Source organism: Amblyomma americanum, chromosome 7, assembly GCF_052857255.1.
Source record: "Amblyomma americanum isolate KBUSLIRL-KWMA chromosome 7, ASM5285725v1, whole genome shotgun sequence".
NCBI lineage: Eukaryota > Metazoa > Arthropoda > Arachnida > Ixodida > Ixodidae > Amblyomma > Amblyomma americanum.
In genome coordinates, this window is record NC_135503.1 from 75,581,831 (window position 1) to 75,642,778 (window position 60,948).

Sequence of the window (60,948 nt, forward strand, 5' to 3'; positions counted from 1 at the left end):
GTGGTGCCACTTTTTCAAGGTATATTGATTTACGAATATTCAAGAAGCTCAGCCTTGGGAGCCTTTTGAAGAACACAATCATGCAGCCTGCACACAAAGAACCACCACTGAGGCAAGAATAAGCTACACATAAAAAGTTCTTACCTTCAACATAGTTACCTGGCTGCCGAAATTTTAACTGGAGTGACTTGACAAATGGTCCATGCAATAGGCTTGCAACAACATTCATTCGGCTGATTAATACCTAAGACAGAACACAAAATCGTCATAGAAACTAAGCAAGCAGACATATAAAATGAAAACCACCGAGTAAAATATCTTAGAGAGAGTAGCCACATTAATACGAATTGCTTTAGGGGGCCCTGTAGTTACAGAGAAGAAAGAGCATCATATTTTGCGAGCAAAGTGCTTCATAACACGCTGTTGGTCATCAATCGACTATGGTTATTTGCTACTGGATGAGCTTTACGCGGAAAATATCGTTATAATTCAGAGAACTTATTAAACATTCTCCTGGCACTCCAGAGAGCGCGATTTCTCTATTTTACGAACACGGACTTCTCAACAACAATGGCGCATTTTCACTTCAGTAAATACTACTCTTGTGTCGCTGGCATTAGCCATTAATGAGAATTTTTTTTTCACTTTCGGCCAACATTCCGCTCCTCCGATCACCTTTTGGCCCACATTTAACGCGAGAGCGTTATAATATCACCGTGTCGGAAAAAATTTCCTACATCCACCTCAGCGTTGGTAACCTTTCGAAGCCTCGCAGCCGGAGCAACTGGACACTACAGTAACCTGGGTGGCCCACCTAGATCACGCGTCATCACAGTGTGCTCACAAGATTGCGAGCAAACCAACCACCGTGGCAGGTGGCAGTCAAATTAATGGTTGGTCGCGATAGGTTGATGCGGAAGCGCAACCTCATTCTCACACGCCCCACCGGTGACAGGTACTGCCACCGCAGAGTAATGGCGCATCGCTTAACCGCAGCGCCACTGCGCCAGGAGATGGTATAAGGACTCCTTGGCATCTATGAGTGTAAAGTCAAGAATTACCAATTCCGAACATATGGGCATGATCACTAACACTATCGTGCCATCCTCCAGTCTTTTTTTTTAATTGTTTCAAGCGTCCTATCTCTACTTCGCAGGAATAGTTAGTGCCACCGCAACAAGCAGCAGCGTAGCGCGATGTCTTTCACTACCCTGCAGCTGCCTGTGGTTATTCACTGCCGCAAATCGGCGCTCGCCATCGCCTACGCCCTCAAACAGGCCCGCTGCCAACCTTGTCCGCCGATTACTCTAGTTACGAAGATGCAAAAGCCACCGTAACGAATTTGACGTGAAAATAATTATTTGCCTTTTTTTTTGTCTGTGCTTTCCTGGTGGTCGTTGCTGTTTCCTTGTTGGGTTGGCGAGCTACAAGCATTCTACTACGGTGCGATTCAGTTGCAGGGTTATTTTATCGATGCTGATTCCAACTGGTGTGCATTTTACTGCTTTTGTGACGTTCCTGATTAACGCGCGTACTGCTGATCTCGCCTGTGCAAGGACAAGTGCGGCAACGGCCCACTGAAGCGCGTTATCCGGCGGCAGCTGCTGCCAGACCTGAAATTGCCGCTGCCCCTTCCTCTCAGCTTGATATACTCGACGCCCGACATCATCGGAAAACTCGAAACGGTAAGTCACCTTCTTGCTGCACATAATTCTTGACGAAGCCCACTGTCCTGAAGACGAAAACTATTTGCACACGAATGCCACAACACGCGCTTACAACCAATCTCTTCTAGCAGGGCTACCCATTGGCTTCTCCTTGTGCAGATTGTCCTGCGGACTACCAATCCACATCTCACCAGTCGCTGCTGATAAAGACGGATGCATCATTTGCTATTCATCCTGAAATTTGTGCTTTCCCTGGCTGCACTTTGTTTCAGTTCATGCTGTTTGTCGCGCTTCTTTTAACGCGATATTGTTACGGGTCCCATTCAACGAAAAACCCGTCCTCGTCGTCGCCATTAATCTTAGGTGGCAGGTGGGCCACAAGGCCACGTGACCATGTAACGTCTTCACAACCTGTCCACCGTGGCAGGTGGTAACTAAATTAATAATTTGTCGCGAGAGGTCGCTCGGGGAGACCAACCTGAGTATCATAAACACCATTGGTCTCATAAGCCCCAAGCAGCACCACCACGCCATGAGTGGTATAAGGACTACCAGAGATCTATGAATGCAAAATAGAGAATAATAATTCCGCACATGTGGTCGTTAACTCGTACAAGATATCGCGTCATACTCTTCAGGCGGAGCTTAAGTTTCCGCTCCAGATTTTTTTTTCCGTCAGTCGAAACACTGCTGCAGCTAGGTCAAGAAATACCAGTAATTTGATTTGCGGTAATACCAGTTGTACCAATTGTCTTGCATTGCGGTTGGCTTACACTGGTCTTTGAATCGTCTGGCGCTGTAGGCCGACACTCGGCGATATGTGCTCTCAGTATAGGAAAAGGAGATCAAGGCCATGGTCCCACGATTTCCTACGTCCCGTCTCTAATGCTTTAGAAGACGTAACCGTTTAAGTATGTTCAGAATGTAAATGGTGAAAGACGTTACAAAAACTACCCTTGCAGCATTCTCGTGTTACCTTCATTACGAAACTGTTTTTTCGCGTCAAAAATAAAGCCTGGACCCCATTGCAGCGGAAGGCATTGTGAAAATAATTGATGGGCTTAAAACGTTGAAAGCACCAGGCCCTGACGGAATTCCTGCAAAATTTCTTAAGAGCACTAAGGAAAGTTCTAGCCTATTCCTTCAAGTTATTTTCGAGCAGTCATTGACTACGGGTTTGCTTCCGAAAGACTGGAAAATAAGCAAAGTTGTGCCGGTGTTTAAAGCAGGTAACAGATCAGATCCCTCAAATTATCGCCCAATATCTCTTACATGCATTGCCTGTAAGCTTCTAGAGCACGTCATATATTCACATGTTGCATCACACCTCGATCAGAACAATTTCTTTTTTACTAAGCAGCATGGTTTCCGTTCCGGTTTTTCGTGTGAAACTCAGCTATTTGAATTTACCACTGACCTCCACTTAAATATGGACTCTTCATTCCAAACTGACATTATCTTTTCAGATTTTTCTAAAGCCTTCGATCGCGTGCCCCATCTTCGCCTCATGTCTAAACTCTCCGGACTGTCCATTGATCCTCTCGTTTTATCATGGATACATTGCTTTTTAACAGGTCGCTCCCAATACACAGTAATCGACAATCATCCTTCAGGCACTACTAACGTTATCTCTGGCGTTCCCCAAGGTTCCGTTCTTGGCCCACTTCTTTTTCTAATCTTCATTAATGACCTTCCTTCCGGTGTTTCATCCACTATTCGGCTTTTTGCGGATGATTGCATCCTTTATCGTCGCATTGTCACTAACAGGGATCAACTATCGCTTCAGAACGACTTACACATAATAGAACGGTGGTGTTCCGACTGGCTTATGCAGCTGAATGTCTCAAAGTGCCAATTCATGCAAGTATCGCGAAAACGTTCCAACATCAGATCTGCATATTCACTCCTGTCAAACACGGTAACCCAAGTCCAATCATATCGGTCCCTTGGAATCACCATCTCCAGCAAATTAACCTGGTCGGAACACATCTTATATCTAGCATCTAGAGCATCAAAATCACTTGGCCTCATCCGAAGATCCCTGTACCTAGCCCCTCCTTCTGTTCGAAAATTAGCATACGAAACATTCACCCGTACCATACTTGATTATGCAGCGGCTATATGGAATCCTCACCAAGCATACTTAATTAACACCTTAGAAGCCGTTCAAAACAGAGCAGCCCGTTTTATATCCTCAAATTACAATAGACACAGCAGTATCACCAGTATTAAATCTTCACTTAACATCCCGCCACTAGAGCTCCGACGGAAAATCGCACGACTCTGCCTCTTTCATAAGTTATATTACAATTTTCCTGATCTTCGTGACACATTATTACTAGCTCCCATCAGAACATCGCGCCGCCTGTTTAACCTCCTCAGCATTCAACGTATACATGGATCGACCTTGGCATTTAATAAATCTTTTCTTCCAACTGCAATAGAAAATTGAAACCTGCTACCCGACTACATTGTTAACGAGCGCGACGCTACTAAATTTCGACAGGCATTAATTAATCACTGTACTGAATAAAAGACACTTCTCAAACTTCACCCAGTTAACTTATTATTTTTCTTGTTGTTGTTGTAGTTGTTACCGCCTAATTCAGCCTTGTGCCCTTCATTATTGACCAACGTTGTATTGTGATGTATCGTTTTTCATTTTATTGTATTGCATTATGTTTTGTTGTATTAACGTATTATTCTTAGTTGCATTTGCTTTGTCCCCCCCCCCCCCTTATGTAATGCCTCAACAGAGGCCTTTATGGGTATAATAAATGATGATGATGATGATGTACGCGAAAACTCACGCGAACGCGAAGGCGACGGCGGCAAGCGACGAGCGACGCCGTCGCGCGAAGCAAAATGCATGTGTCGCTTGCCGTGTCGCTCGGATCTGCACCCACAGAAAATTTCGCTCGTCGCCCGGAAGTCCCCCACGCAACTGGCCAATCAGAGCCCCCCAAAGCCGTTTCCGGTTTGTCCACGGTTTCTCACGGGCACATCTCACGAAACCATCCCGTCGTCTTGGTCATCGCCACCGTCGAGAAAATATTTGGTTTTGTAGCTGAGATGCAGACCCGCACGATTTAAATAATTAAAACAATCTACTTGTTGGGTGCGGAGGGCTAACAGCAATTGGAGCGGGCTACGCGAGCGGGCGTACTGCAGGGAGAGATGCGTGTCGAGCCGCGGGTACCGGCGCTCAATCCACCGTGCCGCTGCGCTCCAACTGTGCAGAAACACTCGCGGCGCGCATTCTCAGTGGTATATTATAGTTTGCTCACTTACAGTCAGGTTGCGGTGACAGTTTATGGGAGTGTTTTTACTAAGCCGGAGTGCACAGGCACCGAACGAAAGCACACCTCCCCCGTGAACCCGTGATGTGACTTCGTCTCCGCAAGCACGCCTTTGGCTATCTCCACTGCCGCTACACCGCTACCGTAGAGGAAATATTCCTTTGGCCCTGACTATGAGGCACACTCACAAAATTTTAAGAGAGAACAGTTTACGGGCGTGTTTCTAAGCTTGAGTGCGCAAAGCACGGAATCCGCTGCGCACGTCGCGGGTTCGCGTCGCCTGCCGCCTTCGCTTGCATGGAGGTTGCCCACAAGCGACAGAGCGAACGCCAGCCGTCGCCGCCGCCGTCGCCTTCGCGTTCGCGTGAGTTTTCGCGTACATGGAGTCCAGGCTTAAGTCTTACGGATAAAGCGGCGAAGTGAATTCCGCAGAAGGTGAGCGGATGTTGAACTTCCCGCCCTCGACGCTACTACGCATCGATCTGCGGCATGTGATGCCATCTCGGGGCAGTGGATAACAGCGCGCGCCAGAGAGAAATTTGAAAATCCTTTGGTTCTTCGTGAGGACATGGAGGCGCGAAATTTTAAAACTGCTTTGCGCAGAAATCGGCTGCCGCATTCCTACCGAGGTTTGTGGAAGTGATTGGGATGGCAGGGAAAACAAACAGTAAAAAAATATTAAGGAAGCGAGAAGCCATTTATTTAATTAAATTTGCTGCTAGAGAGGCTGTGATTCTAGATGACACTTCGCTTTTTAAAGTATGCTCGCCTTTAACTGCTGCTTCGAGGCGTTTCTTTCTTATTTTCACAGCGATATTCGGTACGCTGATATCGGTCCGCAGCGCGTGGACCAAAGGTCCAGGGTAGGCGTGTCAAACCAGTCACTTAGTGTCACGGCGAGAGTCATGCCAGCCGCAAATTTTTCCCAGTGCAGCAGACGACACAATGCAGCTTGTTTTTAAAAATGTTTACCGCATCTCTATTGCCTTGAACAACACTGAATAAGCAACTTCCAGGACTGAATCATTTCTTTTCAGCCGCCGCGGTGGCTGTGGTTATGGTGCTCGGCTGTTGACCCGAAATATTTTCGGGTTCCATCCCGGACGCGGTGGTCGAATTTCAATGGAAGTGAAATGCTGGAGGCTTGTGTACTGTGCGGTGTCAGTGCACGTTAAAGAGCCCCAGGTTGTCGCAGTTATCCGGAGCACTCCACTACGGCGTCCCTAATAGCCTGAGTCGCTTTGGGACATCAAACCCCGAAAAACTAAAGAAAACCGAGCCATGCGACGTTCACAGTGCCCGGTTGGTGAATTCTTGGAACTTTTTCTCTTGAATGTAATTACTTTGGCAAGCTCCAAAGCGACATATTCACAATTTTAACACAGGCGAACTTTTTCGTATCAAATTTAAGTTGCAAACGACCAGACAAAATTTTTCTGACGCTGAAGTTAGTGCACTTATTTATTTGACGTGAGTGCTTAAACGTGCAGTCTTCCGCGATATTAAACTAACCACTTTCAGATTAACCTACTGCGAATAAAAAGTCTACATAAGTTTATCTTTGGAAGAAAGCTGGACAAGATAAATGTGGTTATGAAGCAGATTAGTTCGTCTATCTGCACCGTTCTTGGAAAGTAGTGATCAGCAGACCCTAAAAAGTTCGATGGCCTTCTTCGACTGAAACAAAGCAATCTCAAACCGTGTTAGGCTACACACAGCCATGACCATGTCTGGCCGCTGCAAAACCTGCTGCGCGATGCGAGATTTGATTGACTACAATGAGGAGTCACGATAAAGAGACATGCTTAATGCGCGATTGAGTAGAGCAAGTATACCACTGCATGCATACAGCTCAGACAACGACAGCATTTGCATTATCGCACAACACAATCTCAGTGTTAATGGTAACAAACACGAAAAAAGATATCCGAAATGGTATCCTTCTCATTCCATGTTTTCAGGAAAGCTGAGTAAATTTATGAGATGTGGAATGAGAGTAAGGTGGCATTATTTTTTGTCTATTTATTTTGTACTCAAGGCCTGGGGCATCGCAGAGGGAAGTGGTGATAAAGCAACCATAAAAAACGCAATGCAGACAATTCAGTCACCAAAAATACAATGTTAGCTAATGCGGTACGAGAATTATGAATATTTTTAATGCTGGCAATCGGTCCGGGGAGGGGTGGGGGGGGGGGGGGGTGGATTTAGTACTTAGGGTTATGAGGAAGTCGCAGCATGTTTTTGTCCTTCACGTCGTGACTGAAATGTCTTGTGCGTGCTCCAGTCGGTATGATATGTACTGAGGCGCAGGAATGAGTACGGTGCTAATCTGGCGACAAATACTGTATGAAAGATTTAATGAAATAAGCTTATGCGAGGAAATTTTCGATGAGAAGCCAATGAAGGTAGTTCTAGACATGCATTTCATAGGCTTTATGCTAGAAATACGATATTAGGTATGCAGTATGAACCGAACGGAGTTATTCAGAACAGCTTCGAAGTTTTAAGTCAGGTTTGCACAGGTGAGGTCTCAGATGAATGCAGCATATTCAAGTCTGCTACGTACAAGAGTCTTGTACAAGTAAGTTGGGGGCTGAAGAAAAATTACGACTATGATAGATGCCAAACGTTACAGAGGAGCTCGCCGAAAATTTTTACAAATAGGTTGTTTGTGGTAAAGCGAATCTTTCTGCGGCGTAGTAATATCAGTGTTGGAACAAAAACAGGCGAATCATGTTAACCAGCGAAGGTATTAACCAATTCCAATAGTTAACTTTGTAACTATTTCTGATAGACACCTGACTTGAATTAGCGGCTTGCTGCCGACCGTTAATAATAGCAAATCAGTTTTTTAACTCTCAAAAATGCGACTACCCCGCCGCTATGGCTCAACAAATTTCGGCTTGTTCGTCGCACCCTTCAAAATCTGCGCTCCTCGGAGGTATCGCAAGCGCGCAGTTTTCGAATCGTGAGGCAAAAGGCCCAAATTTGTTGAGCCCCGGCGGCGAAGGTAATCGAAATTTTGAAACTATAACCGGCTCTAAGGCGCTATTTGCAATATAAGCTATTTGTAATATTGCAACACAATAAAACAGCCAGTTACTGAAGCAACCGTCTATAGTCGGATGCAACTCAAGAAAGCAGCGTCGAAAGCTCCTTAAATTTGCCCTCCAGGTAATGGCGTCGACCGGTTCACGACATCGCGCTTAATCTCTTAGCGTTAAATAACAGGTGACTGGCAAGTTTGTACGTGAAACTGGACTAACTGTGACGTCATGACGATTCGTCGACGCCAATGGTTGGAAGGTCTGCTTTGAGTGGTATTTGCCGAAGCATTCTTGCGTTGTATTCTAATAGAGACATCTAATATTTTGCTTTCCAATGTCGTGAACGCCGGGCTGTGGTATGCTCCCGCTGTTTTCCAAATGCCGCACTTCAGTAATCTTGCTAGATATATTGATCTCTGCTTGAATCAAGAATGACTGTTTCATGAAACAAAAAAGTGAATTCACATGTATGGCACTGAGATTACATATAGGAATTCGACTAACACTTGACCGACGCATTGGGCTGTCTCAGCGTTAATACAACGTCCAGTTTGGAGCATGAGTAGTCGCAGTATGATAAGCGCCTTTGGGGACGCTGCACTTGATGACGCATCGATTTTGTCACAATGTGATAACTGTGCAGATAGTTATCAAACGCTTCACCGCTCACGAATTTATCTGTTCAAGGCAGTTGCATGGTACAGGCGCTGTCTTATTCCTACAGTCAGATTAGCACTCAGGGGTCTTAGAGAATCAATATCTCTGTACTAGTTTAATTCCCAGATACAACCTAAATCGTGCAGAATATCTCCTTTGCTAATGTTAACATGGCAGTTCCCAGTGCCTGGCAATCAATGAGTTGTCTTTGTGCAGCTGCATTTTTTTATAACCATTATCGGTATTTGCCAAGTCAACGCCGCCAATGCAAAACCTAAGCAAAACGGTCATACATTTGGTGTGTTCAGTGCTATAATGTCCCGTATTCGCTGACTACCACATCGCTTGTGACGTTCATCATTTCAAAGTTCAGAAATTTTTGTTTAATCGCGTTCGTCATGCTAAGCTTCTAGCACGTGGCCTTGTCATTTTGTCTGCCACGCCAGAGGCGACCCGATCTCTAGGAAATGATTGTTTGCGCTAAAGCATTTTTACGACGTTCGCAATTGTCCTACGTCGAAAGTTGGTCGTCGCCTTTGAATTGAGTGCTGCCAAGAGCGGCGGCCCATTCTTAACCCACAACCTAACCCATCGATAGTCCAGTGCAGTTATAGCTGTGTCCGCTACCAAGTTTTGTTCTGTTTTCGGGCACAGGTTACCTGGAAAATCAGTTGCACGTCCATCTGCTGTCTGCCGCCCACGATTAAGTTCGTGCACGCTGTCATCCATTCACGGGACGGCAATTTTCTTAAAACTGACTCATCTGTACCGATGAGCACGCTAAAATAAATTTGCACATTGATGGAAACTTTGCAAGTGAGGGCAGACATGTATTTCCGGCCCGTAAGATTACTGGGTTTAGATGTGGGTCGCAGTGACTTTAAGACACCATTTTAATTCAAGCAGACAACACTTGTTTACTGCGACAGTGTCGCAGCAGCAATCTTCAAGATGAACAAACGGAAAGAAAACGCTTCAAACGCGCCATTACAAAGCTGGACACCAAGCGACAAGACAATACTGAAGCGATCTGATTATCTCAGAAATAGTGCTGCCTTAACTACACTCTTCTTACGCGATATGCTTATATCATGCACTGTGTCTTAGAAGTCGCATCGCAAGGATTACGATGTAACGAACAAGCGAGGACACGCAGTCGTCCAACGCCTCAGTACATTTCCACTTACGTCAATTACCGGGTCCTTTCTTTCAGTGCAGCTTCAAATGTCTTTATTCATGTCCTTCAAACACTAAGGGGATAGGTCGCTGAACTGTCGATCGGCCACCGTTACGACGATCCAGCGTGCCCTGGCGGATATGAACAGTAACTGTTGCTGTTGCAGAGTATAAGGTAAGAGAGCGAGGCCCGATTCGCATTTCTTTCTTCAGTAGAAGCAGAGAGCATTGAAATCTCCGAACAAACGTCCGGCTTAAGGAATACTTGCATTAAATGCCTATACCTACCGCTTCAAATAATATTCGCAGCTTTCAGGTACAGTGTCGAGGTTTCACGGCCACCTAAGGTATGGTCCGAGAGATAACACCGGCGAATGGCGCCCTGCTTGCTCCTGCTTCTTGGCCCAAAACAGGTTCCGTCAATTCATTCCCTTAGCGCAACTGGTGCAGTTTTGCAGTTTGGATAGCTTCCTGCGCAAGTCCGCGGCAACAGGTTAACAGAATACCCGAACGTGCGTCTAAACCACAAAATATTGGCAGGAACAAAAAAAGCAGTACCATATTCTTTCAGCCGCAGTGCTTGAACTGTGTGGTCAAAGGCAAGGTAAACCTTTATGTATTCCTGCTACGTTCTAAACTCCAGAGGGAATGAATGATCAAATTAATCAAAATCTCTGTGTCGGTTCGCTGGTTACTCGTGAAAATTCAAAGCAGCGTAAAAAATCCTGGATTACGAAGGAAAATAGAAACGGCAAGACTATAGCGTGGTAGCTGTTTTTTCGCTTATCTGTTTCTTCGCCATCATAATTTTTGGTTTGGTTAGGTTTATATGGGTTTAACGTCCCAAAGCGACTCAGACTATGAGGGACGCCATAGTGAAGGGCTCCGGAAATTTCGACCTGTAGGGGTTCTTTAACGTGCACTGACATCGCACAGTACACGGGCCTCTAGAATTTCGCCTCCATCGAAATTCGACCGCCGCGGCCGGGATCGAACCCGCGTCTTTCCGGCCGACAGCCGAGCGCCGTAACCACACAGCCGCCGCGGCGGCTCCATCATAATTTTAATACAACTTTAAATTTTCATGATAATCAAAGTTTGCACTGAAAAGCTTCACAGTAAGGCTTTGACTGTTTCCAGTGCGAATTTCAGCCTCTAGGAATTTTTTTCTTGAGAACAAAGAGTGATCGGCCATTTTGACCCACGTAAATTGGGAACCAGCCTTGAGGGCAACACTTTTTTTCACAGTGACACGCGGTTGTACAGGTGCTTTTTTTAAAATAATAAACATATGTATTCTGCGTGATTCAATGTATGCAACGCTTACAATCAGTAGTGGCCGAATTGGGATGTGTTCGCACTCTGTGCAGAAGATACCTCCGCAGCCGGTGAGTGCTGCTAGCATAAAGAGCACCAACGTATAGTAGTTGCAGTTTCTTTCTAAAGCAGCAGCTAACTTGCTGGTCAGGCGATCACCGGTGAAAAGTATTTCCGCCACGGCTTGCTCACAATTTACGTCAATGAAAATCGACGTCCACGGGTGGTGCTCGAAATGAAATACGGCTGAAGCACGGCAGGGCTGAAACGCGCCCTGTAAACCTTTACTGCTGCTTCATGTATGCGCTTTATTGCTCTGCCAAGACCACGATTCTTTGTGTTGTGGTTCTCCGGGCAGACAGATGCGACGGCGCATGTGGTCAAGCAAGGCGGGAAAATGCGGCCATTGGCCTGACCCGCCGCGGTGGCTCAGTGGTTAGGGCGCTCGACTACTGATCCGGAGTTCCAGGGTTCGAACCCGACCGCGGCGGCTGCGTTTTTATGGAGGAAAAACGCTGAGGCGCCCGTGTGCTGTGCGATGTCAGTGCACGTTAAAGATCCCCAGGTGGTCGAAATTATTCCGGAGCCCTCCACTACGGCACCTCTTTCTTCCTTTTTTCTCTCAGTCCCTATTTTATACATTCCCTTACGGCGCGGTTCAGGTGTCCGCCGAGATGTGAGAGAGCGATACTGCGCCATTTCCTTCCCCCAATTATTATTATTATTATTATTATTGGCCTGGGCATGCACATGCGGTATACGTGCGTCAATGGACATTTTGTGGCACCTCGTTATCTAGAATTCCAAAGTACTATAGATAAACAAGAGAGCTGAAACTTATATCGGCACTGCTGCTTCCTCTCCGTGCAGGCGTCGTCCGTTGCGTCTCACCTTTCTTCTCGCGATTAGAGCCGCCTTGTCATATCTAGCCGGCTACATCACGCTGTTGACGAATAGTTTTCTTACTAAACAGTCTCACATGGTGCTTTAAAGCTGACGCGTTAATACTGTACTACTTTACTACTACTAGACAAGCGCCACTATAACCGATAACTCTCTTGCCATATCAGTTATGAAACAATAGGAATCAAACCCGCGGTTAATTTTCGTCGTTGCGACCACTTGGACCGGCGTTCCTTTATGACGGAGCTTCGCGTGGCTATCGCGTGCGGCGACCATGGAACGCATCTACACTACAGGCGGATGCGCGCGCGTTCCAATCGGCAATCAGCACGCGGCTGGCCAAGAAAGCTGCCTCATAGAACAAGAGTCCGTCAACTACGCGTGCTCAGCAAACGTGTCCTCAGGCGGTGTTTACTGTGTCGGTTTCTAGAAAGCCGGTTAGGCAACGCAAAATCTGCGGCTTTGCGCATTATAGTGTAAAAAGAATACTTGTATATAGTACTTCTCACCCCTATCCTTTCTTCCTGTCCCTCCTTACCTCTTTCGTTTCATTTCTCTAGTCTGCCTGCTATCCCTTTATTTCCGCTGCCGCAGCTCCGGTACTTCCGTGGCGATGGAAGATGCCCGGGCTAGCAAAAATCTTTTCTTTCCTTTTTACTATTTTATTTTTAAAAATAAACTAGCACTGCTACTACTTTGCGCATAAGGCCATGCCCCTGACATCAGGTTATTTATAACAAGGTGTAGTGTACTGATGGTGCTGGCGACAAGGAATGCGGAGTGGAGCCAGTGTATGCTTGTACCCAGTGTTGTAGGCGTTACAGAAAAAAAAGTAACTAAATAGTTACTCGTTACCCTAACAAAAAAGGAACGCGTTACCGCCCTACGTTAGCTACACAAAAAAGGTAAAAGTACCGCACGTTACTTTGCCGTTACTCCATGGCCATGAAAATTAAAATTGGTTTTTGGGGAAATGAATTAGCCCAGTATCTGTCTCACATATCGGCGGACACCTGAGCAGCGCCGTAAGCGAAGAGATAAAGGAGGGACTGAGAGAAGACATGAGGAAAGAGGTGCCGTAGTGAAGGGCTCCGAAATAATTTCAACCCGCCGCGGTGGCTCAGTGGTTAGGACGATCGACTACTGAGCCGGAGTTCCCGGGTTCGAACCCGACCGCGGCGGCTGCGTTTTTATGGAGGAAAAACGCTAAGGCGCCCGTGTGCTGTGCGATGTCAGTGCACGTTAAAGATCCCCAGGTGGTCGAAATTAATCCGGAGCCCTCCACTACGGCACCTATTTCTTCCTTTCTTCTTTCACTCCCTCCCTTATCCCTTCCCATACGGCGCGGTTCAGGTGTCCAACGATATATGAGAGAGATACTGCGCCATTTCCTTTCCCCCAAAAACGAATTATTATTATTAAATAATTTCAACCACCTGGGGATCTTTAACGTGCACTGACATCGCTACTCCATGGCCATAAATATTAATTAGCGCGTCTTCGTTACAAGCACTCATGATAACAATTTTATAGAGCTCACATTTCACATAAAACTTCCATCCCAAACAGCGATTTTACTCGAAATCCAGATTTAACGAGAACACTTTGCACAACTGTGCAACTTTGCACAAAGTTTGCACAACTTTGCACAAAGTTATTTGTAGAGTTACATGTGATGGCTTCTGAATCTGTGGCACGTGGTGAAATCATTTTTCTGAATGTGACATTAAACACACAATGGGACACTTCAACATCAATTCTAATTTCTCGAAGAAAACATCGCTGAACTGTCAACACATTTACAGTAATTCTGAAAAACGTGATGCTCCAAAATGCTCGGCATGCTTACTTTCTTCAGAGAGTTGTGTGTTTGAATGGTTTGGGAAGGGGAGGTATGTGAATGCGTGTGAATGTGTGTTCGTGTACATGTTTCGTGCTTTATGGGTAGTCTGTATTTTTTTTTTAAATTGGGCGCGTCGGTAAGGGCCGGTGTTTTCTGGCATGCAACAAGGGCCGTCAAGAGCAACCTGTACATTTTGTTTATTTGAAACGTCCGTTTATGGGCTATCCGCTTTATCTTTGGAAAAGGTATGGAGGGTCGAACAATTTGAATAAAGAGTAACTAGAAGCGTGACACCTCACGTTACCAAAAAATGTTAACGCAAGTACGTTACCTACGTTACCCATTACAGTTTCGAAATGGTAATTACTATGTTACTAAGTTATCGAAAAAAGGAACGCGTTATCGGTAACGTCGTTACTTGTAACGCGTTACCGCCAACACTGATTGTACTACCTCATCTCCGTGCCAGCGGAATGCATTCCCAGAAGCACAAAGGTGCTATAATCGGAGATAACTTAAGAACACAGCAGCTTTTCCCTTTAAAGGATTCCTTTCCAGTCAATGGCGTCGGCTCATTCTCATGACCCTGCTAGCGTGACAATGCAGGAAGCGGCGAGATATTGGAGAGGGAAGTCTATCCCTGACCACAAATGGAAGGGATTGTCCCCTTTCATTTACCACTCCCTGTTTTCCACACAAGCAGGGTCTTGAAAATCGGCCGACGCCACTGGCTGGAAGGGGGTCCTTTGACGGGGAAAAGCCACTGTATTCTTAAGTTGTATCCGACTGTGTTCACATCAAGGAGGGTACGTCACTGCCAAACTTGTAATTTTTTTCTCAGAAATTTTGGTTCACTGCATCCATATCGTAGTTTTGTAACCTTCATCGCAGGCCACAATGCCGGCGGGCTATCAGCCTCTTTAGGCGTGTGTCAAGATATCGTGGGCGGCTGTAGTGTTGGTTGGCGCCGAAGTTACAATTAATCGGGCCAACCTGCCCACCACTGCACTCTCCGTAAGTTCGGAGGGGGAGGAGCGACAAACTTCTCCACCCCGCGTGCGAAAGATTGCGATTCGACGGCTGACCGGCGATAGGGGCCACGCCTGATTAGTCGTTGACCGGAGGCATGAGGCGTAGGCAAGTTGCGTAGCGAATTAATTTAATTAGGCAAACAACAACCAAGTATTACAATATGCCCGACAAGGTAGCGCCGTACACTGACGTGACGCAAATAACACAAGCACCAATTGAACATGTTAACACAACAATTAACACAAAGAAAGAAACATCAGGGCGATTGCTATACAAAAATGTTACGAGACGGAAATGCAGTACAAAGGATTACAACGAGAAACACAAAAAGCAAAAATACAAAGCTAAAAGAGTTGAAGTGAGTGTTGAGAAACGATGGCTTAGCTGCGGAGTGGCAAGGTCCGGTCGCAGGGAGCGTCGGGCTGCGGTTGCTCGTCGCGGGGCTGATGGGGGCTTGCGGATACGGGCGAACTTGGGCCTCGCGTCTTCGGGACCACCGTCACCGCGCTCTACGCGTTAGATCTCCGCCTAGGCTCCTTGCCGACCACTTCCCTGGCTGACCTCACTCACGACCGCACGCACTGAAATCACAAGACCAGCTGCCAGCGCGCGGCGTTCCCGTCTCCCCCTTCGCATGGCAAAGAATGAAAAAAAAAAACACAGGGAAAAAAAGACTCTTCGGGAGCCACGCACAGAGGAATGCAGCTCCCAAAAAGAAAAAAAAGAACACATGAAGGAATGTCGAAAGAATTCGGCGCAATGCCTTAATCACACAAGGAGTCATTGGGGGCCGCGAACAGTACCGGGGTATTCAATCCGCTTCTGCTGTTCCCAACACGTGCAAGCGCTTGCCACCTGTATGGCAACAAAGCTAGGAGGGGGGGGGGGGGGGGGGGGGGAGTAGTTTTGAGTGACCCCTCCAGCTCTACGGTGAGAATGCCGTTCCCCCGCGGGGGAGGAAGAAAAAGTCGCCGACGCCGCTCCGCGACATGTTTCTGGGAAACAAAGGTCAAAGCTGGACAGGGCAGGCATGAACTTTGTGACAGCGTGACAAAAAGTTTTGAAGCATGGTGGGAAAATCGCGCCTGTTTACTCGCGCCTGACTTCTAAGACACAGAGATTTGAAGCATATCGCGTAAGAGGCACGGTTGCTCTGACGGATCAGCGATAAGTTCCGCCGTCAACAACATTAAATCCGCCTCTTGCGGTAGAAGCCCATTTGTGGCCCTTTTTTGACTTCTCAAGATGGGGTCAAAGACCCATTTTCCAAGCACTTCACCCAAAATAAGCCGAGCACTAGACCAGGGGAAAGCTTGTACCCATTGTATCACCGGTGGGTACCCGGCGGCACTGGGGATCGAACCCCGCACCTCCCGCATGCGAGGCGGATGCTCAACCACTCGGCCACCACTGCGGTTGAACGCCATTCCTACGATAAGAAAGAAAAAAGAGCCGATATATCCCGTGGTATTGCGCTACTGTCCAGAGGGGTCACAAAGTATGTAAGCGATTAATAAGGGTTGGGGCGCGCACTTGAGTTCCTTAGAGCGTTGCCGTTGATCGGTATGTGGGCTTGTTACGCCTGTCTTTTCTTAACATGCGAGTTTGAGTAAGGCCTCAGGCAAAACGCTCGCCAAGACTGAACATCGAGATATCTGGTAGCAGGCAGTCAGGGAACATCATCGAGCGTAGTCAAGACCAGGAGCATTTCCGTACGTGGTGACACTCCTACTCGCTTGTGTCGTCAACTGGTACCAAGCCTCTGTGACCCCGTGGCCCGTTAAGTTTTTTTGGGAAAAAAAAAACTTTTGACTAAAACGGTTTCGCAGAGAAAATTTGTCACTTCAAAGAGGCGGTCTCTCCCGCTCTGCTCCCGCTAAACCTGCCCCTTATGTGCATATGCTCACACTTAGGAGCTACCCTGTCATAATTTTCGCAAAGCTATTACGCAGGCTCGGATATCAGGGAAGCATGGTTTACTTTCGTGAGTTACAGAGTGCGGTGCCCCACGCAACATGGGTGACGAAGCAGAAAAGCTTCAGAGAGAAAGCAAACGCGATTTGGGAAAAAAGAAGCTATCTTATCTATATTTTATTATTGCCCCCTCAGTTTGAAATAAAATTTGGAGTTCATGAAACCACTCACACAATGAGAGATATGGATAGATTAGAATATATTCGTCCATAGTATGAGCGTTTATCATACTGTTGAAGTAGGATCTATCAGTCGGAAGGAAGGTAGGAGCGTCCCCTTTGAAACGGGGCAGTGGTAGTTGCCACCATGCTCAGTTTTTTTCTTTATTTTTGTTTAACTCTGCTGTAAGTTGTTAATAAAATTCGCCATTTTCTTTAAAATACGCCTTCCTACACTTTGAAACTTATGTCACCTCTCTGCTTTTGAGCCACCAATCCTCCAATCGCTTTTTGCTAATTTCCACCGCAGTTTATTTGCATGACTATTGTTATCTCTAAACCCTAAGGCCTCAGGAAGAGTGACTGTGCCTGCATCGACATCGGGATGGATACCATCACATTTTAGAATCAGGTGTTCTATTGTTTCTACACATTTACCACACACAGCACATGTGTCACCTTCTTCGTTAAATTTCTTTTTGTAGCTGCGCGTTATAAGACACCCTGGCCTAGCTTTAAAGAGGAGGGCACTGCCTCTTGAGTTATCATAAAACGTTTCCTTCGTGATCTGCCTTTTCCAGCATTGATATAGTCCTGCACTATGCTTCTTTTTCATCGCATCCATCCAATTTTTACCTTCCGCGTTTCTAACCTGTTGTTTAATGCTCTTTCTTTCTCCTTCCTCGTCTCTGGCAAACTTACTGGGCAGCTTTCTGGTCGTGTATATTGTTCGGATGCCATCTGGTGAGAACGTCCAGAGCTTTAAATAAGCCTAAGGTAAAAATGAAATCGGCCAGTCTGGTTATGTCATTCATATTTTACAGTTGTGCAGCTTCAGTCATAGATACGATATAAGTGCAAAAATATCGATGCGGAGGGCGTTGCTCTCACAGGAGAGATGTTTTCCCCGGTTTCGGAGTCCCTGGATAGAACCAAAAGGACAGGGAGAGAGAAAATGGGGAGGGGCTGGCGAAATCAGAAGCCCCCTGTCCCGAGTCTTCAAGAGGTAAAAGTAACAGAGAGTGTTTGGAACATTCGCCACTATCAAATGCAATCCACATCTCGTGGTAGATAGATCTGATTCATAAGACTGGAACTTTTTTTTTGCGCACAAAGACACCACAGAAAGAAACGAACATCACAGGACAGAGCGGTAACCAAGATCTCTGGACTTGCCTGCCACATGGGCAACGATGCGAACAAGATTGAATGGTTTCAAAGAGTAGAGGAAACCCCGCAAGTTATTCTCTGTAGTCGGATACAACCCAAAAACACTGACGATTTTCTCCCTCAAAGGACCCCCTTCCAGCCAATGGTGGCGGCCCATTCTCATGACTCTGCTAGTGTGACAATGCGGGGAGCGGCGACACAGTGGAGAGAGGGGTATCCCTGACATTAGAAGGAAAGAATTATCCCTTTTCATCTACCACACCCTGCTCTAGCTCTGCATACGTTCCTTTCTTCTAACTTTGAAACAATTCCAAATTGTTTCCATCGTTGCCCACGTGGCCCCTAAGTCCTGGGAACTTGGTTAGCCATCTGGCCTGTCATGCCCGTTCCTTTCTGTGGTGTCTTCCTGCTTTAAAAAAAGAATACCAGTAATGCACCCACAAGCCTGCAAAAATGTTCTCGCATGATTCATAAGACTATCTTCTATAAAGTCGGAAAGCACCCTGAGGCATACCCTTCCTTTGTTCACTTTGCGAGCGTCAAGAATCCATCTGGCTACCCTCCCTCTGCTATGAAAAGGGCAAGCCTGAGGCATTCTCAACTGACAACCAGGGGCAGGGATAAAGGGAAAGGGATTTCGCTTCCTGTCTACTGCCGCAGGAAACTTTTTCCTTCTTTCCACGTGGTGATGCTCCCCTCTCCTCGCATGGGCTTCTTGGAGCTTCACTTCTCTACAGCGGCAGTTGGAGTTTCTTCAAGAAGGCAACAGGTCGTCCTGGTCCTTGCTGCTCTCGACCAGGAAAGAGTAAAAGCGAAGACACTCGCGCTACTCGTCAGCGATACGGCATTTCGTCGGACTACTGGGTTCATTTCACGCGTGAGTAAAAGTAAACGCAAAACGTTGTGGTTCTTGCCTTCTATTTTTAACATCTTGTTATGCGGCCGCGGTCGTGAAAAAGTACTGAGCAATGGCCTTGCTTTCACCGGAGCCGTTAAGCGCTAAGGTACAGTGCATTCTAATGAAATAATTCCTGACCAAATAAGCAAGAAAAAGAAAATAAACTCGTTTGTTTTCATCATCCCCATAAGAAGCCTTCCTTTGTTGAACCATTGTTTTTACATTCTTCGAATTTTCTTAATTGTTATTGCATTCCTATTAATTTCTCAAATAGTGTCAAGTACCTTGGTGTACTTTTTGACAGAGATATGTCTTGGAATAGTAACCTTGCCGTACAATGTGACAAGCTTCACGGTTTATCATGTGTACTACAAAATGTTCAATATTTATTACGTTTTCAGACCCGCAAGCTTATTGCACATTCTCTTATCTATGGTATCCTGAGATATGGAGTCACTGTGTTTTATCACTCCTCAAAAACTTGGCGAATGAAATGAAATGGTACACTAAGGAACAGCCTTCGATCCGTGTCATACAACATGGACGTTTCAACAGACTGCAATTTATTTTCGTTTTTACAACTGCCCTCCTTTGACGCCCTCTATCATCATGTATTTATTGGTGCTCACTTTTGGGGCAGTAAAATTTTGGTTCCTTTCATTCCTGCTCGTCCTTTTCGACATTACCCCCGTTTTACGGCACCTATCTGCTACACTCATTATGGCCACTTCACTCGTAATCATTATATACCCAAAACATTTAATGCTGTGCCTGATTGAATCTTTCCATTTTCTTCGCTGTCACAATTAAAGCATTTCTCAAAAAGCATTATGTCGGCAAATTGAACTGTTTCTTCGTTCTTGTTTATTTTTGGTATAAAGGTTATTCTTGTTTCCTTGATTTGTCACGCCTGTTTTGCAATATCTTTGTCATTCAACGAGTGCCGGGTACTGCTCTACAAGCATTTATGGCTTGGGCCGACCTTTCTTAAAGTTGTAAACATGTTTTCTGAAAAATAAAGTAGTTTTTTATTTTTATTATTATTATTTTAGCGCTGTTGTCTGTAATGTTTTCACCCCAACTTAGCTGGTCCATCTCTGCAGCCGTTCTGTTAACTTGCATATGAGATGCGTTTTCAACCTAGTTTTATCGTACCATCAGCTGGCTATCAACAATAGATTATCACGCTGTATGCGTCTATGCAGAGAAGCACCTCAAAAATGTCTTTTCTTATTAAAAATGCGCAGGTTCCCGACCATGGCGGAAGAGGAGCTATTCATACAACGGTGCAGCGACGACCACTTTTCCGACAACGATTCGCAATCCTCGGACGACTGCGCGGACTTGCTTAGGCGTTGCACGTCTCAAGAGGAACTTCCACTCCCTGACCTCCCTGTCTCGTCTAATGGTCAACCATGGTCCTCGCCTGAGTGGGGAAACCTTTTCGCCAGACAACCTGGAGCTTCCACAGAACAATCAACAGACGTCGAGGCGCCCGGCGGCAAGAAACCGTCCTCCTCTTTCGGGGAACACCCATGCGAGACGCTACCCGGTTACCGGATTCACGTGCTCACAAGCGCGCTCGAGTGGCACGGTCCAAGCACGTACAGGACCCACTGTTTGGAGGCAGACAAGGTACTGTGCTTTCTCTTGGAAACTACTATTTTACTGCAACGTCCGGACAACCTTATGTCTGGATCCTTTAGCGTCACAATTCTCATTTCCTCCTGCCTTCCTCAAATGTATTACGTGTTCTCTGGCACATTTGTTTCAATTCCTATATCTTGTTTCAAAAGTTGGTGTAAATATGCTACCCACCTCAGCTTGTGGACGAATAAAAATTCATTTGTTACTCTCACAACGGTAACCATTACGGCAGCCTTGACTTTTATCACTGCACCCCGATCCCCTCTGTAGAATGGTTAACAGGTGCTGAGCATATTATAGCGGATGTCTCTCAACATGCGTAACTGGTTGAGTCATTTTACTGCTGGCAGTTACCCTGTCTTCTTTTTTCAGTCTCTACATTCGCTATTCTTCCTTCACAGGATGACGAAGCAGATGCCAGTGCCCTGCTAGCCGCCTGTTGTCAGCACGTAGAGCCGGCAGAGGTCTCATTCCAGCGCAGACAAATCACGCGATCATCCAGCTCTTCTGCAGAGGCGCCATGCGACCTCCTCCGCAGGGAGGCAGCAGTCGTGTCCACAGAGGCTGCCCAGGAAACAACCCCGAAAGTAACGTCAAAGCCAGTCAAACAGTGGCCTTACAAGTTGCCGTCACAAGTGGGCCTCGTGGACACCCACTGCCACTTAGACTTCCTTTTCCACAAAGTGGGCCACCGTGGGTCCTATGCTGAGTTTCGGACCAAACACTTCGAAACTTTTCCGGACTGCTACAATGGCTGCGTGGCGAACTTTTGCAACCCGTCGACATTTAAACAGGTACAGGTTTAGAATAAATCTCGATGCGAATGCATGCCTTTCAACAGGGGCGTGCTGTCCTGGTCCGCATTCAGAAGCTTACTTGCCACTATCGTTATTAATAACGCTCAATGCTTTCCATGCGCTACGCATTCGTTTAATGCGATTCTTTAAGTTAAACTCTAATGTTTCAACGGTGTGAAAGCCATCGTGTAGTCTTTGTCATATTCTTGGCACCGTGAAAGATGTGAAGGTAGGCACTCAGTGGTATGGTGCCCTGCAGGTGCGTTTGCTTAATGCAAACGATGTGGTGTTGATGTGTGGTTTTTGACGCCCAGTTCAAGTGCTTCTTCGCTGTCAGGTTTCGCTGAGAATATGGTCACTATTTCACAAGTTTCTTTCATTAGCAGGTAGTGGTCAGCACCGGCATCCACCTACTTTCTCCTTGATGTACTCAGTGTGGCGTATCTGTGCAGCGCCACATGTGGGAGAAGATCCTGATAGAAGAAGGTGTCTGGGGTGCATTCGGGTGCCACCCTCACATGGCCCACCAGTACACAGAGGAGGTCGAAGAGCACCTCATCAAGGCGCTGGAACACTCGAAAGTGGTCGCCCTGGGCGAAATAGGCCTCGACTACTCTCACAAGTGAGTGCGCTTGCTTGCGAAATTCTTCATTCGGTCACGCTCACAGCCAGCAGTGCAAGTTGAGAATCAGGGCTCAGATCGATCACGTCAGACCGGGCTGCCACGTTTAAGACGGTTTATATGTGTTGTACTATACTGCGTGTTTGTGGTCTGTGTCCGGAAGTGATTATTTTACAAGGCATTATGTAGGGATGAAAGCAGCTTTTCTTCTTTCAGATCCTGAGTCACAGGGCTCCAAATGTCATACTAATCTGCGGGAAAAGCACCGTGATCTTTTTGTAGCATGTGGTTCTGGTTTGGTATACAAGAATTCTCCTATCGTGTGGCTCTAGGTACATATGTCAAACTGGCCGATTTCTGAACGAAAGAATGCTGGAGGTCATCGGGAAGGTAGCGAATGATAGAGGTCTTAATCTTTGTGAACATTGTCATGACAGCGCTGAATAGAATTAAAAGCTATGTAAACCTTTCTTCAACGCATGCAAGATAGTGGCCAAGCATTGGGTCAAGACATTAGAGAAATATTAGAGGCAGATTAGGTTAGAAAAGCGGGTTCACCCTGTGTCAGCGTACCAACTGTAACACTAACTAACAAAGAAACAATGTTTTTCCTTGCGTCCATTTGATGTCGATGGTGGTCTCAGTTAACGTCATGCCGCAAGGTGTATTTATTGGGCTTGTGTGTCAATAAACATTCAGTTTGAAGTAAGCGCTCGGGATGTCAAAGTCTTTCTCTATCCATGTTATGTGCGCTTTTACGTGATTAAAATCAATGTGCCTTTTAGTGTTTCCTCCCTGCGTCAGCAACTTTTGCTGGAAGCCTACTGAAGTGGTTATTCCCAGCTCGCAGTCAAATGGGGGCTCTTTCACTTATGCTGAATTTTCTGCGTGTGGAATTTTTTCTCGTATGGCGCGTGCTTTTATTGACGCGTGTAGCACTGATCTCGATTTTGCAGGAACAACTGTGAGCATGAAATGCAAAAGCGCGTGTTCACTAGGCAGCTTCGTCTGGCCCTGAATGGCCACCTGCCACTCATTATCCACTCGAGAGACTCCACGGCAGACACCCTCGAGATCCTCAAAAAGGTACACTGACTTTCTTGTTTCGCTTAATCCTAAACGCGGCCTTGCCGAAGTCCGGGACAAAGATCCCGTGGCACGTATACGTTCGCCACCATGTGACGTTCACCTGTAAGCGTGGGTGTATGTGCACTGCATGCCCGCAATTTTCGAAATTTGCGAGATATAGCCAAACTTCTACAGTCACAGCATGGAGGCCAATACCGTTTTCGAAACTCCAAAAGGTGATATGACAGTAGCTACCGGTCACTAAAATATCCCTTTTTGCGCAAGGCGAAATGTCCATCTAGGTGGTCCCTCGTGCTTACAACGAGGCGCCTAAAAGTAATGGCTAAAGCACTTGCTTACATGACTCAGCTATCATCCGATGCCAACAAGCGCTAGTATTACAATCCTGTACAAATAATCTTCATTAGTGAAAACTGCTATTCGTAAAAATTCAGGTTCGCCTTCGCTGACACTGCGTCTATATCGACCGCATGCCTTGAAATCCCCTTGCTGGGTTGTCGAGTACTCCTAAGTATCAGTCGCATAGTGATGCGTAGAATTTTCTTTATGTTTTAGTCCTCAACGCTTGTACGGATCGTATACCTTTTATTTACAATCTCTGGGCTGTATATGGGAGTGTATTACAGTCACAACTTCTAACCCCCCCCCCCCCCCCCCTCTACAGATGGTCCCGACTGACTACCCTATCCATCGCCACTGCTTCACAGGCGGCTGGCAGGAGGCGCAGCAGTGGCTCAGCGAGTTTCCCAACCTCTTCCTGGGACTCACCCCCCTCGTGGGTTTCTCAAACGCCGGCGGTATCGTCGAGGCAGCCCGCAAGGTCCCCCTTGACCGACTCTTGATAGAGACGGATGCGCCATATTTTCTTCCACAATCCGTGAGTACGGCTTCCTGTGTTACTTGGCACTTATGTACTTGCAGGCTGTTTAATTTCATGTTGTTCGCCATGATGTTTCTCGTTTCCGGTGAGCTGTAAGGTTGGTGAGACAAGGAATTTGATATTTATGTGTTTGTAAGCAGCCGCCAGTATTCAACAGTGTGCACAAAAGTTACGAAAGATGCGCTGTTTTCCCTCACTTCACCTCCAGAGTTTCTTTATGACATAGGTTGAGTCGTACAGTAGCACAGCACCATCTTTAGTCGCATGTAAACTTTTTGCTCCGTTGAGAAGTGATTCTCGGCGCTTTCAGATGAGCCCGACTAACTTGTAGTAGAGCCGTGGGTCTCCCATACGACTAAATTTTAGAAGCACAAGATGGTCCCCCAGAATATAACAGGACACGTGCAGCAGACTTATTGCTACAATATACCTGTACCGTAATATTGAAACAGCGCTAAGCGCTACCGTATTTAGTAATACTTGTATCGTATTTAGTAATACACGCATTCCCGTGGTTGTTACCACATGCACCTACTTTCCGATTAGTGACCTTTCCCCTTCAATGTGTACTTTCAGGAATCTGGTCGTCTCAAAGCTTCCCACCCAGGAATGGCCATTCACGTGGCCACGCGGCTTGCCTCGCTGCGGGGTATCGAAGCGGAGGACGTACTTTCTGCTGTCCGTGCAAACACGCACCGCGTATACAAAATCTAACGTTGTTCTGTGTAACTCGCCGATGTGCGAAGAGTATGCTTTATGCGACAACAGGGCCTCCCCGGCTGCCTGGCACCGAAATTAGTGGTGTTTTAATTTTACATCCGTACCGTGCTATTATATTGTCTATGTGCAACACTGCACTTTTTGCTGTCACTTCCTGGTGCAGATTTTATAAGTCTGTAAATAAAAGTTTTTTAATGATTTCGCATATGTGTTCTCTCATATTGCATAGTGGTTGTCGTGCATTTGTATTTAGTTCACCTGACACTGTAGGCCGAGCTGGTTAAATTTCTTATGTGAGAAGTTGGAAACGTTGAAAAGACATTGTATCCTTCGACGTGGTGTCCCTTTTCACAAACATCCCCATGAAGCTTGCGGTGGCCGCTACCCGTGACGCCCTACAACGCGACGACACACTCAGCGAACGAACCCCGCTGAGTGTAAATGATGTGTGCCGCCTCCTGGAGTTGTGCCTATCAAACACATACTTCTCGTCAAACGGGGAATTTTACCGACAAGTGAAAGGAACACCAATGGGAGCATCCATCTCTGTCGTCATGGCCAATTTAACAATGGAACACGTCGAACAGCGAGCCCTCAACTCATTCCACCCGAAACCAAAGATTTTCCTCAGGTATGTCGACGACTGCTTCGCCATCATCAAAAAATCTGAGACTCAAAATTTACTTCGCCATTTAAACTCCGTAAAACCTGACATTCAGTTGACGCTAGAGGTGGAACAAGAAAACTCAATGCCGTTTTTGGACGTCCTCGTGTCCCGAAACGACAATACCCTTCAATTCTCCGTAACGAACCCACTCAGGCCAGTATCTCCACTTCTCTTCGAACCACCCAACAGTCCATAAAGCATCAGTGGTGAAGACGCTGTTCAGAAGAGTTGAGACACACTGCAGCACAGAACTTGACAGAAAAAAGAACAACACGCGATATTAAAGAAACTCATCATGAACGGCTACCCAAAAGACTTTATTCAAAAAACCATTCGACGTCAAAAACACAACATTCTTCAAGAAATCAACGCACAAAGACCAACGCCACCACCAAAATACATCACTTAACCTTTTGTCGAAGGTGTCAGCGAAGCCATCGCCTGAATCTTGAAAAAATCGGGTCTCCAGGTTGCGCACAAGCCCACAAACACTGTTGCGCTTTGCCTACCTGTTCCCAATGACCGGCCGCCGGGAGAAAGAGCCCAAGGCATTGTCTACCAAATTCCGTGCGCCGACTGCAACGCAAACTACATCGACGAAACCAAAAATTTCAAAGAAAGAATTCGGCAACATAAGAACGACGTCCGCAAATTCGCAAGGGAGCGCAATCCAGTAGCCGAACATTCCGAGGAATCCGACCATAGAATCAACTTTGAAGAGACCCGCATCCTCGGAACCGAAACAAATTACCACAAGAGGCTCCTTCTGGAATCCTGGCATATCCAAACCACCGCGAACAATATCAACCGCACAAAAGGAAACCTGCCCCCAGTATATGCCCTGGGACTTCGCTCTTCAACGCAACGAAAAAAAAAAGTCGTCATTCAGCACCTCCCTGCAGTGCGCCAGCATGACTAACAGCCTAAACCCCCCTCCCCCGCGCCTTTCCCGACACAGCTGTCGTTCTTTTACCCCCCCCCCCCCTCCCTTCCATACTTAAAAGACGCTAGTCACCCCTGATGAAGGAGGCGAGTGGGCTTCGAAACGTTGGGTTAAAGTTAAAATTTTGGTTGCAGATGTGCAGTTTATTATAAGTCTTCAAACCCAGCCAGACAGGTAAATCTGTCAAAATGTTAAGTTTTCAAAAGATCGGGAGTGCCGGCTTCGAGGCAAGGCACCGCGCTTGAAAAAGATTATGGGGGCCCGAGGCAGATCCGTCGGGGTAGGCCTTTCTAGTAAGTGCCAAAGAACAGGAAACAACCAAATTCAAGTATGGATCCTGTGCAGAGAAAAGTACAGCCCTTATAGAGAAATATTAGCGAGCCGTGGCTCATGCCGAACATTTTGTTGCCTATGCATGCCAACCGGCCCACAGCACGTTCGCCCTTATGCACATTATTCTTAATATGCGGGCGCGTGTCAAAGCTTGGGCCATGAGTAACGCCTAGATATCTTACGGACTCCACCTGAGGAACTCAGCCAAGCGGCAGGCTGGCGAGATGTACACAGGTGTGTCTGGCTGATATACAAGCACGCCACCTTTGCTGACATTGAGGTGTAAGTTCGCCTGTTTAACAAGTTTTCGAGCACATTCAGATATGCCTGTAAACGATGTTAACAAGCAGCAATATTCCTATAAAAGGCCAAAAAAAGTATATCGTCTGCGTGCACAAAAATTTTAACGTCAAGATGACTGAGGTTGTCATGAACAGATATGTTAAAAGGCAATGATTAAAGAAGGGACCCTTGCGGCACACCTCTAGATGGAACATGGGCATTAAAACACAAGGTTCTCTCAGTTCAGAAGAAAAATCGTTACTTTAAAAATTCACACTTCCCGGCATAAGTATAGTACGGCGGATGTAGCTCAGCAAATTTGTTAATAAGGACCCTATACTGAACGCTGCCATAGGCCTTAGCGAATCAAGTGTAACAAAGACTGAAACTTCCCTTTTGCGCACTGAGAGTCGAATTCGCCACCCCCCCCTAGATCCACAAGCACGGACCTTATGAGGCAACCGCGACGGAAGCCAATCTGTGTGGAGCTGAGACCGTTATCGTCACGAACATGATTCGTGAAACAACTGTGTGCTTCTCTTCCTATTAGAATTTACCAAATTTGAGGTTATGGCAGTTCGCCACACATTGTCTGAGTCAAATACATTATCTTCATTTTTCAAAAACAAAATTACTTTCGCCGTCTTCTAACTCCGTGGAATACATGCTGTTTGCACTGAAGCATTTACATTATTGAGAAGCCATTTTGTGAAGTCTCGCGCTGAAACCTCCCAGCCAACAGTGACGTCATCATATCCAGGAGCAACTGACTTGTGAACCTCAGTACAATGGTTAATTTCTCTGCGTCTCGAAACGTAAAGCCAGTCCCTGAGCAATAATTTCCAGGGTACGCATAACCTCCTGAAGAGGCAACACTATTGATTTTGTGTGGTGGGAGGCGGGAGAATTCTCATTGTGCTTCATCAATCTATATAGAGTCTTCAAGCTGTGTAATCTTGAGAAATACATATTTAAATTTTCATCTTTGCGCTGTGCTTTGCACATCGCTGTGTTCCTCAGCTTTCATATGCTTGTTCTGCGTTGCGGATGCTTGCGACAGAAGCTAGGAGTAAAATTGGTCCAGGAAACGAAAGCTGCAGTAATTGTCTCCCCTCTCAGTGGTGACAGTGATAAAGAGATTTATGCGATGTAAACGAGTCTGTGAGATCTTCGTACTCAAATAAATAAGGGCGAAAAAATACGGACTCCCAAAAAGAGCCAAAAGGCGCTTTCTCGCAACTGAAAGTTTTAATGAACGACAGTAGCACACTTATAATCTCGAAGTATACACATGCGGCGCACTGGTGTCCAATAAAATACCAAGCCAAAAATGCAGACTCCCAGCCATGAAGTTGAACACAGGGACAGCTGACACGGTCAACCCTTGCTCCCCCCCCCCCCCCCCCCTCTTCAGATATGAAAGGCTTTAGAAACTAGTTCGGTTAACCAATCGCTATGACAAAATATCTTAATATAATGGTACAGTGTATTACACACTGACTTCTTTTTTTTTAAATTTTATCGCAACGCCTTTCCAGATAGTACAATAAGTCCAGGATCCCGTAGGCGTCTGCCGCTGCTTGAGCTCGTTGGACTCGATGTCACTCTTCTGTTGCGGCGTCTAGCGGTGAACCGATCAGTTGCTTTCATTTAGGAGACTTCGGTTGCTTTGGAAACTAGGAGCGACAAGTCACAGCATCAAACGCGCCGTGAGTGAAAGATTGAATGAAGAAAAAGAGAAAGAAGTGCCGTAGTGGAAACTTCCGGATTAATGCGGACCACCCAGGGACCTTTAACGTACATTGAGATCTAAAAGCACGCCGGTGTATTTTGCACATAACCTCCATCGAAACGCTGCCGCATCCTGGAGTGCAGCCGTCGAGCGTTCTGATCTTCATCCAGTGCAAAGAAGAGGGAGCGAGCGTTACGGCGCTTCAAACAGCGACAGGGGTCTTATATGAGTGCGGGGAGAGATATTGAGCGTGATCTGAAGCTTGAAATAGGAGCCCCTGGATGCAGCCACACTTAAAGCAACTAAAGCAACCCACACCATCAATGTCGGTCAGGTGTCGAGTAGAAAAAGGTGGCGCAAGCACACACTAGAAATCAAGGGCGTGAGGGGGGTAAGGGGCTGCTCGTAGGCGACAGTTACTGCAGTTGCTCCACCGCAGAAGATAACGGAGCGATGCCGTGGCATGCGACCAAGGCGAAGGTGCCAGGATTTACTGTGTGCCACGCGCAGGCGCCGCCTCCTCCTCTTCGGCACGTGGCCGGCGCTGATTATGCGGGTCGTCCCTCACTAGAAGCGGCAATCGAGTGCTCTGTCGCTCGATAAATAACGCTAAGATCAGCAAAATGTCTTATCATGGAGGATTCTGAACACCTGATTGCCGCTATTAGCACCTGTATTGGTAATCCTACATGCGTTACACCTTTCCTGCAGTACATTTCATGCTTACATCCACTCTCGACGAGGAGGAGCAGGAAACACATTTATTAAGAGCATAAATACTGGGTGCGTTAAGTAGAAGAGCCCATTGGTCGTCATCAAACTCCGGCCCCTCTCAACCAACGATTTCTTGTCGAGGGGACTGTGGCTATGAAGGGTTGTCTTCCGGCACTCATATGTCGGTTAGGGATTACTGTTCAAATCTGGGTTTTACTGACATTCCCAAAGTGCGTGAATGAGCGTGCCAACTGCTCCACAGAAGGGGCAGGACGAATCGTGTGTTTGGATACAATTTACTCATTAAGTAGAGATTGGGCTGTGCATTTGTTTGTAGTCGCCTGATAAAGTGCTCTTGAAATTTGGTTAGGGTTTTATGAGGAAGAGGATATTTCCTTCTTATGATCTCACACTACTCCGCAAATTCATCGTAGCTTAGTAATTGTGTCAGAGAGAGGTTGCGTGCCAGGTGCTCGGAGGAGGAGCGCTCGAGCAGCTGTGTTGGTCGCCTCATTGCCCGTCGTTGAGAGGTGCCCTGGTGTACAGAAGATCTTAACATTCAATGGTTTAGACGTTTGCAAATTTTTGGAACATGGAGCGCCGACGAGGTAGATTTTGAATTTTTTTGAACTGTATTGCATACATAACAGAAGACAATCTTCAAAACTGGCTACACAAAACAGTTTTGCAAGCCTTGGAGAACAAGCGATTTATTAAAACTAAGAAAGCTCAAACATGGAATGGTCAGCAGTTTCAAAGAGCACAAAATCTCAGTTGACCTACTTCCTTTAAACTATTTTTTAAAAAAACTGGCCTGTGACCGAAAAGAAGAAACTTTCTGTCGAACCCATTTTACTCGTAAACCATGAAACAAATCAGGCGATGTGGAAGAAACTGAATGCTGTGATCGGTACGAGGCGTCGGCATGATAAAACAATTCCGGAAACTACGTTAACTGGGGTAGGAATATCCTGGAGCTCGCAGGCTAACACATTTAGCAATTATTTGATATCTCTAAGAGAGTCCTTGTTTTATGCGATACGCATCATAGACTGCAGGCGTCCTCAAAACAGAAAAGTGCATTTAGAAGACTCACGAAAAATAAATATACTGTAACTTAACATCTTCGCAACAACAAATGTACTCACACTGACAACTCACTAGTAGGCCCGATTACACAAGCAGTAGTTAATATCGGTCCATGCCTTGCGCGTAGCCATAGACGCAATCGCAACACTTCTCTGTTGCGCACCAAGATGGTTAAACCATTGTTGCATTCAAGCCAGGAGACTGAAATAATGCATCGACAGCGAAGAATTCCTATCTTCACTGAATGCATTGGAACAATAATGAAAGTAAGAATTACAACATATTCTGGAAAGCGAGGCGCTATGACATGTTGCCAGCTCAGATCCAAATCGGCCGGTCCACTGAATCAGTATTGCTAATTCATAAACTGCCCGTCTTGAAGCATATCGAACCTAAAATATCACCCGTTAGCATATTAATTTACCGAAGGCATTCAATGGCATTAATCATGAAATGATAGTCGAACAGTATTTGAAATTCGAGGCTTTATTGATGTTTTACTGTTATAAATTGCAAGCTGCCATGAAGCTCCATACCAAGAAATTATAGAAAAGGGCATTTTTTTAAACGAGAAGCTTCTTATCAATGCGGATTTTTCGCATGTCATAAGAATGGGCCCTAAGGATAAATATATCAGCAGGCCTTTCCTCGGAACACTACCAGTTTTGTGCTATTAATTTCAAAAACCCACTGCATTAGTTTTCTATGTCAGTCTCAACTGCTGAGTTTGAGAGGAGGACAAATTTCAAAACCAAGAGTTTGCTACTCAGTAAAAGGTTACAGCATTGCAATCAATATAATTATAACAATATCTTACAATATTCTGCAGTTGCCTCACAATTATTGCAAAAAACGCATCCCGTTGGTTTTCATAACACTCTTAACTACTCGGTGCTGCGCACAACATACTTTGGAAGCAAGATTTTGCTACTTATCGGATGGTAAGACTGTTAACATAAATATACATAGTCAAAATATGTTACAATATTCAAGAATTGCCTAACAATTGAAAGTTATGTCGAATAAATGGACTCGGGACCGGAAAAAAGTGAAAGCTAATCACAATGGTTCGCGTATAATGAAATAAAATAAGGCTAAAGGAATTGTTCTTTGACCCCTGCCGCTCAGAGTATGCATAAGTAATGCAGTATTCACTATGATTCGGTCATACATTTTCTCTGCGCGGCTCGCCTTCGTTAGTTTCTTAAATCCTGAAATACTGCCAGTAATTTTTTGATGGTCCGTTGGGTTCTTCGGAAGGGTGCAGACCCTTCCAAACGTTGTTGTTCGGTGGTAATGAAGGGAGATGTGCAGATTAAGGTCAAAGAGAGAATATATTTACAGTATGTACAATGGCAAACTGCGTTACAAGTTGAGTCACACAGACGGTCATTACAAGTTGAGTCACACAGACGATCAAGCTGTAACTGACAAAGACAATTCTCACACAGAGAAACACTCTCTACAAGCCCTTACTCATCGACGCGAGGTTAGAGTCTAGGGTTGCGGAATTGCGTGCCACTGCACGGAGCCTCTAGCTCAACTAGACAGGATTGCCCTGCAATGATTTTACATACAGTTTTAAAGCTTTAGCAAAGAAAGAAATTAGGGCGGTCATATATCGAGGCCCGCCCTACGCTTCGATAACCAATGGAGGTAGCCACAGCCCCTGAAGGTTGGACCCAACTTCGAGCCCGGGGCATGGCTATAAATAAAAAGAAACATATACAGAAAACATTTTGAAAACCCTCTCCCCGAGGGGAGTTCTCGCCCTTAGCGCTTGATGCTTTCCCTTTCCCTGCCGCACCCGCGCGTCGCCTCTCAAAGGATGAAGCGTTTTGTTTTTGTAGCTAATTGGCGGGACCACTGACCTACTGGCTCGCGGCAGGAATGTCAGACGGCGGAGAACCGCGACGCTTCGGTGCCATCGAGAATTCCAGAAAAAAGAAGAAAAAAAAGGGGCCTATCGCGGAATGCGAAGAGGATCGCATTCTGCCGCCGTGGGAATGCTGCCTGATATCAAGCGGCCCCACGTGCTCGTTGTTCGCGCCTCGCATGCTTTCCTGGCTCCAGGTGTCCTCGGCCGTCACAGTGGTGGTGTCAAGCAGCCAGTGCTTCCTGCGCCTTTGCCACTGCTTGCGGGGGTAGGGGCGGGGGGGGGGGGGGGGGGAGCGTAGACCGGAGGCCCCGCAGTGACCACAAGCTAAAGGAATAAAAAAAAAGATATGCGCGTTGATGAAGCGCGGCCTTACACTGGCGATTTGATCCGTCATTTAAATTACCTTTTCAGATCAATTAAGAACTCATTCATTCATTCATTCATTCATTCATTCATTCATTCATTCATTCATTCATTCATTCATTCATTCATTCATTGATACTGTCAGCCTTTCTCAGGCTATTACACGAGTGGAAAATCTAATGAATAGATATTCAATGCAAGGTAAATTTCACAACTACGACATCGACACAAAAGACATTAAGGAAAAATGAAACAGTAAAGAAAACGCATGTGCTGAGGCAGAACTATTGCATGATGTACTACGGTCCAGGTAAGTTTTCAGGCATTCTAGAAAGGCATCGATGGAGTTAATATTTACAACAGAATCAGGCAGCATGATTTATTCATTAATAACACGAGGAAAAAAGCTGTACTTAAAACAATCATTATTAGAACGCGGCACAGCATTGTACAAGGAATGGCAATGTCTTGATGTCTTATTAGGGTGTATTGTAAATTACGGTTATGTGTTGATGGTCTAGTGGCCATGAATTAAAAGGTAAAGAAACTTCAGCCTATCTACCTTAGTGCAGTATTCCAAACTTGTCTTAATGTGTTAGTGTCTTAATGATTAATTATTAATCCATTTCGCTAAATTACGACCTGTGCTCTTCAAACTGAATATGGACCGAAAATATATACGACGCAATTTTATTGACTGCCAACTCTCCCACACAAATAATCCTATCAGAACCTTGGTCCCTCTTAGAGAAGAGGATTTATCGTCGGACATTCATTTAAAAGCTCTTCTAAGCATAACTTTTGCCGCCACTGTTCCTTGTACAAAACTCTGCTCTTGCTTTACAACATGCATTAAAGCACTACAATATTTCGCTTTTCATGCCGCATTAACGTTACTGTAATCCATTTCGGGGCAAAAACAAGATGAAATAATGCCACCAGCCTTTTGCTACAACACAAAAAAGCCATTCGCGTCATAACGAATGCATCTTGTGACTCTCATTCTAGGCTTCTTTTTATATGTTGACATGTCCTTCAATACAATCCTCGCATCAGTAGATGTTAATGAAAAGGTTGCACTACATCTAAAGAACAAAGTACTAAATCATTGAAAGTTCTTTCGTACCAATGCATAATAGGTGCAGTACGCCACTGTGAAAAATAAATTATTTCTCGATTGCTACAAACTACGCAAAGATTGTCTTAAAATCAACTTTTCCAATGGACTAAATCCAAATTATCGTAGCAATCAGAAATGTTATAAAGGAATTACCAGATGATTCTTTTTTTTCGGATACTAACTTACGCATTTGTGTTTTTATACGCATTTCAATGTCTCTATATTTTAATTACTGAGTGTTCTCGCTGCGTTGCATTGCTGCGTTCGCTAGGCTGGCGTCATTCGCCCGCATTCATAAATTTTTGTTCGATGTCAACTACTGTAATTACGCAAAAAATAACCGATTGGAGTGTTTTATTCAGACGCTGTGTGGTCTCTATGTGAAGGTGAATTAGTCATTGCGAACGGTTCGAACGGTTCTATTGAAAAAAGAAGTGCAGGTAAAAAGTACGTCAATTAATTATTACAGAAGGAGGCCCCATACTGGAAACTGTCAGGGGGACCTCCTGATAATAATTGTATATATTAAGCTACATAAACATATGGCAGGTATCAACTACATAGCGAAAACATAGGTGCAGTGGAAATTAATAATCACAACAAACAGTTTAAGCATGCTAAATTTAAAAAAACACATTTTACAAAGACATTTTACAAACCCCAAAAGAGAACACAGTACAAGCACTCAAGCAATACAAGTCGTACACAATAATTACATGACTCATTGGCGTGGTAATTGAAGGCAATGAAACAGTATATAGCCTTTCAAGTTTTTATGGAATTGTGCTTCGGTACGGAATGATTTGATGATTGTAGCTAGCGAGTTGCAGACAGTGATTGCTGAAAATAAAGCGGACTGTTTGCCATAATTGGTTTTGACTTTCGGAATCAGGAGGTTATGTTGTTCGGCGAATCTAGTATTATTGATGTTATACCAGCTGGTAGCTGTAAAGGTAGGGATAGTAGTGCTATTGTGATGGGCGCGATAAATCAACAAACCTAGTTTCAGTCGGAGTGAACAAAGGAGCGGTAAGATATTGAGCCCATGGCAAACCGGATCACATGGATGTGGTGTTTGAGCTGAATGTCATTATTCTAACAGATTGGTTTTGAAGATGACATAAAAAAGGAAAGTGGCTACATTACGTGTTACCCTCCGATGATAAACAGCAATTGAGGTGGCTATGAATGAATGCATAATAAAGCTAGCGAGGAATGTGTTGTTGAATATAATAACTCGTACTAATTATTACACTTAGACCAAATGGTACTGTTTTCCTAATAGATTTTTTGTGAAGGGTAAATTTTTAATGTGAATCAAGCATCACACCAAGAATTGTTACATAACTTTATGAGAGAATGATGTGCAATAAGGACGGCATTAATTTTCCACTTAGATCAGATATAAGCTAATAATGTCGATTATGATGAACAGAATGATAGAATGCCTGTGGATATTGCTGCCATCATACGGGACGCGGATGGAAACCGTCCAAACTTAGTTTACAGGTAGAAGCAATATGACAGGGAACGCGGGAGCGCGTGGCCCCCGCGCTTTGCGAAGCGCCGCCGTCGAGATCCGACAAGCATCGGCCGCAAAGGCGCATACCCAGTATGCATGCATCGATGGCTGCTCTTTCCGCTAATGCGTGTGTTGCCATCCATTCCAGACGGCTGTCGGCGACAACGCTTCGCGAAGCGCCGAGGTCACACGCTCCCGCGTTCCCTGTCATATTGCTTCTACCTGTACATCTGCCGCCTCAGTTTTTGAGCGCCTCATTTTAGTTACAGAGGGACGCGCGGAGGAAACCGAATAAACATGAAGCAAAAATGACAATTTTATTCAGATATTTATTTCAACTTCTCTTAGCCAGCCTAATAAGTGCGTATTTCTATTGCTAGCATGCTTTTTCAAGCATTATGCCTGTCGAAGTCGCGCGCGGTTCCCGCACTGATGAACATGTTTATCGTCTGAAAAAAAAAAATGATTGGTTTGGTTTATCGGAGTTAACCGTCCAAAAGCGACCTAAACTATGAGGGACGCCGGAGGGAAGGGCTCCGGAAATTTCGGACCACCTGGTGTTCTTTAACGTGCACTGACATCGCACAGTACACGGGCCCCTAGAATTTCGCCTCCATACAAATTCGACCGCCGCGGCCGGTATCGAACCCGCGTCTTTCAGGCTGGCAGCCGAGCGCGGTAACCACTCAGCCACCGCGGCGGCTCAGAAAACAGAAAAAAATGAATGCTGCTTGTTAGTTAATGCTGTTTGGTTACTTCAGTACCTCGTAATGATTTGTCCTGCGTCGTGATCCCGCGCCAGTTGGTTTACGGTTGCAAATCGTCACGGGTGGTGACACCATGGAAATGGAAAACTCATCACTGGTCTAGTTTCGCTTCATTCGATAATGGCGTCACCTTTGTCTTCTACGCAGCAATATAGCTTCGAACAAATGTAGTTTATTTGAAAGGCCAAAAGCTCACGTACGCTGAAAAACAACCTGCTAGACTGGCGGCTAAAAGATGCGAATATGGCCAATTTAGAAAATATCTTAACACGGCACTAAAAACGTTCAGGGTGAGTGAAAAATTTCCAGGCCACAGTGTCGGCTTTGGAACCCGTGTAGCATTTTCGACAGCCCGACCCTCAACATCTCTGTAGAAATTCGACGCAACAGCATTCTCACCTTCCCAAAATTTGGTAGCTTCGTCAGCGTCTTAACTACCAGAATGCACTGAAAAAAGCATTTGAGCATTTGAAAAGCACCCGGTACTTATACGCCAAATCCTGACTAAAATGTGCCGTTGTTCAAAGCTTTTAATGTTTCTCAGGAAGAAAAAAAAAACATTGCTGTAGTGAACGCAATACAAAATTAAAAACGACTCCCCTTACTGTCTACAAGCACACATAGCGGTTGCTACGATTAGAATGTCGACGTTCATGACTAATGAATCATGGCTCACAACACACTAAACGAGGGGCGTAAATTGTAGCGGACAGTCCCTTATCTCGAAGAATGTCGATCTTTCTTCAACCGTTTCCACGAGAGGAAAAGATTAAATTGGCGTACCGGCGGCGATGAAGTAAGCGCCTCTGGAAATTTGAACTACGTTCTGCGCGCCTGTCCCGTAAAATATAAAGTTTAATCATTTCGGCTCTGATAGGTATCTTCGCTTAGGATCAAGCTATTACATTCGCAGTTTTTTTTTTGTATCCCCACCATCCTCTTTCACACGCACGCACACACCCCCACAAGATTGTTCAAAAGCTTGCTGCCGAACCACGTGTCTTTCAGTTCAGTTTCTGCCAGGCAAAGAAGCGGGCGAAAACGCCTTCCAGCTTTGAAGCGTATGCTCTTTAACAGCTCGTCCTAACGGGTTCCCTGTGACCGGCTTGCCGAGAATACCGCAAGCATTACCGCTTCGTCCTCGAATACAACGTACCACCAGCTATACCGTCGTCAGGTATGGGTCATTACCGGAAGTCTGCTGCCACCTCGGCTACTTTATTCCGCTGAGCATGAACGAGGTTCGTATAGCTTGGCTCCGGATCGACCAGCGGGACACCTTCAACGATTCATCTAAAGTTTGCCTGGCAAACTTAAGACAACCGCCTACGTTTAGAGAGGTACTCTTTAAAATCCTTCATGAATGCGCATAGCACAGTTTTTCACTGCTACTGAGACCGTTTGGTGTTCATGCAGTGAGCTAGAATGCATAAGAAACGGTCCTTCATGGTGTCACTTTTCAAACCTGCGTTTGTCTGACACGAGTATTGATGGGGTGCTTCAGTGGTCTCGAGACGTTAGCTATGAAGACAGGAAAGTACCGCTTGTGTGTGTTGGCCCTGAGATGGCTGCGGAATCGCAAAGCGCTAGAACCCCGCATTCGCACGTTGCTTGAGGGCTGCACGTTACCATATTGATATTTTGCTTGTCGCCTTGTTGAACCTTGCGTCGGATATACCGGTATCTTGGATGTTTTTGACTACGTTCACCACCAGTCTTATTGCACGTTCGTAAGCAGTGGTTAGCGACAGATGTTTTTAGGCACATGTTTAATGTGCCATCTCTGCGCAGGGCGACATGCAAAAGGTCCTGTCTTATGTGTCGCGACAGTTGGCCTGCCATGCGCACATGCCTCATCAGGGCACAGCGCGTGTAGAACAGTAGCTCATCGACGCTTCACATCAAGGCCCAAAGTTCTCGCCCTTGGAAAGATTGGCCTAAAAAATCCTGATATAAGTGAGTGCGTGTGCCTCAGTGTGGGACTCTTCTCAGCGGTATTGGAAGGAGGGCGGGGGGGGGGGGGGGGGTGGAGGGGGTTGGGCGTTTTATTCATTTCCGCTGCTATGCCACGGTTTTGCTAGTCGTGTATCGGGCTGTCCCAGTCACTTTCTCATATATCAGTATCCTTTCTTACCTCCTTACGACCCTAGCTAGGCCTAAGCGATGTTTTACTTCTGTGATTACCGTTACATACGCGGTCCTCAGCGTAATAATCGGAACTCGTTATTGTTTCGGGCCATGACAAGCCTCTTAAGAATGTAGTTATCAGTGTGGCGCCCGAGTTCCTTCCCGTTTTCCACTCTATAAACGCGCAGGCAGGTGTACCTCTTTTTTTTTTTCAAATTTCGCCCCTTCGGTTTTGAAGGCATACGTCGCAGCACAGTGCAGCTTATCTAAAGCTTTGCCTCGTCTGCCACTGCCCGGATGTCCATGGTTACACACTGGCGCTGCTCGGCAATCGCTGTCGTCCATATACTCAAAGGTGCACTTTGTTCATTGTTGCAAAACTACTCCGCGATTCAATTTACATGTTCAGAGAGCACCGTAACTTTTGCGGCCAAAAACAGCTAATGGTATTCTGTGTTTTGACAGACGTCGAGTCCCCCGAGGGCGAGAAGCTTTCCTCGACTTTCGGGGAGCACCCATGCGGGACGCTACCCGATTTCGAGATTAACATACTCACAAGCGTGCTCGAGAGGCATGGTCCAAACACGTACAGGACCCACTGTTTCCAGGCAGACAATGTACTTAGCTTTCTCTTGCAAACTACTATTTTACCGCGAATGTTCGGACAACCTTATGTCGGGATCCTTTCACGTCATAATCCTCATTTCCTCCTGCCTTCCTCAACAGTAATGCCACTTCTCTGGCAAATTTGTTTCAATTCCTATATCTTTTTCCAAAGTTGGTGTAAATATGTTACGGTGCATCTATTACCTCCGCTTGTGGACGAATAAAAATTCATTTGTTACTCTCACAAAGGTAACCATTACGGCAGCCTTGACTTTGTTTTTATCACTGCACCCCGATTCCCTCTGCAGAATGGTTAACAGGTGCTGAGCATACTATAGCGGATGTCTCTCAATATGCGTAACTGGTTGAGTCATTTTACTGCTGGCAGTTACCCTGTCTTCTTTTTTCAGTCTCTACATTCGCTATTTTCTCTTCACAGGATGACGAAGCAGATGCCAGTGCCCTGCTAGCCGCCTGTTGTCAGCACGTGGAGCCGGCAGAGGTCTCATTCCAACGCAGACAACTCACGCGATCATCCAGCTCTTCTGCAGAGGTGCCATGCGACCTCCTCCGCAGAGAGGCAGCAGTCGTGTCCACAGAGGCTGCCCAGGAAACAACCCCGAAAGTAACGTCAAAGCCAGTCAAACAGTGGCCTTACAAGTTGCCGTCACAAGTGGGCCTCGTGGACACCCACTGCCACTTAGACTTCCTTTTCCACAAAGTGGGCCACCGTGGGTCCTACGCTGAGTTTCGGACCAAACACTTCGAAACTTTTCCGGACTGCTACAATGGCTGCGTGGCGAACTTTTGCAACCCGTCGACATTTAAGCAGGTACAGGTTTAGAATAAATCTCGATGCGAATGCTTGCCTTTGAACAGGGGCGTGCAGTATTGGTCCGCCTTCAGAAGTTTACTTGCCACTATCGTTATTAATAACGCTCAATGCTTTCCATGCGCTACGCATTTGTTTAGTGCGATTCTTTAAGTTAAAATCGAATGTTTCAACGGTGTGAAAACCGTCGTGTAGTCTTTGTCATATTCTTGGCACCGTGAAAGCTGTGAGGGCAGGCACTCAGTGGTATGGTGCCCTGCAGGTGCGTTCGTTTAATGCAAACGATGTGGTGTTGATGTGTGGTTTTTTGACGCCCAGTTCAAGTGCTGCTTCGCTGTCAGGTTTCGCTGAGCATATGGTCACTATTTCACAAGTTTTTTGCATTAGCAGGTAGTGGTCAGCACCGGCATCCACCGACTCTCTCCTTGATGCACTCAGTGTGGCGTATCTCTGCAGCGCCACATGTGGGAGAAGATCCTGGCAGAAGAAGGTGTCTGGGGTGCATTCGGGTGCCACCCTCACATGGCCCACCAGTACACAGAGGAGGTCGAAGAGCACCTCATCAAGGCGCTGGAACATTCGAAAGTGGTCGCCCTGGGCGAAATAGGCCTCGACTACTCTCACAAGTGAGTGCACTTGCTTGCAAAATTCTTCGTTCGGTCACGCTCACAGCCAGCAGCGCAAGTAGAGAATCAGGCATCAGATCGATCACTTCAGACCAGGCTGCCACGTTTAAGATGGTTTTTATGTGCTGTACTGTGGTGCGTGTTTGTGATCTGTGTCCGGAAGGGATTATTTTATAAGGCATTATGTAGGGATGAAAACAGCTTTTGTTCTTTCAGATCATGAGTCACAGGGCTCCAAATGTCATATTAATATGCGTGAAAAGCACCGTGATCTTTTTGTAGCATGTGCTTCTGGTTTGGTATACAAAAATTCTCCTATCGTGTGGCTCTAGGTACATATGTCCAACTGGCCGATTTCTGAATGAAAGAATGCTGGTCCGCATCAGGAAGATAGCGAATGATAGAGGTCGTAATCTTTGTGAACATTGTCATGACAGCGCTGAATAGAATTAAAAGCTATGTAAACCTTTCTTCAACGCATGCAAGATAGTGGCCAAGCATAGGGTCAAGACATTAGAGAAATATTAGAGGCAGATTAGGTTAGAAAAGCGGGTTCACCCTGCGTCAGCGTACCAACTGTAACACTAACTAACAAGGAAACAATGTCTTTCCATGCGGCCACTTGATGTCGGTGGTGGTCTCAGTTAACGTCATGCAGCAAGGTGTATTTAATGGGCTTGTGTGTCAAAAAACCTTCAGTTTGAAGTAAGCGCTCGTGTTGTCAAAGTGTTTCTCTATCCATGTTATGTGCGCTTTTACGTGATTAAAATCGATGCGCCTTTTAGTGTTTCCTCGCTGCGTCAGCAACTTTTGCTGGAAGCCTACTGAAATGGTTATTCCCAGCTCGCAGTCAAATGGGGACTCTTTCACTTATGCTGAATTTTCTGCGTGTGGAATTTTTTCTCGTATGGCACTTGCTTTTATTGACGCGTGTAGCACTGATCTCGATTTCGCAGGAACAACTGTGAGCATGAAATGCAAAAGCGCGTGTTCACTAGGCAGCTTCGTCTGGCCCTGAACGGCCACCTGCCACTCATTATCCACTCGAGAGACTCCACAGGAGACACTCTCCAGATCCTCAAAAAGGTACACTGACTTTCTTGCTTCGCTTAATCCTAAACGCGGCCTTGCCGAAGTCCGGGACAAAGATCCCGTGGCACGTATACGTTCGCCACCATGTGACGTTCACCTGTAAGCGTGGGTGTATGTGCACTGCATGCTATCACATGATATCACATGCTATGCATGATATGACAGTAGCTGCCGGTCACTAAAATATCTCTCTTTGCGCAAGGCAAAATGTCGCTCTAGGTTTTTCCTTGAGCTTACAACGAGGCGCCTAAAAGTAATGGCTAAAGCACTTGCTTACATGACCCAGCTATCATCCGATGCCAAGAAGCGCTAGTATTACAATCCTGTGCAAATAATCTTCATTAGTGAAAACTGCTATTCATAAAAATTCAGGTTCGCCTTCGCTGACACTGCGTCTATATCGACCGCATGCCTTCGAATCCTCTGGCTGGGTTATCGAGTAACTATCAGTCGCATAGTGATGCGTAGAATTCTCTTTATATTTTAGTCCTCAACACTTGTACGGATCGTATACCTTTTATTTACAATCTCTGGGCTGTATTTGGGAGTGTACAACTTCTAACCCCCCCACCTCTACAGATGGTCCCGACTGACTACCCTATCCATCGCCACTGCTTCACAGGCGGCTGGCAGGAGGCCCAGCAGTGGCTCAGCGAGTTTCCCAACCTTTTCCTGGGACTCACCCCCCTCGTGGGTTTCTCAAACGCCGGCGTTATCGTCGAGGCAGCCCGTAAGGTCCCCCTGGACCGACTGTTGACAGAGACGGATGCGCCATATTTTCTTCCACAATCCGTGAGTACAGCTTCCTGTGTTACAGGGCACTTATGTACTTGCAGGCTTTTTAATTTCATGTTGTTCGCCATGATGTTTCTCGCTTCTGGTGAGCTATAAGGTTGGTGAGACAAGGAATTTCATATTTATGTGTTTGTAAGCAGCCGCCAGTATTCAACAGTGTGCACAAAAGTTACGAAAGATGCGCTGTTTTCCCTCACTTCACCTCCAGAGTTTCTTTATGACATAGGTTGAGTCGTACAGTAGCATAGCACCATCTTTAGTCGCATGTAATCTTTTTGCTCCGTTGAGAAGTGATTCTCAGTGCTTTCAGATGAGCCCGACAAACTTGTAGTAGAGCCGTGGGTCTCCCATACGACTAAATTTTAGAAGCACAAGATGGGTCCCCAGAACATAACAGGAGACGTGCAGCAGACTTATTGCTACAATGTACCTGTACCATAATATTAGAACAGCGCTAAGCGGTACCGTATTTAGTAATATCTGTACCGTATTTAGTAATAAACGCATTCCCGTGGTTGTTACCACATGCACCTACTTTACGATTAGTGGCCTCTCCCCTTCAATGTGTACTTTCAGGAATCTGGTCGTCTCAAAGCCTCCCACCCAGGAATGGCCATTCACGTGGCCACGCGCCTTGCATCGCTGCGGGCTATCGAAGCGGAGGACGTACTTTCTGCAGTCCGTGCAAACACGCACCGCGTATACAAAATCTAACAATGTTCTGTGTAACTCGCCGATGTGCAAAGAGGATGCATTATGCGACAACAGGGCCTCCCGGCTGCCTGACACCGAAATTAGTTGTGTTTTAATTTTACATCCGTACCGTGCTATTATATTGTCTATGTGCAAAGAAGCACTTTTTGCTGTCACTCCCTGGTGCAGATTTTATAAGACTGTAAATAAAAGTTTTTTAATGGTTTCGCATATGTGTTCTCTCATATTGCATAGTGGTTGCCGTGCATTTGTATTTAGTTCACCTGACACTGTAGGCCGAGCTGGTTAAATTTCTCTATGTGAGAAGTTGGAAACGTGGAAAAGACCTTGTATCCTTCGACGTGGTGTCCCTTTTCACAAGCATCCCCGTGAAGCTTGCGGTGGACGCTACCCGTGACACCCTACAACGCGACGACACACTCAGCGCACGAACCCCGCTGAGTGTAAATGATGTGTGCCGCCTCCTGGAGTTGTGCCTATAAAACACATACTTCTCGTCAAACGGGGAATTTTACCGACAAGTGAAAGGAACACCAATGGGAGCATCCATCTCTGTCGTCATGGCCAATTTAACAATGGAACACGTCGAACAGCGAGCCCTCAACTCATTCCACCCGAAACCAAAGATTTTCGTCAGGTATGTCGACGACTGCTTCGCCGTCATCAAAAAATCTGAGACTCAAAATTTCCTTCGTCATTTAAACTCCGTAGAACCTGACTTTCAGTTCACGCTAGAGGTGGAACAAGAAAACTCCCTGCCGTTTTTGGACGTCCTCGTGTCCCGAAACGACAATACCCTACAATTCTCCGTATACCGCAAACCAACCCACTCAGGCAGGTATCTCCACGTCTCTTCGAACCACTCGACAGTCCATAAAGCATCAGTGGTGAAGACGCTGTTCAGAAGAGTTGAGACACACTGCAGCACAGAACTTGACAAAAAAAAGAACAACGCACGATATTCAAAGAACTCGTCATGAACGGCTACCCAAAGGACTATTCAAAAAACCATTCGACGTCAAAAACACAACATTCGTCAAGAAATCAACGCACAAAGGCCAACTCCACCACCAAAATACGTCACTACGTCAAATACGTCAAATACGTCACGCGAAACCATCGCCCGAATCCTGAAAAAATCGGGTCTCCAGGTTGAGCACAAACCCACAAACACTGTTGCGCTTTGCCTACCTGTTCCCAAAGATCAGCCGCCGAGAGAAAGAGCCCAAACCATTGTCTACCAAATTCCATGCGGCGACTGCGACGCAGGCTACATCGGCGCAACGAAAAATTTCAAAGAAATAATTCGGCAACATAAGAACGACGTCCGCAAATTCGCAAGTAGTAGTAGTGGTTTATTTAAAATAACATAAAAGGAAGGTAAAAGATTTTTGCTAGCCCCGACATCTGCCATCACGTGCGGCGGCACCTGAGCTGGGGCAGCGGAAAGAAAGGATAGCAGGCAGGTGGGAGAAATGAAATAAAACAGGTGAGGGGACAGAAGAAAGACATGGGGGGAGGTAAATAGTACACTACATAAAATAAATATACACTGCGTAAAACATTAAAAGTGAACACTATAAATGCAAAATAAATATACTATAAACATTATTTACACAAAGAGTCAAGAGAGCACAATCCAGTAGCCGAACATTCCGAGGACTCCGACCATAGAATCAACTTTGAAGGAACCCGCATCCTCTGAACCTTAACAAATTACCACAAGAGGCTCCTTCTGGAATCCTGGCATATCCAAACCACCCCAGACAATATCAACCGCACAAAAGGAAACCTGCCTCAGTATATGCCCAGGGACTTCGGTCTTCAACGCAACGAAAAAAAGTCGCCATGCAGCACCTCCCTGCAGTGCGCCAGCGTGACTAACAGCCTTAACCCCCCTCCCCCGCGCCTTTGGCGACACAGCTGTCGTTCTTTTCACCCCCCCCCCCCTCCCTTCCATACTTAAAAGACGCTAGCTACTGCCCTCAGTCACCCCTGATGAAGGAGCCCAGTGGGCTTCGAAACGTTGGGTTAAAGTTAACATTTTTGGTTGGAGATGTGCAGTTTATTATAAGTCTTCAAACCCAGCCAGACAGGTAAATCTGTCAAAATGTTAAGTTTTCAAAAGATCGGGAGTACCGGCTTCGAGGCAAGGCACCGAGTTTGAAAAAGATTATGGGGGCCCGAGGCAGAGCCGCCGGCGTATGCCTTTCTAGTATGTGCCAAAGAAAAGGAAACAACCAATCAAGTATGTATCCTGTGCAGAGAAAAGTACAGCCCTTATAGAGAAATATTAGCGAGCCGTGGCTCATGCCGAACATTTTGTTCCCTATGCGTGCCAACCGGCCCACAGCACGTTCGCCCTTATGCACATTATTCTTAATATGTGGGCGCGTGTCAAAACTTGGGTCATGAGTAACGCCTAGATATCTTACCGACTCCACCTGAGGAACTCGGCCAAGCAGCAGGCCGGCGGGATGTACACAGGTGTGTCTGGCTGATATAAAAGCAGGCCACCTTTGCTGACATTGAGGTGTAAGTTCGCCTGTTTAACAAGTTTTAGAGCACATTCTGATATGCCTGTAAACGATGCTAACAAGCATCAATATTCCTAGAAAAGGCCAAAGAAAGTATATCGTCTGCGTGCACAAAAATTTTAACGTCAAGATGACTGAGGATGTCATGAACGGATATGTTAAAAGGCCGTGATTAAAGAAGGGACCCTTGCGGCACACCTCTAGATGGAACATGGGCATTAGAACACAAGGTTCTCTCACTTCAGAAGAAAAATCGTTATTTTAAAAATTCACACTTCCCGGCATAAATATAGTACGTCGGATGTAGCTCAGCAAATTTGTTAATAAGGACCCTATACTGAACGCTGCCATAGGCCTTAGCGAATCATGTGTAACAAAGACTGAAACTTCCCTCTTGCGCACTGAGAGGTAGATTCGCCCCCCCCCCCAACCCCCCCCCCCCCCCCCCCCCATATCCACAAGCGCGGACCATATGAGGCAACCGCAACGAAAGCCAATCTGTGTGGAGCTGAGGCCATTATCGTCATGAACATGGTTCATGAGGCAACTGTGTGCTTCTCTTCCTATTAGCTTGACTAAATTTGAGAGTAAGGCACTTCGCCGTACATTGTGTAAGTCAAATACATTCTGTTCATTTTTCAAAAGCACAATTACTTTCGCTGTCTTCTAACTCCGTGGAATACATGCTGTTTGCAATGAACCATTAACGTTATTGAGAAAGGCATTTTGTGAAGCTTTGCGCTGAAACCTTCTCCTAGCCAACAGGGACACCATCATATCCAGGAGCAACAAACTTGTCGACCTCAGTACAATGGTTAATTTCTCTGTGTCTCGGAACATAAAGCCAGTCCCTGAGCAATAATTTCCAGGGTACGCATAACTTCCTGAAGAGGCAACACTATTGATTTTGTGCGGTGGGAGGCGGGGGAATTCTTATTGTGCTTCATGAATCTATATAGAGTCTTCAAGCTGTGTAATCTTTAGAAATACATATTTAAATTTTTCCTCTTTGCGCTGTGCTTTGCACATCGCTGTGTTCCTCAGCTTTCATGTGCTTGTTCTTCGCTGCGAATGCTTGGGACAGCAGCTAGAAGTAAAATTGGTCCAGCAAACGAAAGCTGCAGTAACTGTCTTTCTTCTCAGTGATGACGGTGATAAAGAGATTTATTCCATGTAAACGAGTCTGAGATATTCGTACTTCAATAAACAAGGGCGAAGAAACACGGACCCACAAAAATAGCCAACACAGCGCTTTCGTGCAACTGAAAATTTTAATGAACGACAGTAGCACAGTTATAATCTCGAAGTATACACATGCGACAAAAGGCAAAGTATACACATGCGGTGCACTGGTGTTCAATAAAATACTAAGCCAAAGATGCAGACTCCTGCCATGAAGTTGAACCTAGGGACAGGTGCCACAGTCAACCCTTGCTCCCTCCCATCTTCAGATATGAAAGGTTTTAGAAACTAGCTCGGTTAACCGATCGCTATGACAAAAAATCTGAATATAATGGGACCGTGTATTACACACTGACTTCTTTTTATTTTTAATTTTATCGCAACGCCTTTCCTGATAGTACAATAAGTCCAGGATCCCATAGGCGTCTGCAGCTGCTTGAGCTCGCTGGACTCGATGTCGCTCTTCCGTTGCGGCGGATAGCGGTGGATCGATCGGTCGCCTTCATTTAGGAGACTTCGGTTGCGTTGGAAGCTAGGAGCGACATGTCACATCATCAAACGCGCCGTGGGTGAAGGATTGAATGAAGAAAGAGAGAAAGAAGTGCCGTAGTGGAAACTTCCGGATTAATGTGGATCACCCAAGGACCTTTAACGTACATTCATATTTAAAAGCACTCCGGTTCGACTTAACTTCTCCGAAACGCTGCCGGCGCAGCAGGGGATTTCTCACGCATCCTGGAGCCCGGCTGTCGAGCGTTCTGATCTCCTTCCAGTGCAGAGAAGAGAGAGCGAGCGTTTCGGTTCTTCAAACAGCGACAGGGGTCTTATATGAATGCGGTGAGAGATATTGAGCGTGATCTGAAGCTTGAAGTAGAAGCGCCTGTATACATCGACATTTAAAGGAACTAAAGCGACCGACATCATGAATGTCGGTCAGGTGTCAAGTAGAAAATGGTGGCGCAATCACAAACTAGAAATTACGGGCGTGAGGGGGGGTAAGGGGCTGTTCGAAGGCGACATTTACGGCAGTTGCTCCACCGCAGAAGATAACGGAGCGATGCTGCGGCAGGCGACCAAGGCGAAGGTGTCAGGATACTGTGTGCCACGAGCAGGCGCCTCCTCCTCCTCTTCGGCACGTGCCAGGCGCTGATTATGCGGGTCGTCCCCCACTAGAAGAGGTGATCGAGTGCTCTGTCGCCCACTAAATAAGTCTAAGATCAGCAAGAACTCTTATCATGGAGGCGTCTGAACAACTGATTGCCGCTTTTAGCATCTGTATAGGTAATCCTACATGCGTTACACCTTTCCTGCAGTACATTTCATGCTTACATCCACTCACGACGAGGAGGAGCAGGAAAAGCATTTATTGCGAGCATAAATACTGGGTAGGTACAGTAGGATAACCAATTGGTCGCTATCATATTCCGGCCCCTCTCAACCAACGATTTCTGGTCAAGGGGTGTGTGATACGCAGGGCTGCCTTCCAGCGCTCATATGTCAGATCGGGATTGCTGTCCTAGTCTGTGTTTTTTTACATTCCCGAACTGTATGAAACAGTGTGACAACTTCTCCACAGAAGAGGCAGGATGAATCGAATGTGTCCGGATACCAGTTACTTACCAAGTAGGGAAGGGGCAGACTATAAGTTTGTAGTCACCTGATTATGCGCTCTTCAAATTTGCTTAGGATTTTGGGATGAAGAGGATACTTGCTTCTTGTGATCTCATAGAACTCCATAACTTATGCTTACATTTGTAAGTGGGAGGGGTTGTTAACGGTGTAAGAGAGAGGCTGCGCGCCAGATGGTCAGAGGAGGAGAGCTCGAGCAGCTGTATTGGCCGCCTCATTGCCCGTCGTTGAGAGGTGTTGTGGTGTCCAGGAGATCTTAACATTCAAGGAATTAGACGTTTACAAATTTTTCGAACATGGAGTGCCGACGAGGTAGATTTAAATTTTTTTGTCTCGTATTGCATACATAACAGAAGACAATCTTCAAAACTGGTTATTCAAAACAATTTTGCAAGCCTTGGAGAACAAGCGATTTATTAAAACTAAGAAAGCTGAAACATAGAATGGTCAGCAGTTTCAAGGAGAACGAAATCTCAGTTGACCTACTTCCTTCAAAGTATTTAAAAAAAACTGGTCTGAGACCGAAAAGAAGAAACTGTCTGTCGAACCCATTTTACTCGTAAACCATGAAACAAATCAGGCGACGTGGCAGAAACTGAATGCTGTGATCGTTAAGAGGCGTCGGCATGACGAAGCAAGTCTGGAAATGACGTTAATTGTGGTAGGAATATTCTGGAGCTCGCAGGCGAACACATTTAGCAATTATTTGATAACTCTAAGAGAGTCCTTACTTTATGCATTGACAGCGAATAATTCCTATCTTCTCTAAATGCATTAGAACATCAATGAACGTAAGAATTACAACATGTTCTGGAAAGCGAGGCGCTATGACATGTTGCCAGCTCAGATCCAGATTGCCGGGCCACTTGATCAGTATTGCTAATTCATAAAGTCACCGTCTTAAAGCATATCGAACATAGAATATCACCCATTAACATATTAACTTCCAGAAGGCGTTCAATGGCATTAATCATGAAATGATAGTAGAACAGTATTTCAAATTCGAGGCTTTATGGTTGTTTTACTGTTATAAATTGCAAGCTGCCATGAAGCTCCATACCAAGAAATTCTAGAAAAGGGCATTTTTTAAAACGAGAAGCTCCTTATCAAAGCGGTTTTTTTTCGCATGTCGTAAGAATGGGCCCTAAGGATAAATATATCAGCAGGCCTTTCCTCGGAACACTACCAGTTTTGTGCTATTAATTTCAAGAACCCACTGCATTGGTTTTCTATGTCAGTCTCAACTGCTGAGTTTGAGAGGGGGACAAATTTCAAAACCAAGAGTTTGCTACTCAGTAAAAGGTTACAGCATTGCAATCAATATAATTATAACAATATCTTGCAATATTCTACAGTTGCCTCACAATTATTTGCAAAAAAACGCCTCCCGTTCGTTTTCATAACACTCTTAACTACTCGGTGCTAGCGCACAACATACTTTGGAAGCAAGATTTTGCTACTTATCGGGTGGTAAGACTGTTAACATCAATATACATAATCAAAATATGGTACAATATTCAAGAATTGAATAACAATTGAAAGTGATGTCCAAGGAAAAATGGACTCGGGACCGGAAAAAGTGAAAGCTAATCACAAGGTTCGCGTATTAATAAAATAAAATAAGGCTAAAGGAATAGTTCTTTGATTCCTGCCGCTCAGAGTATGCATAAGTAATGCAGTATTCACTATGATTCGGTCATACATTTTGTCTGCGCGGCTGACATTCGTTGGTTTCATACATTCTCAAATATTGCTCATTTGATCCGTCATTTAAATGAATTTTTCAAACCACATAAGAACTACAGTCTTAATGATTAATTATTTTTAGTTAATTTCGCTAAATTACGACCTGTGCTCATCAGACCGAAAATATATACGAGATGACGCACTTTACTGACTGCCAACTCTACCACGCTAATAATCCTTTCAGAACCTTGGTCCCACTTGGAGAAGAGGATTTATCATTGGACATTCATTTAGAAGCTCTAATAAGCATAACTTTTGCCGCCACTGTTCCTTATACAAAACTCTGCTCTTTCTTTACCACATGCATTAAAGCACTACAATAGTTCGCTTTTCATGCCGCATTAACGTTACTGTAATCTATTTCGGGGTAAAGCAAGATTGACTAATGCCACCAGCCTTTTACTACCACAGAAAAAAGCTATTCGCGTCATAACGAATGCATTATGTGACTCTCATTCTACGCTTCTTTTTATTTGTTGACATGTTCCTTCAAGTAGAACTTAATAAAAAGGTTGCACTACATCTAAAGAAGAAAGTACTAAATCATTGAAAGTGCTGTCGTACCAATGCATAATGGATGCTGTACACCACTCTGAAAAATAAATTATTTCTCGATTGCTACAAACTACGCAAAGGGTGTTTTAAAATGAGCTTTTCCAGTCGACTAAATCCAAATTATCATAGCATTCATAAATGTTTTAAAGGAATTACCAGATGATTCTTTTTTTTCGGATACGTACTTACGCATTTGTGTTTTTATACGCATTTCAATGTCTCTTTATTTTAATTACTGAGTGTTCTCGCTGCGTTGCATTGCTGCGTTCGCTACGCTGGCGTCATTCGCGCGCATTCATAAATTTTTGTTCGATGTCAGCTACTGCAATTACGCAAAAAATAACCGATTGGAGTGTTTTTTTCAGACGCTGTGTGGTCTCTATGTGGAGGTGAATTAGTCATTGCGAACGGTTCGAACGGTTCTATTGAAAAAAGAAGTGCAGTTAAAAAGTACGTCAATTAATTATTACAGAAGGAGGCCCCATACTGGAAACTGTCAGGGGGACCTCCTGTTAATAATTGTATATATGAAGCAAGGTAAACATATGGCAGATAGCAACTACACAGCGAAAAAATAGTTACAGTGGAAATTAATAATCACAACAAACAGTTTAAGCATGCTAAATTTTACAAACACATTTTATAAAAACATTTTACAGACACCAAAAGAGAACACAGTACAAACACTCAAGCAATAGAAGTCGTAAACAATAATCACATGGTGCATTGGTGTGGTAACTGAAGGCAATGACACAGTATATAGCCTTTCAAGTATTTATGGAATTGTGCTTCGGTGCGGAATGATTTGATGATTGTAGCTAGCGAGTTCCAGACAGTAATTGCTGAAAAAAAAAAGTGGACTCTTTGCCATAATTAGTTTTGACTTTCAGAAGCAGGAGATTATGTTGTTCGGTGAATCTACTATTATTGATGTTATACCAACTGGTAGCTCTAAAGGTAGGGATAGTAGTGCTATTGTGACGGGCGCGATAAATCAATAAGCCTAGCTTCAGTCGGAGTGAACAAAGGAGCGGTAAGATATTGAGCCCATGGTAAACGGGACAACATGGATGCGGTGTATGAGCTGGATGTCATTATTATAACAGATTGGTTTTGAAGATGACATAAAGAAGGAAGGTGGCTATATTACGTGTTACCCTACGATGATAAACAGCAATTGAGGCGGCTATGAATGAATGCATAATAAAGCTGGCGAGGAATGTGTTGTTGAATATAATAACGCGTACTAATTATTACGCTTATACCAAATGCAACTGTTTTCCTACTAGATTTATTGTGAAGGGTAAATGTTTAATGTGAATCAAGCGTTACACCAAGAATTGTTACAGAACTTCATGGGAGAATGATGTGCAATAAGGTCGGCATTAATTTTCCACTTAGATCAGATATAAGTTAATAATGTCGACTACGATGAACAGAATGACTGAGTGCCTGTGTATATTGCTGCCATCATACGGGACGAGGATGGAAGCCGTCCAAACTTAGTTTACAGGTAGGAGCAATATGACAGGAAACGCGGGACCGCGTGGCCTCCGCGCTTTGCCAAGCGCCACCGTCGAGATCCGACAAGCATCGGCTGCAAAGGCGCATACCGAGTAAGCATGCACCGATGGCTGCTCTTTCGCGCATGCGCATGTGCCATCCATTCCCGTCGGCTGTCGGCGACAACGCTTCGCGAAGCGCCGAGGCCACACGCTCCCGCGTTCCCTGTCATATTGCTTCTACCTGTACATCAGCCGCCTCAGTTTTTGAGCGCCTCATTTTAGTTACAGAGGGACGCGCGGAGGGAAACCGAATAAACATGAAGCAAAAATGACAATTTTATTCACAAATTTATTTTAACTTCCCATAGCCAGCCGAATAAGTGCGTCTTTCTGTTGCTAGCATGCGTTTTTACGCATTATGCTTGTCGAAGTCGCGCGCGGTTGCCGCGCTGATGAACATGTTTATCGTCGGGGAAAAAAAATTATTGGTTTGGTTTGTCGGTGTTTAACGTCCCAAAGCGACTCAGGCTATGAGAGACGCCGTAGTGAAGGGCTCCGGAAATTTCTACTAACTGGGGTTCGTTAACGTGCACTGACATCGCACAGTGCACGGGCCTCTACAATTTCGCCTCGATAGAAATTCGACCGCCGCGGCCGGTATCGAACCCGCGTCTTTCAGGCCGGCAGCCGGGCGCCGTAACCACTCAGCCACTGCGGCGGCTTAAGAAAAAAAAAAGAATGCTGCTTGTTAGTTAGTGCTGTTTGGTTACTTCAGTACCTCGTAATAATTTGTCCTGCGTCGTGATCCCGCGCCAGTTGGCTTACCGTTGAAAATCGTCACGGGTGGTGTCACCATGAAAATGGCAAAACGCATCACTGGTCTAGTTTGGCTTCATTCGATAATGGCGTCACATTTGTCCTGTACGCAGCAATAAAGCTTCAAACAAATCTAGTTTAACTGAGAGGCCAAAAGCTCATTTGCGCTGAAAAACAACAACCTGCTAGACTGGCGGCTCAAAGATGCGAATATGGCAATTTCGAAAATGTGTTAACACGGCACTGAAAACGCTCAGGGTGAGTGAAAAATTTTCAGGCCACAGTTTCTGCTTTGGAGCCATGTAGCATTTTCGACAGCCCGACCCTCAACATCTCTGTAGAAGTTCGACGCAACAGCATTCTCACCTTCCCAAAATTTGGTAGCTTCGTCGGCGTCTTAACTACCGGAATGCACTGAAAAAAGCAGAACATGCAACCTGAGCATTTGACAAGCACCCGGTACTTATTAGTCAAATCCTGACTAAAATGTGCCGTTATTAAAAGCTTTTAATATTGGTCACGAAGAAAAAAATCATTGCTGTAGTGAACGCAATACAAAATTAAAAACGACTGCCCTTACTGGCTACAAGCACACATAGTGGTTGCTGCGATTAGAACGTCGACATTCATGACTAATGAATCATGGCTCACAACACACTAAATGAGGGGCGTAAATTGTAGCGGGCAGTCCCTTATCTCTAAGAATGTCGATCTCTCTTCAACCGTCTCCACGAGAGGAAGAGATTAGATTGGCGTACCGGCGGCGATGAAGTAAGCGCCTCTGGAAACGTGAACTACGTTCTGCGCGCGTGTCCCGTACAATATAAAGTTTAATCATTTCAGCTCTGATTGGTATCTTCGCTTAGGATCAAGCTATTAGATTCGCCGTTTTTTTTGTATCCCCACCATCCTCCTTCACACGCACGCGCACACCCCCACAAGATTGTTCTAAAGCTTGCTGCCGAACCACGTGTCTTTCAGTTCAGTTTCTGCCAGGGAAAGAAGCGGGCGAAAACGCCTTCCAGCTTTGAAGCGTATGCTCTTTAACAGCTCGTCCTAACGGGTTCCCTGTGACCGGCTTGCCGAGAATACCGCAAGCATTACCGCTTCGTCCTCGAATACAACGTACCACCAGCTATACCGTCGTCAGGTATGGGTCATTACCGGAAGTCTGCTGCCACCTCGGCTACTTTATTCCGCTGAGAGCATGAACGAGGTTCGTATAGCTTTGGCTCCGGATCGACCAGCGGGACACCTTCAACGATTCATCTGAAGTTTGCCTGGCAAACTTAAGACAACCGCCTACGTTTAGAGAGGTACTCTTTAAAATCCTTCATGAATGCGCATAGCACAGTTTTTCACTGTTACTGAGACCGTTTGGTGTTCATGCAGTGAGCTAGAATGCATAAGAAACGGTCCTTCATGGTGTCACTTTTCAAACCTGCGTTTGTCTGACACGAGTATTGATGGGGTGCTTCAGTGGTCTCGAGACGTTAGTTATGAAGACAGGAAAGTACCGCTTGTGTGTGTTGGCCCCTGAGATGGCTGCGGAATAGCAAAGCGCTAGAACCCGCATTCGCACGTTGCTTGAGGGCTGCACGTTACCATATTGATATTTTGCTTGTCGCCTTGTTGAACCTTGCGTCGGATATACCGGTATCTTGGATGTTTTTGACTACGTTCACCACCAGTCTTATTGCACGTTCGTAAGCAGTGTATAGCGACAGATGTTTTTAGGCACATGTTTAATGTGCCATCTCTGCGCAGGGCGACATGCAAAAGGTCCTGTCTGATGTGTCGCGACAGTTAGCCTGCCATGCGCACATGCCTCATCAGGGCACAGCGCGTGTGGAACAGTAGCTCATCGGCGCTTCACATCAACGCCCAAAGTTCTCGCCCTTGCAAGATTGGCCTAAAAAATCCTGATATAAAGGTGAAGTGCATGTGCCTCAGTGTGGGACTCTTCTCAGCGGTATTGGAAGGAGGGGGGGGGGGGGGGGGGGGGAGGGTGTGGGCGTTGTAGAGTTTTATTCATTTCCGCTGCTATGCCACGGTTTTGCTAGTCATGTATCGGGCTGTCCCAGTCACTTTCTAATATATCAGTATCCCTTCTTACCTCCTTACGACCCTAGCTAGGCCTAAGCGATGTTTTACTTCTGTGATTACCGTTGCATAACGCGGTCCTCAGCGTAATAATCGGAACTCGTTATTGTTTCGGAGCATGACAAGCCCCTTAACACTGTAGTTATCAGTGTGGCGCCCGAGTTTCTTCCCGTTTTCCGCTCTATAAACGCGCAAGCAGGTGTATCTCTTTTTTTCAAATTTCGCCCCTTCGGTTTTGCAGGCATACGTCGCAGCACAGTGCAGCTTATCTAAAGCTTCGCCTCGCCTGCCACTGCCCGGATGTCCATGGTTAAACACTGCCGCTGCTCGGCGCTCGCTGTCGTCCATGTCCTCAAAGGTGCACTTTGTTCATTGTCGCAAAACTACTCGGCGATTCAATTTACATGTTCAGAGAGCACCGTAACTTTTGCGGCAAAAAACAGCTAATGGTATTCTGTGTTTTGACAGACGTCGAGTCCCCCCGAGGGCGAGAAGCTTTCCTCGTCTTTCGGGGAATCCCCATGCGGGACGCTACCCGGTTTCCATATTAACATACTCACAAGCGCGCTCGAGAGGCACGGTCCAAGCACGTACAGGACCCACTGTTTGCAGGCAGACAATGTACTTAGCTTTCTCTTGCAAACTACTATTTTACCGCGAAGGTTCGGACAACCTTATGTCGGGATCCTTTCACGTCACAATTCTCATTTCCTCCTGCCTTCCTCAACAGTAATACCACTTCTCTGGCACATTTGTTTCAATTCCGATATCTTCTTTCAAAAGTTGGTGTAAATATGTTACGGTGCATCTATTACCTCCTCTTGTGGACGAATAAAAGAATTCATTTATTACTCTCACAACGGTAACCATTACGGCAGCCTTGACTTTGTTTTTATCACTGCACCCCGATCCCCTCTGCAGAATGGTTAACAGGTGCTGAGCATATTATAGCGGATGTCTCTGAACAGGCGTAACTGGTTGAGTCATTTTACTGCTGGCAGTTACCCTGTCTTCTTTTTTCAGTCTCTACATTCGCTATTTTCCCTTCACAGGATGACGAAGCAGACGCCAGTGCCCTGCTAGCCGCCTGTTGTCAGCACGTGGAGCCGGCAGAGGTCTCATTCCAACGCAGACAACTCACGCGATCATCCAGCTCTTCTGCAGAGGTGCCATGCGACCTCCTCCGCAGAGAGGCAGCAGTCGTGTCCACAGAGGCTGCCCAGGAAACAACCCCGAAAGTAACGTCAAAGCCAGTCAAACAGTGGCCTTACATGTTGCCGTCACAAGTGGGCCTCGTGGACACCCACTGCCACTTAGACTTCCTTTTCCACAAAGTGGGCCACCGTGGGTCCTACGCTGAGTTTCGGACCAAACACTTCGAAACTTTTCCGGACTGCTACAATGGCTGCGTGGCGAACTTTTGCAACCCGTCGACATTTAAGCAGGTACAGGTTTAGAATAAATCTCGATGCGAATGCTTGCCTTTCAACAGGGGCGTGCTGTCTTGGTCCGCCTTCAGAAGTTTACTTGCCACTATCGTTATTAATAACGCTCAATGCTTTCCATGCGCTACGCATTTGTTTAGTGCGATTCTTTAAGTTAAACTCTAATGTTTCAACGGTGTGAATGCCGTCGTGTAGTCTGTCATATTCTTGGCACCGTGAAAGCTGTGAAGGCAGGCACTCAGTGGTATGGTGCCCTGCAGGTGCGTTCGTTTAACGCAAGCGATGTGGTGTTGATGTGTGGTTTGTTGACGCCCTGTTCAAGTGCTTCTTCGCTGTCAGGTTTCGCTGAGCATATGGTCACTATTTCACAAGTTTCTTGCATTAGCAGGTAGTGGTCAGCACCGGCATCCACCTACTTTCTCCTTGATGCACTCAATGTGGCGTATCTGTGCAGCACCACATGTGGGAGAAGATCCTGATAGAAGAAGGTGTCTGGGGTGCCTCCGGGTGCCACCCTCACATGGCCCACCATTACACACAGGAGGTCGAAGAGCACCTCATCAAGGCGCTGGAACATTCGAAAGTGGCCGCCCTCGGCGAAATAGGCCTCGACTACTCTCACAAGTGAGTGCGCTTGCTTGCGAAATTATTCATTCGGTCACGCTCACAGCCAGCAGTGCAAGTAGAGAATCAGGCCTCAGAGCGATCACGTCAGACCAGGCTGCCACGTTTAAGACGGTTTCTATGTGCTGTACTGTGCTGCGTGTTTGTGATCGGTGTCCGGAAGTTATTATTTTACAAGGCATTATTGTAGGGATGAAAACAGCTTTTGTTCTTTCAGATCGTGAGTCACAGGGCTCCAAATGTCATATTAATCTGCGTGAAAGGCACCGTGATCTTTTTGTTGCACGTGCTTCTGGTTTAGTATACAAAAATTCTCCTATCGTGTGGCTCTAGGTACATATGTCCAACTGGCCGATTTCTGAATGAAAGAATGCTGGACCGCATCAGGAAGGTAGCGAATGATAGAGGTCGTAATCTTTGTGAACATTGTCATGACAGCGCTGAATAGAATGAAAAGCTATGTAAACCTTTCTTCAACGCATGCAAGATAGTGGCCAAGCATAGGGTCAAGACATTAGAGAAATATTAGAGGCAGATTAGGTTAGAAAAGCGGGTTCACCCTGCGTCAGCGTACCAACTGTAACACTAACTAACAAGGAAACAATGTTTTTCCATGCGGCCACTTGATGTCGGTAGTGGTCTCAGTTAATGTCATGCAGCAAGGTGTATTTAATGGGCTTGTGTGTCAATAAACATTCAGTTTGAAGTAAGCGCTCGTGTTGTCAAAGTCTTTCTCTATCTATGTTATGTGCGCTTTTACGTGATTAAAATCGATGCGCCTTTTAGTGTTTCCTCGCTGCGTCAGCAACTTTTGCTGGAAGCCTACTGATGTGGTTATTCCCAGCTCGCAGTCAAATGGGGGCTCTTTCACTTATGCTGAATTTTCTGCGTGTGGAATTTTTTCTCGTATCGCGCGTGCTTTCATTGACGCGTGTAGCACTGATCTCGATTTTGCAGGAACAACTGTGAGCATGAAATGCAAAAGCGCGTGTTCACTAGGCAGCTTCGTCTGGCCCTGAATGGCCACCTGCCACTCATTATCCACTCGAGAGACTCCACGGCAGACACTCTCGAGATCCTCAAAAAGGTACACTGACTTTCTTGCTTCGCTTAATCCTAAACGCGACCTTGCCGAACTCCGGGACAAAGATCCCGTGGCACGTATACGTTCGCCACCGTTCGTATACGTTCACCTGTAAGCGTGGGTGTATGTGCAGTGCATTACCGCAATTTTCGAAATTTGCGAGATATAGCCAAAATTCTACAGTCACAGCATGAAGGCCAATCCCGTATTCGAAACTCCCAAAAGGTGATATGACAGTAGCTACCGGTCCTAAAATATCCTTTTTGCGCAAGGCGAAATGTCGCTCTAGGTGGTTCCTTGTGCTTACAACGAGGCGCCTAAAAGTAATGGCTAAAGCACTTGCTTACATGACTCAGCTATCATCCGAAGCCAAGGAGCGCTAGTATTAGAATCCTGTACAAATAATCTTCATTAGTGACAGCTGCTATTCATAAAAATTCAGGTTCGCCTTCGCTGACACTACGTCTATATCTACCGCACGCTTTCGAATCTTCTTGCTGGGTTTTCGAGTACTCCTAAGTACCAGTCGCATAGTGATGCGTAGAATTCTCTTTATATTTCAGTCCTCAACACTTGTACAGATCGAATACCTTTTATTTACAATCTCTGGGCTGTATATGGGAGTGTAGTACAGTCACAACTTCTGCCCCCCCCCCCCCCCTCCCCCGCCCTCTACAGATGGTCCCGACTGACTACCCTATCCATCGCCACTGCTTCACAGGCGGCTGGCAGGAGGCCCAGCAGTGGCTCTGCGAGTTTCCCAACCTCTTCCTGGGACTCACCCCCCTCGTGGGTTTCTCAAACGCCGGCGGTATCGTCGAGGCAGCCCGTAAGGTCCCCCTTGACCGACTGTTGATAGAGACGGATGCGCCATATTTTCTTCCACAATCCGTGAGTACGGCTTCCTGTGTTACTGGGCACTTATGTACTTGCATGCTGTTTAATTTCATGCTGTTCGCCATGATGTTTCTCGTTTCTGGTGAGCTATAAGGTTGGTGAGACAAGGAATTTCATATTTATGTGTTTGTAAGCAGCCGGCAGTATTCTACAGTGTGCACAAAAGTTACAAAAGATGCGCTGTTTTCCCTCACTTCACCTCCAGAGTTTCTTTATGACAAAGGTTGAGTCGTACAGTAGCATAGCACCATCTTTAGTCGCATGTAAACTTTTTGCTTCATTGAGAAGTGATTCTCAGTGCTTTCAGATGAGCCCGACTAGCTTGTAGTAGAGCCGTGGGTCTCCCATACGACTAAAATTTATAAGCACAAGATGGGTCCCCCAGAATATAACAGGACACGTGCAGTAGTCTTATTGCTACAATATGCCTGTACCGTAATATTAAAACAGCGCTAAGCGCTACCGTATTTAGTAATACCTGTACCGTATTTAGTAATACACGCATTCCCGTGGTTGTTACCACATGCACCTACTTTCCGATTAGTGCCCTCTCCCCTTCAATGTGTACTTTCAGGAATCTAGTCGTCTCAAAGCCTCCCACCCAGGAATGGCCATTCACGTGGCCACGCGGCTTGCCTCGCTGCGGGGTATCGAAGCGGAGGACGTACTTTCTGCAGTCAGTGCAAACACGCACCGAGTATACAAAATCTAACGTTGTTCTGTGTAACTCGCCGATGTGCAAAGAGTATGCTTTATACGACAACAGGGCCTCCCCGTCTGCCTGACACCGAAATTAGTTGTTTTAATTTTACATCCGTACCGTGCTATTATATTGTCTATGTGCAACACACCACTTTTTTCTGCCACTTCCTGGTGTAGATTTTATAACACTGTAAATAAATTTTTTTTAATGATTTCGCATATGTGTTCTCTCATATTGCATAGTGGTTGCCGTGCATTTGTATTTAGTTCACCTGACACTGTAGGCCGAGCTGGTTAAATTTCTCTATGTGAGAAGTTGGAAACGTGGAAAAGACCTTGTATCCTTTGACGTGGTGTCCCTTTTCACAAACATCCCCGTGAAGCTTGCGGTGGCCGCTACCCGTGACGCCCTACAGCGCGACGGCACACTCAGCGCACGAACCCCGCTGCGTGTAAATGATGTGTGCCGCCTCCTGGAGTTGTGCCTATCGAACACATACTTCTCGTCAAACGGGGAATTTTACCGACAAGTGAAAGGAACACCAATGGGAGCATCCATATCTGTCGCCATGGCCAATTTAACAATGGAACACGTCGAACAACGAGCCCTCAACTCATTCCACCCGAAATCAAAGATTTTCCTCGGGTATGTCGACGACTGTTCGCCATAATCAAAAAATCTGAGACTCAAAATTTACTTCGCCATTTAAGCTCCGTAGAACCGGACATTCAGTTCACGCTAGAGGTGGAACAAGAAAACTCCCTGCCGTTTTTGGACGTCCTCGTGTCCCGAAACGACAATACCCTTCAATTCTGCTTATATAGCAAACCAACACACTCAGGCCGGTATCTCCACTTCTCTTCGAACCACCCGACAGTCCATAAAGCATCAGTGGTGAAGACGCTGTTCAGAAGAGTTGAGACACACTGCAGCACAGAACTTGACAAAAAAAAAAGAACAAAGCACGATATTCAAAGAACTCGTCATGAACGGCTACCCAAAAGAGTTTATTAAAATCCCCAT

The 60,948-nt window shown here is 45.8% G+C and overlaps 3 protein-coding genes across 3 annotated transcripts; all 3 read left to right on the forward strand.

Moving 5' to 3' along the window:
* The first annotated feature begins 20,398 nt into the window (after positions 1–20,398).
* Positions 20,399–24,890, forward strand: LOC144097805 (3'-5' RNA nuclease TATDN2-like). Its single transcript, XM_077630433.1, has 6 exons — positions 20,399–20,776; positions 21,190–21,582; positions 22,038–22,207; positions 23,164–23,293; positions 23,961–24,173; positions 24,753–24,890. The coding sequence occupies exons 1-6, from the start codon at positions 20,399–20,401 to the stop codon at positions 24,888–24,890; spliced, it is 1,422 nt and encodes a 473-aa protein (XP_077486559.1).
* An 8,302-nt stretch (positions 24,891–33,192) lies between these two features.
* LOC144097806 (3'-5' RNA nuclease TATDN2-like) lies at positions 33,193–43,099 on the forward strand. Its single transcript, XM_077630434.1, has 7 exons — positions 33,193–33,208; positions 38,900–39,051; positions 39,480–39,872; positions 40,329–40,498; positions 41,455–41,584; positions 42,170–42,382; positions 42,962–43,099. Exons 1-7 carry the CDS (start codon positions 33,193–33,195, stop codon positions 43,097–43,099), a joined length of 1,212 nt encoding a protein of 403 aa, XP_077486560.1.
* Positions 43,100–53,273: 10,174 nt separating this feature from the next.
* LOC144097807 (3'-5' RNA nuclease TATDN2-like) lies at positions 53,274–59,934 on the forward strand. The gene is made up of 6 exons (XM_077630436.1): positions 53,274–53,327; positions 56,225–56,617; positions 57,072–57,241; positions 58,199–58,328; positions 59,004–59,216; positions 59,797–59,934. Exons 1-6 carry the CDS (start codon positions 53,274–53,276, stop codon positions 59,932–59,934), a joined length of 1,098 nt encoding a protein of 365 aa, XP_077486562.1.
* The last annotated feature ends 1,014 nt before the right edge of the window (positions 59,935–60,948 follow it).

Coding starts and splice junctions, on each gene's coding strand:
- LOC144097805 (XM_077630433.1), top strand. CDS start 20,399: ATGGCGGAAGAGGAGCTATTCATACAACGGTGCAGCGACGACCACTTT. Junction 20,777..21,189: donor ACTGTTTGGAGGCAGACAAG/GTACTGTGCTTT, acceptor CTTCCTTCACAG/GATGACGAAGCAGATGCCAG. Junction 21,583..22,037: donor ACCCGTCGACATTTAAACAG/GTACAGGTTTAG, acceptor GTATCTGTGCAG/CGCCACATGTGGGAGAAGAT.
- LOC144097806 (XM_077630434.1), top strand. Junction 39,052..39,479: donor ACTGTTTCCAGGCAGACAAT/GTACTTAGCTTT, acceptor TTCTCTTCACAG/GATGACGAAGCAGATGCCAG. Junction 42,383..42,961: donor CATATTTTCTTCCACAATCC/GTGAGTACAGCT, acceptor GTGTACTTTCAG/GAATCTGGTCGTCTCAAAGC.
- LOC144097807 (XM_077630436.1), top strand. CDS start 53,274: ATGCGAATATGGCAATTTCGAAAATGTGTTAACACGGCACTGAAAACG. Junction 58,329..59,003: donor CTCTCGAGATCCTCAAAAAG/GTACACTGACTT, acceptor CGCCCTCTACAG/ATGGTCCCGACTGACTACCC. Junction 59,217..59,796: donor CATATTTTCTTCCACAATCC/GTGAGTACGGCT, acceptor GTGTACTTTCAG/GAATCTAGTCGTCTCAAAGC.